Source organism: Mixophyes fleayi, chromosome 2, assembly GCF_038048845.1.
Source record: "Mixophyes fleayi isolate aMixFle1 chromosome 2, aMixFle1.hap1, whole genome shotgun sequence".
Lineage (NCBI taxonomy): Eukaryota > Metazoa > Chordata > Amphibia > Anura > Limnodynastidae > Mixophyes > Mixophyes fleayi.
Genome location: NC_134403.1, coordinates 69,775,803 through 69,847,891, shown reverse-complemented (window position 1 = coordinate 69,847,891; position 72,089 = coordinate 69,775,803). Strand labels below are relative to the sequence as shown.

The 72,089-nt window shown below is 40.4% G+C and overlaps 3 protein-coding genes across 8 annotated transcripts; 2 read left to right on the top strand and 1 right to left on the bottom strand.

The window, feature by feature from the left end:
* Positions 1–33,452: 33,452 nt before the first annotated feature.
* On the top strand, positions 33,453–39,615 carry NFE2 (nuclear factor, erythroid 2). 2 transcript variants are annotated; one of them, XM_075199229.1, is made up of 3 exons: positions 33,453–33,737; positions 34,410–35,400; positions 39,442–39,615. In XM_075199229.1, exons 1-3 carry the CDS (start codon positions 33,666–33,668, stop codon positions 39,450–39,452), a joined length of 1,074 nt encoding a protein of 357 aa, XP_075055330.1. In that variant the 5' UTR covers positions 33,453–33,665; the 3' UTR covers positions 39,453–39,615. The 2 variants fall into 2 exon arrangements, with proteins under 2 accessions (XP_075055330.1, XP_075055329.1); XM_075199228.1 differs by lacking the exon at positions 39,442–39,615 and having other exon boundaries at positions 34,410–36,536.
* HNRNPA1 (heterogeneous nuclear ribonucleoprotein A1) lies at positions 39,600–45,656 on the bottom strand. 3 transcript variants are annotated; one of them, XR_012688614.1, is made up of 11 exons: positions 45,552–45,656; positions 44,929–45,045; positions 44,464–44,610; positions 44,002–44,212; positions 43,818–43,910; positions 43,599–43,706; positions 43,268–43,510; positions 43,022–43,183; positions 42,690–42,755; positions 39,999–40,083; positions 39,600–39,675 (listed from the first exon to the last, which is right to left on the bottom strand). XR_012688614.1 is itself a non-coding variant. In XM_075199226.1 (10 exons), the coding sequence occupies exons 1-9, from the start codon at positions 45,564–45,566 to the stop codon at positions 42,697–42,699; spliced, it is 1,155 nt and encodes a 384-aa protein (XP_075055327.1). In that variant the 5' UTR covers positions 45,567–45,656; the 3' UTR covers positions 42,185–42,510; positions 42,690–42,696. The 3 variants fall into 3 exon arrangements, 2 of the variants coding, with proteins under 2 accessions (XP_075055327.1, XP_075055328.1); XM_075199226.1 differs by lacking the exons at positions 39,600–39,675; positions 39,999–40,083 and adding an exon at positions 42,185–42,510; XM_075199227.1 differs by lacking the exons at positions 39,600–39,675; positions 39,999–40,083; positions 42,690–42,755 and adding an exon at positions 42,185–42,510.
* Positions 45,657–46,050: 394 nt separating this feature from the next.
* CBX5 (chromobox 5) lies at positions 46,051–63,460 on the top strand. 3 transcript variants are annotated; one of them, XM_075199232.1, is made up of 7 exons: positions 46,259–46,464; positions 48,759–48,871; positions 49,743–49,799; positions 58,235–58,397; positions 60,115–60,280; positions 60,957–61,054; positions 62,184–63,460. In XM_075199232.1, the coding sequence occupies exons 3-7, from the start codon at positions 49,775–49,777 to the stop codon at positions 62,332–62,334; spliced, it is 603 nt and encodes a 200-aa protein (XP_075055333.1). In that variant the 5' UTR covers positions 46,259–46,464; positions 48,759–48,871; positions 49,743–49,774; the 3' UTR covers positions 62,335–63,460. The 3 variants fall into 3 exon arrangements, with proteins under 3 accessions (XP_075055331.1, XP_075055333.1, XP_075055332.1); XM_075199230.1 differs by lacking the exons at positions 46,259–46,464; positions 48,759–48,871 and adding an exon at positions 46,051–46,183; XM_075199231.1 differs by lacking the exon at positions 48,759–48,871.
* Positions 63,461–72,089: the final 8,629 nt, after the last annotated feature.

The following is a 72,089-nucleotide window of genomic DNA, read 5'->3' as shown; positions in this document are numbered from 1 at the left end:
CATGGTTACAATGGGAATAGATTAATGTATCATTTATCTATTATAAGCCTACCACCCCCCCCCCCCCACCCCATTTCCCTTTTTGTACACATCATAAAGTCTCTCTTCTCACTCTTTCCATTTATTAGACATACTATAGGAACCATCTTACAGAGACATTGACTTGCAAGGATGGAAAACATAGAGAATTGCTGGTCCTTATATGAGCTGCACCAAAATGTGCCTGACCAGGAAAGCTGTTCGTTGGGGTTACACAGCCAGTGAAATGTATACAAAATTGGTATTTCAAAGAGCTATAGTAAAATATAATCCAGTTATTATTGCAGAGATCATTCTAATGACCTATGCACAGAGCATTCTGTTGACCGCTATATAAATCAGAGGTTATTTTAACAAAATACAATAGGGGGTTTGATTCTTCTTCAGACGTAAGTCCATTTGCCATATCTTGCATGAAAATTTCTCTGCACATACGCAGACCAAGACTTACCCAAGTTAACTCAATTACTGTAAGAGCGCTTACCTGTCCTCATTCCAGCGCCTGTCAGCCGCTAATCCGGGTTCGCGATGAGGAGCTCATGTTCCTGGAGCCCTCTGTGGCTGTCTGTTCTGGCGTCTCAGCTTCAGCTTCCTGAATTACTGCACCTGCATGGTCTCCGCTGTCTATCCAGAGTATCGCAGCCACCTGACCTTGTGTATCGACTCGGCTTGTATTCCAGACCACTCTCCTGCTTAATCCAGTGTACTGTGGTCATCTGAATAGTGTACCGAATCAGCTTGTATACCAGACTACTCTTGTACCTAAACCAGAGTACCGCTGCCATCTGACCTATGTACCGAACCGGCTTGTATACTAGACCACTCTCCTGTCTAATCCTGAGTACCGAACCGGCTTGAATATCAGACTTCGCTCCTTCCTACTCCCGAGTACCGCTGTCATCTGACCTGTGTATCAAATCAGCCTGTATACCAGATTACTCATCTTCCACTCCAGAGAGCCGCTGTCATCTGTCCTGTGCACCTCAGGTTGCATCCAGCTCTCCGCCTGCTCAGTCCAGATTGTCCTTCACTATCCTCCAGTGAAAACCACAGCACCATCAAGGTATCTACTTCTACATCTTTATATTGTCAGCTTCACCTATCCGCTCATGTCTAGGGACCAAACAAAGGGCCGTGACCTGCAGTTCCCTAGCAGCTAAGTTCATCCCACCTTGCGGTGGTTCTTGGTGTAAACCAGGGGGCTGTTAGACTCCGTGCCTTGCTAGGCCTGCCAAATCTAGACTGAGTGTATCCTGAGTGTAACAATTACATGTAATTCATGTCCAAACGCAAATGACGCTTATGGCTTGAAAGGCGGAACAGGAGAGGGAAGATGCAGATGAACGTAGCCTAGGTGCAGTAAAGATGTTCCCAAGCAGATGCGGGCGATTCAAGTTCAGCTGTACGCAGGGCCGGATTAACCCGAAGTCTAACTGGGCTACAGCCCAGGGGCCTCGGACATCCAGGGGGCCCTTGACAGAGCTCAGCAGAATTACTGATCGGGATGGGGGCGGGGGCTCTGTCACTGCAGTCCTCCTTCTCCGGCGCTCAGTAATCTTACTGAGGAAATCTCGTGAGAGTGTCACCAGATCTCCTCAGTAAGCAGCTTACAGCGCGCCGCTTAAGGAGGACTGCAGTGACAGGAGAAGTTAAGCGCTTGAGGGGGCGGTCAGCTAACGGGGGGGGGGGGGGGGGGGCGGTCAGCTAACGGGGGGGGGCAATCAGCTAACAGGGGGGCCAGTCTGCTAACGGGGGGGGGGGGCTCACGGGGGAATGGGGGCCCCCTTAGCCCAGGGGCCTCCATTCCGTTAATCCGGCCCTGGCTGTATGTTGAAGTACTCTTCTCGATGTAAGATTTACACCTGCTCCAGGGCAGGTGTAACTGACGGATGATAGTGGTGACCAAACACAGCATTCACTCTCACAATCTAATGGGATGTTTGACGATTCTCCTGCACAGCTTGCACTACTCATCTCATTAATCAACATTATAAGATCATGGCAGGTGGACGCCCTTGTGTCATTTCCATTCCAAAAAGGAATAAAACCAAAGACCTGCTGACTGTAGTTTATCTTATGTTAAAAGCATTGCATACATTAGCATGTTGGATAGGATAGGATGTCTTGAAATGTTTAGACATAGTTGCATACATTAGCAATACAGTTTTATGTTTTTATAATGTTGCCTGTGTGATGCAGTTTATACATAGTTGCATACATTATAATTTTTCTTAAATTATAATGTTTAAAAAATTACATTTCATACTTTTTTATACTACTTAGTGTTTTGTAAAAAAAACCTGTCCCAGAACCTTAAAAAGTTTAAATATTAGGATGGACCAAGCTTTGCTAACTGGAAGTATATTTTGTCTATAATGTGTAATGTTAAAGGGGACCCAAACATCAACAATGCAAAACGGAATTTTTCACATTATTACCATCCAGAGTGGGTGGAAGAGGCCGGGTTACTGGCCAGGAGGAAGACGACTTTGATCCTAGTCCTCTAGATTCACAAGATTATTTGGCCTTCAAGGCACATGTGGTTTCTTATTACTTAACATGTAAGTACCTTTTGGGTTTGATTAAAAAGTAATGCTAACAATAAATGGACAAATAACCAAGGAAATCTTCTAGTAGAACAAACAATAAAATTGACACACACAAAAACAAGTGAAACACACAGAAATTATTTTGGCCCCGGCCCAATATTCCCTGTGTTGCCTGATCGGAGCTGTCTCTGGGTCACTGGAGCAGCAGGTGCCACAGGGGCAGGAGGAATGCCACGTTGATTACCGATATAAGTAACGATGACATCAGTCAATCTCTTAAGTGTATATTTGTGTGTAAAGCTGTGGTGTTTTTGCCAGCTGGTGGAACAATTGTTGAGAGATTGACCTATTGCCATTGTCCGCTGATGTTTTTACATGTGGCTGTTGTTCCTCCACCCGGTCACTTGGGGCCTGACCTGTGAGGTCCACTTCAGCCTCACTTGGCTCCTCGGCATCTACAGCTCACATAATGGAAAAAAAAATAACATTAAAATCATCTAAGTTTTTGTCCATAACATCCTACTTCCAGCTGCATATAAGTAGATTTTATACCACACATAAGTAATTTCACATGTGAAATGTGTTTTAAGCCACGGCTTTTTGATGAGCGTCTAGGACCAGACTGGTAGAGATCTTCACCTATAGCACCCACCTTTCCTTTAGAACCAATACCTTCGGAGGTACTCGGATACCCACAGGACTTAGCTCTATAGTAGTAGTAGCTTATCAGAACTAACCATGGTGTCAGGTAGATATTAATCGGAATACTGTAGGCGGATACCAGAGACAGTCCAAGGGTCGTGGGTCAGAAACAAGCTGGATAGCCGGGCGACAGGCAAAAGGTCAGGGTAAGTAGCAAATACAGGTAATCCAAAAACAGCCCGAGATCAAAGGGCACAGGAGATAAAGCAGAGTCCAGCGTCAAGCCAAAGGGTCACAACGGGGAATCAATCCAAAGTAGCAAGGGATACACAAGAACAGAGGCTAAGCCCCTCCTGTCTTAAATAGTCAGACTGTCCAATCAAGGGACAGGAGAACCATAGTCAAAATGAGCCCCAAGGCCTGCATAATTAATTAGTAAAGCACACCTCCTATTGCCCAGGAGGCTGTATAATAAATAGTTATGTTAATTGCACACGCGCCCGGCTGCCCTGTTAGTAATGAGAGAGTCCCGGCCGTTGCCTAGGTGAACGAGAAACCAGAAGTGACATCCCGACTGTTGCCATGGCAGCTAGGGCGTGATCCGAAACGAAGGTGAGAGAGCTGCTGCGGCTTGTCACAACATTTATATTATTATAGTCATGTGCATGTATGTGGGGTTATGTAGAGACAAAATTTACACCAAATGCTTTGACAATATGCATAAAGTGCAAATTTTACCCATGCATCCATTTATAACTTAGTTATTCACCAGGGGATTATCACAGAAAATACATAGTAATCCTGACTACAGGGTCAGATTATCCAATAAACTGACTAGGATGCAGACTAGAGCGCTAGCCCTTGGTGATTTTGTTGATGAAAAATTGACAATCTCATTTGTAAAAAGACAAATGGAGATTAATTTAGAAAACACTACAATATTTACATTGTTGGTGGGGGTGTTAAGATTGATTTAGTCACAAGATTACAGTCATTTGAATAGTTAATGCATGTATTCCGATATGAAATTTACCTAGAGGGGACTTTTGTCTGGTTGGGGGAAGGCTCTCGCTAGTATCTATCCACCCCACACCTTGCACCATTTGGATGTCAATGCAGGTCAAGGCTGTCCTCTCCAGAGGACTGAGGTCTAAGGACTCCATGAGACCATCACATGTCCCCCTGGCATGTCTGCAGTGGTCTCTGAGTTTACCCTTAAAACTACTCTTAGGGGCATATTCAATTGTTGGCGTTATAATGTAAAAGTAACGCGATGTACGCACTAATACCGTCATTACGGTAATATATTCTTACGTTCTTACGGTACCTTTAACGCTCAGTGAGCTGCGAGCTGAAATCCGGCTTAGAATTACCGTAATAACGGTAATATATTTAACGCCACGGAAAACGGCAACAATTGAATATGCCCCTTAAAGTCCTGCCACCTGTGTGAAATTTCCAAAGTAAGAAATGTTGCAATGTATACTGGCAAAAACATGTTCAAAATACTGGTGTAGACATACAGACACAAATGTAAATGTTTTGGGGGTTAAAGGTCACACAATAATTACAGGCTGCTACACACCCATAAACTGTTTTTTAAACATAAAACAGATCACAATGTAATATTGCAAAACGTTTAAATTATTATATGTTGAAACGGTTTTGGGTTTGTTATTCCCATGCCTTGCACAACATTTGTGTGTTTGACAATATTGAAAGAAGGTGGTTCTTTTGGTAATGTATTCTGAGCACAATTTAATTAAAAAACATTTGCGTTTGCTTACTGTTTTTTGACCTCAGTCACAGACCTCTGAATAGGTGCTATAGCATTGACCTGCTCTGTAAAATCTTCCCAAATGTGATGCTTCACTTGGGAGGATAGCTGCAGGCTTGTATGGTACAGCCTCTTCACCACAAGCTCCACCTCTCTGTAGGCAAAGTTGGGCTGCATACGTTTGATGGAGTATTGGCTTTGCCCAGCTGTCTATTCCTCCCAATGGGAAATTTTACAATATACTCAATATAGAATCAAATTCTTCTTTGAAATTCAATATGAATCAATCACAAAATAGATAGACACAATGATTGCCTTTCTAGCTTTATATTGTGTCTGCAGAGGAGTATTCTCCCACCATTTGTTGTGTGCCCAGACTTTGGAACACCCCTAATTACCTTGGTACGGTCCACTATTGTGATTGAAAGAAATATGACAGGTACTCCTTTAGGGACAAGTGAACGGAAATCCCCCATTTTAAATATGGTATAGAAAGGATCCACGAGTTACATACCTATGCCCACACATGGCTCGAGAGCCAATAAGTAAAAATGTGGAAAAGTCTCATTCATTTGCAAGCTTCTCCAGAATTGAGCTGCGGGCCCTTACTAGAGTGATGGACAGTTGCTTGGGTCCCACAGCCCAATATATCAGCAGCACGTAGACAAATGCAGCCTATAGGGCTGCAGAGGGATGTTACAGGCGTAGCCTAGGCAGCAGCTGCTCCATTGTACAATCCAGCGCCACCGGAGTGACCTAAGAAGGCGGCAACTGCAGCTCATTGAGGACCTAAAGCTGCAGATTGCAAGGCGTAAGTTCACAACTAGAAATAAATTCATATGATTAGAGTTTGATCTGGCCTATGTTGTTATATCCCAGTGTAGAAGAGAAAGTATTATAGATTGTAATATGGCTTGTAATAACCTTCATTGGCCTAAAGTACAAGGCCTGTTATGTAATAGTGATGCTTCAGTATCAGTATTTGATTCTATTCACTTTAGTATACTGAAGTTTTAATACACCATAATAGGTCAAGTTCATATGCAAGTGGTGTAGAGGTGTAAGTATTTGGCCAACGGTGGAGTAATGCTCCATGTGTGGTATTTAATCATTAAAATTGAAGCTAAGATTAGATCTATAATCTATCTAGGAGAGAGAGATAATATGTAATAAAATACTAATGTATCATATTTGTTCAGCCTGTAGGAGGCCAGGTAGATGTCAGAGGAGGAGGTCAGTGAAACCCTAGAGCCCCTGGAGGAAGCCCAGAAGGAGCCTCTGGAGGAAGCCCAGAGGGAGCCTCTGGAGGAAGCCCAGAAGGAGCCTCTGGAGGAAGCCCAGAAGGAGCCTCTGGAGGAAGCCCAGGAGGATCCTCTGGAGGAAGCCTTGGATGCTGAGGGACCCCTTGTTGAGGAGACCATAGAGGAACCCCAGAGTCCCAACTGGAAGAGCCAAGGAGCCCATCCCAGGTCCCGGAACAAGAATGTATGTATCTTGATTTAATACGCTAGTAGTATATTATTTTATTTTTTTCCACATCAAATTATAGACCATAGAAATAAATCTGTCTTTGCCTAGGCCTTGACAATTATTGCTGTTCTACAGGTGTCTGACTTAATGGGCCTAATAATTGTCTGCCCTTAAGTAAAACAACCCCCCACAATACATCTGCATGTGCCTCCAAAATGCAGTCCTCTGGCTAGTACTGTGTTCACATTAAGTTTAATCTTTCTGAGAATTTCTACTAATGTAGCACCTCTGAACTCTCCAGAGCTAGAAAAATGTGTGACCAATTTATTCCCAAACTAACATGTAATAATGGTGGGATGTTAAAATGTAGTCCTTTAATTATATATTTTTTCAGGTGCACATAATCATGCACAAAATTGAAAAGAAACAAAAATCTATTCAAAAATATTTAGACATAATTAAAAAATAATATTTATTGATTTATATTTCTGTTGTTGATGTTATTTATTTGGTGATAAAAAAAAGTTTGTTGTTTAAAAAAACTGTGTGTTTTATTTTTTCTAAGCAAATGTGTAATAATAAGACGTATTTGTTAGTAAATTATATTATGAAGGGGTATTAGTTATCATTGAATAGTGCAGGTTGATGAGGTTATGCAGTGAAAGGGTTAATATGATGTAATTGTCTTGAAATATGAGTGTTTAGGAGTAATAAGGTAAATTAGGTTTTCAGATACGAATTAGGTGTAAAGACAGATGCAATGCAAAAAGGTGCAATTACTACAAAATCACGTACAAGAGCAAATGCAAACGCAATGACACTTGCATTCGGTTTTACGTTCCATGGCTTACCACCTTATTGTAGTTGAATATGGGTATACATGCATACATACATTTTTGGCTTTCGGTGGGTAAATTAATAAATGCAGAGCCCATTTGGGTAGCTAATATGCAATTCAAATCCAATCACTGGTGACTACTAAGTAATACAGACCACAATTTAGTATCTGTTATGCAATTCAGCTGCCATTCTAAAATCTACTTTCAATACTATATTAATATACAATGCAGATCCAAATCTGCATTGTTGTCCAGGTCCCATTTTCTATTGTTTTCTTTAGGGGAAGTGCCAGAAAGCTGTCATAAACACAATATAGCTCTCTGTACTATTAACTTATAAAGAAAAACTTGTATAGTGGACTACTTGTTGACTGCCAACATTCTACTCTTCAAGAAGCAGCCTCATAATTCACCAATTAGAGTATCAGGAGATGTGTAGTGAGTATATCAGCTTCCTGGGCCTTCCCCTAGAAGTGAGTGTTGAACCACAACTTCAGTTCCAAAAGTAGACAGAAGGTACTGTATATAGCAGTTTCTGTTGTACCACTCTGTACTTATGGTTGTTACCTAACAGAGGTTCCATTGTTAAATTGAATGGCCAGTTTGAGACTGCCTATCGCTGCCTTTATAAAGTTTTAAGCTCTCACTAACTATAATGTGACATCTAAACCTCTATAAGTCAGATGATAAAAAATAAATGCATTTTTGTACTTACCGTAAATACTTTTCCCAAGATCTTTTGGGGGAGACTGGAACGATGGGATATAGAGTTGCAGGCAGGAGCTCAGGCACTTTAAGAATTTTCCACACAAAGTTTAACTCCTCCCACTCTATATCCCCTAACCTGTAGGGAGTTAGTTATTTTTCTAATCAAGCCCCATAGAACAAGAGTTTCTCATACATCCAGTTGCGGAACACTGGAACCGTGGGAGTGTCCCAAAAATGCCCCTATTGGAAGTAATGCTGTGAGTTAATGTGCGCCAATCCCTTCTGTCCAAAACTAGCATCTTTGGACTTGAAAACATTGAACCTGTAAAACATTGTAAATGTATGGACAGATGATCAGCTGGCCACCTGACACAAATGTTCAGCAGAGGCACTCACTGTTTTAGTAGAATGTACCCTCACTATTTCAGTAACAGACATCTCTGCTCCAATGTAAGGCTATCTAATTACTTAAGTAATTCATCTAGCAATACTCTGCATGGATGCAGGCCAACCACTCTTTTGTATCATCTGTTTTCTAAAACTCTGAAGCCCTATAAAGATATTACCTCAGACCCCTGATGACATCCAACAAGAGAAGTGATATGCCCTCTTCGGAAGGCCAATCACGACTTAAAGTTGGAATGGCTAACCTGATTGAAGCTGAAACTGGATACTAACTTAGGCTGAAAGGAATGCTTTGTCCTTAGAACAGCCCTGTCTTCTTGAAAATTGACATATGATAATCTGCAAGACAGAGCTCCAAGTTCCGAAACTGTTCTCATTGTAGAGATTGCCAAAAAGAAAAGTTGTCTTGAATACAATGGTTCAAAGGGAGGATAATGTAACGCTGTCAAGGTTATAGTTATATGAGGAATGTATGGAGGCTATACATGCAGTATCATCATCATCATTTATTTATTTATATAGCGCCACTAATCTCCTGCAAAAAAAAGTCTGTTACTTCAGGTAACAGTGTGCCATTTTGAAAATGTCTGTGTACCATGATTTTGTTGGCCAGTGTGGTGCCACAAGAATCCTGTGAACCTCTCTCTTTTGACCTTCTTTAGTACCCTTGGAAGCATTGCTTACAGAGGGAAAAATATAATTAGGTGACATTTGCAACCCACAAACATTTTTGGATCCATTGTCTTTGATCAGTAAAGCTCCACCTTGTCATTCAGCCAAGATGTTGGCATCTCAACATCTGGCTGACCCCACTTTCCTACAGTCTAGAGAAACACTTCGGGATGAAGGGACCATTCTCTAGGTTGTAGGGCATTTCTGCTGAGAAAATCTGCTTCCCAGTTCTCGACCACTAGTAAAAAGACTACAGCGATTGTTGAAACATTTAATTCTGCCCAGTGCATTAACCTCTGATTACCTTCTGTCAGGCCCCGTCCCGCACTCCTACCTGGTGCTGGGACGGACGCCTTCTCTGCAGCTCGTCCCGTTGCTTAGCAACGGGATTTCACTTCCGCTTTTCAGAGCTAGGCAACGGAGACGCTCAGGGCCGCTTCCTGGTGGCGGTCAGACCAGCTGACCGCCGACTTCCACTCCCACCAATGATAGGCGATAAGCCACTATTTAAGCTAGACTCTGGCACCACTGGGTGCCAGAGTATCTAGTCTACTAGCCTGTCTCTTGGCTCCCCTATTGTATACATAGTGTACATACATTCAGTATTGCGTAGCAGCGCAGATACCAACAGGTAAGGCCTTCCAACTACCTTGTTCGTGACAGCATACTCTGGCCATGACCTCGTACGGCCAAGGTGAACCTTCAGCTTGGGAGCTGTTACTCAATTTGGCTCAACAGGTCGAACAACATGACGCCGAGCAAGCCAGGCTACTCCAGTGTATTCAGGGTATAGCCACCTGTCTGGATGCCCTTCAGGTTTCGCTATCTGTTCCTCAATCCGCTGTCATCACCTCTTCTGGGGCCATTCCCCCCTGTTCCCGCTCCCACCTCAGTCGCATCTTCCTCGCTGCGGCTGCCCACGCCTGAGAAGTTCGATGGGGATCCTAAGAAATGCCGCGGATTTCTTAATCAGTGTTCCATCCATTTTGAATGCAACTCAAGGGCTTTCTCCACTGAACGTTCCAAGGTGGCCTTCATCATGTCGCTCCTTTCTGAACAAGCCCTGGCATGGGCCTCACCACTGTGGGAACAAGATGACCCCCCCTTCTTCAGAATGTTTCTTCCTTCGTTGCAGCATTCCGCAAAATATTTGATGAGCCGGGTCGAGTATCCTCTGCAGCCTCCAGTCTTCTCTCCCTACGCCAAGGCTCTCTGACTGTTGGCCAATATGCGGTACAGTTCGGCACCCTAGCTTCTGAGCTTAAATGGAACGATGAGGCACTTGTGGCAACCTTCTGGCAGGGTCTTTCGGATCGCATCAAGGATGAGTTGGTGTCCCGTGAGCTCCCAGCGGATCTTGATTCTCTTATTTCCCTATATAATAGGGTAGACCTCCGCTTCCGGGAACGTACCCTAGAAAGATCCTCTACTAGACGCTATTCTCCTTGCCTAGCCCCTCGGTTCCAGAACCCAACCCCATGCAAATAGGTCGCTCTCGGTTATTTCCTGAAGAAAGGGAGATAAGACTTCGGCAAAATCTCTGTCTCTACTGTGGGGAGGTCTGGTCACCGTCTACTTTCCTGTCCTAAACGGCCGGGAAACGCTCCATCCTAGTCGGTGACAGGGAGGCCCCTGAACCTGAAAGCTGTTCAATGTTTCATTGGTTTTTCTAACTATTATAGACAATTCATTAACCAATTCTCCACGATGATTGCTCCCATCACAACTCTCACTCGAAGGTCAGCAGATCCAAAGGTTTGGTCCCCGGAGGCCATTACTGCATTTGCCTCCCTGAAAAAGGCCTTTTTGTCTGCGCCTGTCCTAACCCAACCAGATCAAAAAGAACCTTTCTTTCTAGAGGTGAACGTATCTTCTGTCGGGGTAGGAGCTGTTCTCTCCCAGAGATCATCCTCTGGGGTTCTTCGGCCTTGTGGGCTCTTCTCCAAGAAATTTTCCTCCGCTGAGCGCAATTATGGAATCGGCGATAAAGAACTACTTGCCATAAAGCTGGCACTAGAAGAATGGCGTCACCTTCTCGAAGGAGCAAGGCACCTGGTGACTGTCTTTACGGACCATAAGAATCTAACCTACCTCCGAAAGGCACGCTGCCTAAATCTTCGTCAGGCAAGATGGTCCTCTTTCTTCGCTCGATTTGAATTAAGACTCACCAGTGCTCAGAATTCTCAGGCAGATGCTCTTTCCCGGTCCTTCAGTGAGTCTGATGAGGTGCCTGCAGCCAGACCTCCTCACATTCTCGAACCTTCTAGTATAATCGCTTTAACTAGAGCCAAGACTCCCCCTGTTGGTTGCTCCTACTTGGAACCCCACCTTCGCTTGAAAGCCCTCCGCTGGGCCCATGCTACAAAGTTTGCTGGCCACGCCGGATTCAAGAAGTCTTGTTCTCTCCTTACCCGGAGCTACTGGTGGCCTACGCTGCGATCTGATCTCAAGGAATTCATTAAATCTTGTGAGATATGTGCCCAAAACAAGATTCCTAGATTCCACCCCTTTGGGTTACTCCTGCCTCTACCCGTGCCTGAACGCCTTTGTTCCCCTTAAAGGTCTGCCCTCTGCCCTTAAACTGGCCCAAGCTTTCATAAAGGAGGTGTTGCCGCTCCATGGTTGTCGCCAAGAAATTATATCGGATAGTGGGGTGCAGTTTATATCTCGCTTCTGGAGGGCGTTCTGTAAGGACCTTGGAATCAACTTAAAATTCTCCTCGGGATACCACCCCCAGACCAACGGCCAGACGGAGCGTGTAAATCAGGATCTTGAGATGTTTCTCCGCTGTTTCTCCTCTGGCAATCAAGATGACTGGTACAACTTGCTCCCCTGGGCAGAATTTACCCATAACAATCATATACACGTTTCCACCGGTTCCTCTCCCTTCTTTACTGTATCTGGTGCCCACACCATCCTTCCTGATTTTTCTCGTCCTTTTGCACCTTCTGTTCCTGCCACCCACTCTCTTGTTCGTGATATGGCTCTCATCTGGGCATCAACGAGGAAGAACCTGGTAAAAGCATCGCAACAATATAAACAAACCGCTGATCGCCATCGTAGAGTCGTTCCCATTCTCCATATTGGTGACAAAGTCTGGCTCTCCACACGGAACCTTAGACTCCAGGTACCCTCTATGAAACTTACTCCACGATTCATTGGGCCATTTCCGGTTACACAGGTCATTAACCCAGTAACCTACAAATTGCACCTTCCCCCCTCTCTGAAAATCCACAATTCCTTCCATGTTTCCCTACTAAAACCATTGGTTCTCAACAGATTCTCCCGCAAGACCTCTTTACCTCAGCCTCTATTAACTGCCACCGGTGACAAATATGAGATCAGCCACATTCTGGATACCCGTAACTTCCGTGGGCGTCACCAGTACATGGTACATTGAAAGGGCTTTGGACCCGAAGAACGATCATGGGTATTTAAGGAGGATCTACATGCCCCTCGTCTCCTGGCTAAGTTTATCAAGAAACAATCCTCGAGGCCAGCACCTCTTCAATGGAGAAAGGGGGGAGGGGTACTGTCAGGCTCCTTCCCACACTCCTACCTGGTGCCGGGACGGACATGTTCTCTGCAGCTCGTCCCGTTGCTTAGCAACGGGATGTCACTTCCGCTTTTCAATGCGGATGTTCGGGAGCATGCGCCCGAACATCGCGTCTCCGTTGCTAGGCAACGGAGATGCTCAGGGCCGCTTCCTTCCTGTACTCCACTCCCACCAATGATAGGCGTTAAGCCACTATTTAAGCTAGACTCTGGCACTACTAGGGTGCCAGAGTATCTAGTCTTCTAGCCTGTCTCTTGGCTTCCCTATTGTATACATAGTATACATACATTCAGCCTGCATCTCTGGATTCTGACCCCTGCCTGCCTGACCACTCTCTCGGATTCTCCCTGGTTCCTGTTTTGATCTCCTGGCTCTGACCCCTGGCTCCCTGACTACTCTCGTTCCTGACTCCTCTGTACCTCGTTGCCTGCACGGTTTTGACTCTGGATTGTCGACTATAATTGTTCACCAGACCTCGCTGGTAGCTACCTGGGAGGACCGCAACCAACACGTCTCAGCTGCTAAGTCCAAAACTCCTTGTGGGGTTCCCTGGTGAAGACCTGGGGCGTGGTTAGACTCCGCACCTCCTTGTGTAGCAGCGCAGATACCAGCAGGTATGGCCTTCCAACTACCTTCATCACCACGGAGCTTTTGGTGCCCTCCTTATGGTTCATATATGCCACTGCCGTGGGATTGACTGAATCTTTACAGCCTTACCTCGTAAGCTATAATGCCCTGACTAGAGCATTTAACACAGCTCTCAGTTGCAGCAGATTGATGGGAATCTTTGACTCCTGTGGAGACCAAGGCCCTCCAGGTTCCACTGAAGAGCAAACAACCCCCCAGCCCTGAAGTCTGGCATCCTTTGTCACAATTGTCTAGTCCCAAATGGTGAAGGGACAACCTCTGTTGAGATTGTCCATCTTGAGCCACCAGAGGAGCAAATAACACCCATTTGGAGACAACTTGATGAATTGACTGAACAACTAATGGCATGACTTGTTTTTTTTTTTATTGAGACCATCTTCCTAAGAACCCAAACGCAAAATCAAACAGAATTTCGTCTGAGAGCCAATAGAGAATTTATTAATCTCTTCAATGAGATCATCTGCCAAGAATGTTCTGCGGTTTCGAACAGCAAATCTAGAAATGTCATTCACTGGGCAAACACTAGGCTGGATTTTCCTACCACATTTTCTCTTTGTTAACCCAGGATAACCTGCCTCCCAGGACTGGACCACTGCAGGGCTGTGGCACTTGCCTGGTCTTGCTATAGTGGTAGATTCTAAGATCCTCTCCAAAAAAGAGGAAACACTCACTAAGTCTTGTACAGATTTTCCCAAACTTTGGTCCCAAATTAGCTCCTCCATGGATGTAGTACAGGGAGCCTGGCTAAACGTTCTCACTTGAACAGGTTCAGTACCTGAAGTAGTGAGGGGGGAGACAGAAGAATTGACATCCTCACTCATTACAGGAGATAACAGACCCTTGAGTCTCTGGAGCGAGGCAAAGTGCTGGACAGCTGTCTTCCCTGACAGCAGCATGGGGTTCACATCACTACCTGCAGTGAATGGTGGTGCAGCAGTATGAGGTCCTTGCTCCTAATGCAGGTGTGATGCTACCATGAAACCCGCTGGTCATGGATGACAAAGTAAAACTAAAATTGTTAATGCTGCCATATTAAGCACAGTAGAAAGAAACTTGCCCTGCACCTGTGGGCAAGTTAAAAATTACTGATTCTCTACATGCTAGGGCTTATAGAGGCGGAGGAGTTCAGACTTTGTGTGAGAGTTTCTTAAAGTGCCTGAGCTCCTGCCTGAGCCCATATATCCCATGGTTCTAGTGTCACCCAATTGGATGTATGACAAAATAGTAGTAATAATTTTATTTATATAATGGTTTTCTCCAAATAGGATTCAAAGCACTTTACATTTTCAAAAAAAAAATACATGATAAAAATAAATATATTAAAGATGAAGAGAATACAGAAAAAAAAAAAGAGATAAGCATTGGGCAGGTACATTTTAAGTCTGTTTTTGAAGATTTCTATAGAGAACTCTTGGACTGTGCGAGACAGCAAGTTCCAAAGATTGGAAGCCAAACAGCTAATAGCTTGGGCCCCATATGCAGTATACAAGATTCTTAGGACTGTTAATAGTACTTCATCTGTGGATGAAAAGAGCAACTGGGAGCAGGGCCGGTGGAACACTGTAAGCTCAGTAAGCTTACTGGGGCGCCCCGCCAGATCGCCTGTGCGAAAGGTGTGCCCCCTTAAGTTCTGAGACCCTGCTCTGTGGATAGCAAAGCAGATATCAGAACTAGTGTGGTGCTCAGGGCCGGGGGGCAGATGGCCCCCGAGCAGGACAGAAAAAGTCTATTTTGGGCCGGTAGAGCGACCGGCCCAAGTCTATTACTTGGTGGCTGGCCCCTCCTACGGGACCAGCCCCATTCCTTATTGGCCATGGATAATCCTGATTCGCCCCCCTCCCCCCTCCCCTATGTGTAAGATCCCAGCTGTCATATGGGACATGCACCACGTGACAGTTGCCGTCCCATGTGTGAGCAGCAGCAGACAGCGCGAGGAGGGAACAAAGTAAGTGTGTGATGTTAGTATAACAGTGTGTTATGTTAATGGTGTGTGTGTGTGCGCCGCTATGTTAATAGTGTGCGCGTGTGTCACCGTTAACACATTGTGTGTGTGTCGCTTTGTTAATAGTGCGTGTATGTGTCGTTTTTTTAATAGTGTGTGTGTTTTTCACTGTTAATACAGTGTGTGTGAGTGGGGGCCACTATGTTAATACAGTGTGTGAGAGGGAGCCACAATGTTAATACAATGTGTGTGAGTGGGGGCCACAATGTTAATAGTGTATTTAATGCATGCTATTTTATTTGTGTGGCTATTTAATTTAATAGTGGGACCTATTAATTTAAGGTTAGGTGACGGGACCTATAATTTAATGGTGGGGTGGTTTGGGGATGTTAATTGACTATGGGGCTGATTTTGGGGAGGAGGGTTAAAAATGAATATGAATTATTTAATGCTGGGGATGGTAATGGGAAATGGTTATATTTATTAAACGTAAATGATATTTAATTTATTGCTGGGGCTGTTTGGAGGGAGGTAAATATGTATATATATCAAATGGGAATACTATTAATTTAATGTTGGGGCTGATTGGATGGAAATAGGTCTGTTTATGGAATTTGTTTGCTATTTAATGTCAGGGTTGGTTGGAGGGAAATAGATCTATTTAGCAAATGTGAGTATTATTATTATTATAATGTGGGTGCTATTGATTTAACTCCAGGGCTGCTTAGAGTTTCTAATTTTATGTACCCATTTATTTTCCAAATAGGGCATCCAACATTCCAGGATACAGACAAGCAGCAAATGAGCTAAACAGACCAGCAGCCACAAGTTGTGAAAGTGACAAGAAGAGGTAGGAGAGAGCAGGACATCATCATAATTTATTTATATAGTGCCACTAATTCCGTAGTGCTGTACAGAGAAAACTCACCCACATCAGTCCCTGTGCCATTGGAGCTTACATTCTAAATTCTCTAACATACACACATGCACACACAGACAGAGAGAGCCTAGGGTCAATTTTTATAGCGGCCAATTAACCTACTAGTATGTTTTTGGAGTGTGGGAGGAAACCGGAACACCCGGAGGAAACCCACACAAACACAGTGAGAACATAGAAACTTCACACAGATAAGGCCATGGTCGGGAATCGAACTCATGACCCCAGTAAGCCACCGTGCTGCCGAATCTGGTGGGGCAGTCTGGAATTTGGGTGACTGTCTTGCTTAGGACAGTTGGGAGGTATGTCCTGCTTCACAGTGTACTGTTCATGAAGGCAGAGCTGCGTTCACCTAACAGTAGTGCACACAGTATTGCCTGTGTATTTGTCTAAAATGAAAACCATTTTATATCATAGGGGTTACCCTGACTAAAGTGCCCCGGGCCCCCCCAGAGCCTTAATCCAGCTCTTGGCTAGGGTGTCAGATTGACACCTAGGGCTAGATTTACTAAGCTGCGTGTTTGAAAAAGTGGGGATGTTGCCTATAGCAACCAATCAGATTCTAGCTTTCATTTATTTAGTGCTTTCTACAAAATGACAGCTAGAATCTGATTGGTTGCTATAGGCAACATCCCCACTTTTTCAAACCCGCAGCTTAGTAAATCTAGCCCCTAGTGCTCTGCTCCTCCTACAAGTAGCACCGTTAATATTATTTGTTTTAGGTTAACCCTAAAACAATTAATAACCCTGTTAGTAGGGTGAAGCAAAAACAAGCCCTTTACTGTCAAAAACATCAGATTTTTAAAGTTAATGGGCTTTTTGCATTTTGATGAATCCCATTATAATCAGCCAGGTATGTAAAAAAAATAAAAGGTGCTGTCGGGAGAAGGAACATATAAAATAAAATGCAGGTTTGCTTTTTTGTTGCATTATTTATTTTTATTATTTAAGATTCATCATTTATAATAATAAAGTATCGCTGGGTTAAGCAACACTAAAATAGCCTCTCTTTGTATTGATAAATATATATATTGTACTGAAAACAACCCTTTAAGAGTGGGCCGCTACTTATGGGCCAGTGCTGTGTGCTTTGCCCCCGGGCTAAAGTCTGCCAGCCAGCCCCCTGGTGGTGCTATGGGGAAAAGGCACATGCGCAGTGCCATAGACTGTTTAAGGGGCTTCACAGCACACGCACTGTGCAGGGGGGTGCCATAGCCTCCAGCACCGGCCCTGAGTGGGAGTATAATATCTAGGACCCTGATTATGTCAGTGGCGGATCCAGGGGGGGGGGGGGGGGGCAGGGGCTTACTGCCGGCGGCTGCACACTGTGCAGGTCCGTTCAGCAGTGACAGTGTGCTGCCCGGCTGTTCTGATTGTGTTTTAAACACAATCAGAGCAGCGGGGCAGCACACTGTCACTGCCGAGCGGACCTGCACATACTGTGCAGCCGCCGGCAGCCTTAGAAATTAGAAAGGGGGCAGGGCCTAAATCGCCCCCCCCCCCTAAAATCGCCCGGGGTATAGCAATAGTCTGGATCCGCCCCTGGATTATGTAGGGTTTGGAATGTCAATAAGTCCAACAGATTCACCATATTATAGGCAGCCAATGAACGGAACGGAGTGTAGAAAAAGTCTAGGAGGAGTAGCATCCCTATAAAAAAACAAACAGGAAAAATATAATGTTGGTTAAAAAAAAAAAAAGAACACTTTATGGTTTCTAAATTAAAACTTCAATGCAATATGATTTTACATAAATATTTCGGTACATGTCATCAGTAGTCTTTGGATAACTATCAAAACAACTGTAAAAGGAAGTTGGCCAGATTTGAAAATATTTTACTTACAGATTTTTAGTTAAAAAAAGTATTTTATTTTAAATATATGGTCGAAAGTTTATTTTTTATTTAGTGTTGGATTGAGTTAATCATTGATTATATGAATATACATTTATATAAAACCAATGTTATAATATAAAGGCACCAACACCACAGAGCACCGAAACAGATACCTATAAGATACATGAAGCAATTAATCCATGAAGGTTAATAAAGAAAACACCCTAAAAGTACACTGTCTGGAATTAATTAAAAAGAATTAAGATAACACAACATGAGGAGATACTAAAACCTTAGACTCTGGAATCCTTTATTTATTGCTGCTATATAAAACATATATTACATTTGTATACATGTATACTGCTCCTTTGTTATAGTATGGTTGCCTCTCCACCCCTAATAGTGGAAGCGACACTATTTGCGGAAGACTGAGACTAAAGATAAAGTCTTTGCTGGGATCTTGTGGGACCGGGTTACCAGTGTGGTCAATGTACAAGAAGTTTATATTCACATATAACCACATTCCATCCTGAGTGGCAAATGCATTGTGCAATGTATCTGCAGGCAGCACAACGGAAAGGCATCTGAGACTCTGGCGTTGTGGTCACTGTGAGGGTAACATACTGTACTGATGCAACCACTAAGAGGGTGAAGGGAATGTACTCTCCCATTATATTACTTCTTTTTACCATTAACACATTCTTCTCCTACTATAATAAGAATACATGTAAGGAGGTCCTGGCTTGATGCTTCAATGTCTTAGGTATTCTGTGTTTTCCTCTGTGCTGCGTAATAGAGAATAAGGACACAGATTGATCTTGGTTTAGGTGAAGCTCAGCCTAAGCTATAGCTGCAATAATAATGGTTACAAGACTTGACCAAGCTTGCAGATCATAGCGGCTGCAACAGACAATGCTCCCTAAGGAAAGACACGCCACTGTCAGGTGAGGTATTCATCCATCTTTAGGTTCCTAGATGGAAGGGGTGCGGTACGTATTGGCGATGATAGCAATAGCGACAAGAATGACACCGACATAAAAATGACGATGACCATCACTGCGACAGTGAATAAATATCTACAAACCATTATTTAGATGTACTGTATGTCCGGCAGCAGTTATATCCGTCACCTGTAAAATCTGGTGACTGCTCGTCATTTACAGTGTTCACAGTGTGATTGGCTCTTTTAAAGCAGCAATGGGTGGATCCGACACCTCTATAATGTTTTCTAGCACCGGGTCCACCCATTGCCGCTTTAAAAGAGCCAATCACACTGTGAATACTGTAAATGACGAGTTTAGCAGTCGCCAGATTTTCTCTAATCACAATTTACAGGTGACGGATATAACTGCTGCCGGAGATACAGTACATATAAATAATGATATGTAGATATTCACTGTCGCAGTGATGGTCATCGTCATTTTTATGTCATTTTGTCGCTATTGCTATCATCGTGTAACTGACCACCACCGGATGGAAGTGGCGTCTTATACTTGCCTTTGCTAAGCTTCTACAGTAAGATTCAACTTGCTACTCGAAAATAGTCTTTACAGTAAAGATAATAGTTTTAGTCCTTTCACATAGCTCTTAATTACTGAAATAAAATAAAAACATACTATATAGAGTATATACTATAGCACTATAGAGCACCACGTCTGCCTACACCTAGCAATCATGCAGGAAAACACAGACCAGTAGATACAATGACAAAAAAAAAATTAAAATTACATTATTAGTGAGCTCTGACACATTAACACAGAGACACACTGATATTATTTACTCCCCGCCAGCCACATATAAATATGCTCAGAGGTGATGGGTCCCAGCTCTGCTGATAATATAGCTTTATCTCTGGTCCACAGTGAGGACACTCTACAGTAGAGAAGCAGCGAACACAGCCAAAGGTTCATACACTGTGCTAAGAATAGTTTATCACTCAGTACTGCTCAGAACTTAATCGAATTTTTGTGTTTTGCCATGTAATATATGGCATTGATCTGGCTTGCAGAACATTTACTGTACAATAATAGAGTGAACAGTGTGGAGGGCATTTACAAAGTACACCTGATGTGTGCGCCCCCTCTCTGCAAACTAAAACTGTGCCTTAATGAGCGGGGAGGTGGAAACAATGTTTCCACCTCCCCGCTCAGGAGGTGCATTGTGGGAAAGTGTAAGCGTGACACCAAAGTCCACTCTCCTACCTCTACCACCCCTTTCAGTATTCCTGCTATAACGCTGCTCATTGTAGAGTTATTTATGGCTTAAATAAATCAAAGAAGGGACATCAGGACCCTTTTTATTACAGGTCACTCTGCGTATGTGAAGTTTTATATTACATTGCTTGGAATAAGATTTCTTTGTTGAGGGCAATACTTGTAATGGGACCCTATTGGTGGAGACAGTGGTAGTCACTTTAACGGCACTGATAAGCCCGACACACTTTAGACCGGCTAAATAATAACGATGAGGATAAAAGCGACAAGGTGGAAATATTCCCTTACCATATAATGGACTTGCAGTATATCCGGCAGTTTAAATAACCTCCATGACGTTCCTGAATATCTACAGTCAGAAGTGATGGTCTGACTGAAAACGCCGCTTTTAAAGCATCAATGACCGGACCCACCGCCTGCTTTACATTATACAGGCAGTCAGTCCGGCCAATGCCGCTTTAAATGCGGCGTTTTCAGTCAGACCATTACACGTGATGTCACTTCTGACTGCAGATATCCGGGAATGACGCTTTTAACATGTGGAGGTTATTAAAACTGCTGGATATACTAATAGTCTATTATATGGTAATTGTATATTTCCACCTTGTCGCTTTTATCATCATTGTTATTATTAAGCCGGTCTAAAGTGTGTGGGGCATATCAGTGCCGTATATTAGTACCACACCTGGTGGAGAAGCGTTCTTACAGGCACACTTGCTACCTATAATGAGATAGCGCCCAATGTGCACTGCTTAAAATAAATTAAAATACCCAATGGGCCCTCCCGCAAATCCTTATCCAGCTGGGAAAATAAACAAAATAGGAACCCCAGTAAAATGGGGATGAGTCCCTAATCCTTACTTAGTTTACTTACAATAGAACATCTAATAATTACAGCTCCATCACCCTATTATACAAACATACACTAAAACAATACACATAAGGTCTGATTTAAAGTTGGATGTATCTATATGCTAGTTTTAAAGTTGTTGACATTTTGAGAGCACCCTGCTCACTAAAAATTACAATGAAAAGGTTTTTACATGTATTGCCAATACCATTCCTGGTGGTGGCCTTCTACAACTGTCACAGCCGGCAAGCTTGGAGAACCCCTAGCAACCAACTTGTATAAGATGCCATTAAAAAAAATAGGACTAATATTGATCACAAAAGTAACAATTGTAAGAAGCATTTCGCTCAATTTACGACTTACCCTGAGAATCAATAATCAGTGACCATCCTTCCAAGCCTTCTCTCTTAACAGGGTGACCACCTAGCACATTTCAGTCAAGTGCAGTTTAGGTTTAGCAATATATCTGTTTCACCACTGAATATTTGTCATTTCCTGGTGTTTCATAAGATAAGTACCTATAATAGACCTAATTAAGAGAGAGCTATTGCACTTAATAGCAAAGATAAAGATGTTATATGTAAAAACAACTACAGCACTAAACAATAATCCTAGAAATCACTAGCCATGTAAAGCATAGCAAAAAACATTTTGGGCACAAACACAGATTTAAATCGCAAACATTGTTTTCATAACTTTTATTCTTTAAGAAAAGTTGTAGGCAGAACCCTAAATGAAGAAAGTGGAAATGACACAAAGCAGTGGGATCCAAAAATTATTATTGTTATTATTAGTATTGTTATCTCGAATAAAGGTTTGGGATTTATTATCTAGAATGATTGAATTGTAATTATTTATCACCCTACCTCTGGCATTTCCCTTTTCATTAAATTGTTTAGCAGTGCTCCTCATAGCGACTGTAGGAGGAAATACTGAGCCACAGCAGAACTCAGCTTCGTGAGTAGAGCAGTTCCATGTGTATGAATTGTCCCTTCCATAAAATGTTGCCCTTCTCCAAACATGCAGCAGAACTGTGCAGAGGCAGGAAAGGAACAGGGCACACGCCTGGTTATTTATCGCAGGGCCAAGCAGGTACACCGAGGCTCCAGCCTGCTCTTCCTCCAGGCACTAGCTTTGTGAATGGGCATATGGAGAAAAAGGGGAAAATGTGCCACTTTCTCCATGTTTACCCAGGTTACCCCTGACCTGTTTTATTTTTAGTTTTTTTTAATTTAATGAATTTTTCGTATTTAATGTTCCCATAGGTCCAACATTTTTTCTTTCTCCCACTCCAGCCTTGTTTCAAATACTTCTGTGCCACCACCACCTCTGTGTCACTGTGTGGCAGGCTGGGCAGGATGGCAGACAGCCAGTACTACTTGGATAAGGTGGCGAAGGACAGTCATGGTTGCCAGCAGCTGACTGACTTTACCTTTCTGTGTAATGATTAGTTGTTCTTCCATGCTGTCTCTCCTCATTCCAACCGTACACCACCGGATGAAGCTCATATGCCAGTAACCAATGGGCGCTGCTTTAATATTTGTGGCTGATAATGCTTCTGTCAAACAGTACACTCACACTTTCCCCACCACTAGCCACAATTGTTATTCCACTACCTTGTGTATTAACTGTTCCCCACACCTCATAGATTGTAAGCTTATTTGGGTCAGTCGATAATAACTTTTTGTTTCATGCCATTGTATGTTATTTATTTATATTGTGATCCCTTCACTGTACAACGTGGTGTCATATGTTGTCACTTCATAAATAAAGATAATAACAACACTTTCTTAATGTCACTACAGCATCTACTCTTGAACTCAACCTCCGTTTCATAAATATTTTAAAAAAAGAGCATTAAAGGCTTGATTCAGACTATGGACGACCATGGAAACGTGCCTGTCCAAAGGAGACTTGGCGGAAGACCATTGAGATGGAAGCCCTGGGAACAGGGAAGACGTGGAAGGAAGTAAAGAGGTTTGTTGACAACCGAACCCAATGAAAGTGTTTCTCGGAATCTCTTTGCTCCACAAAGGAAGCTACAGGAAGAAGAAAGGATCTGACTCAGAGCAGGACATACACTTGCTTGCGTAGCGTATCTTGCATGAATCACACTGCACATGCTCACAAAACGATCCTACACAATTGCACAGGATTCATACTGAATGCATCTGACACTTATGACTCCCTACAACTTGAGAGGCGGAACAGGACAGGGAAAGGACAGACTAAGGTGGTCATTTTTAACACAATGCAAACTTTTTGAAAAAAAAAATTCCCTCTGGATTTGTTTATCTATAAGAAAACAGGTAATTTGTGGGACAATTATACAAGGCATAGAAGAACTTACCATAGAAAGCATTTTTACGTGTGTTCTACTCTGATTTAAGTGTAAATACGTAAAAGTGGTGCATTTGCTTCCCATTCCGACTTCCACCGTTATGTGTCTCTGAATATACCTGTGGTGTATCTCCGCCACATGCAGAGGTGAACGCATACCAAGATACAGTCGGCTGTGATTACAGACTGAGATACTCCATAGTTGTGTATGTTTTTAGTAATACAGAACTTGCGTTCATTTTGGTTCAACTCTCAAACAGGCCCCAAGTGTCCCGAAATGTCAGATTAGACACAGAAACTTGCTTGACTGAAAATAACTCCAGCTTGTCCCCAAGGTGACTTCAGCAGAGGATAATATGAAGTTTCTCATGGTCCTAGATATTGCAATTAGAGGGATTGATGTTGCAGACATAACTGCTAGGCACAGGTAGAAGGTAAAGATTATCCATCTAATGATATTCTGCTTTTCAGCTGTACAAGTGTTTATTAACAGTTCCAATATATATTAATATAGCCAAGAAATTACAGTTTGTTATCATGTTCCCTTTCTAACACAAAGGAGATGAAACCAAGACAATATATGTACAGTATATCATTTGTAAAAGCCGATCCAGCTAGGGCTGGAAAGTTGTCTGGTGGACTTTTAATTTTTTACCAAGCAGGCCCAGATGGGAGCCAGACTGAATTCCACCTAACGTTACTCTGGTTTCCATTTAGAAGACAAAGCAACCAGTCTTCATAATGGTCTACACTGTTCTACTTCATGAACAGGAGGCCACTGATTAGAGGATCTGCACCATTATGAAGGACACTTAATGCACCAAGTATACGACCATGTGTAATAGCTTAGGGTGATAAAAGAACTCCATACTTATACATGTTGGCATCAATTGCTTCAAAGAATCATACACCAAATAGCCAAAGTATATTGCATGGAGTTACCTGGTGTCCTTGCTGACCATATAGTCTGGCACAGATCAGGGCAATAGAAACACACAGAGGACATTAATTTCTGCCAAGGAGGCTTGACTCCGAACTGATAGACAGAGGGAGGCGGAGGATCATATACTGTGGCTCATATTTTATTATTATTACAAGTGATGTAACATTTTCAACAGATACTCTTGTACCCATTATATTTTACCTTCCTATCACTGTTCTCGAGGGAGAGGTTACAGAGTTCCAGGACTGGGGCCCTCTCTGTTTTCCCGCACACTTGTATGGGTTTTTAAACAGCAAACAAAATCATATTCAGCAATATAACATTAGAATATCTGAATCCAAATGTAATGCCCTAATACTGTCCATAATAGACCGATTAAATGCAATACATTTGCTGCTGTGAAACCCTGCTCTACAGAGCTAAAGAAAGAGCTGACGTGCAAACTAATGTAAGTTCATTTTTATCTGACTTAAACAACTGTCCCTAATCTTTGCCCATGGACCTCAGTTACTGTGGAGGAGGTAGCTGCGATCAGGAGGGTGTGGAGAAAAAGAGGGTGGGGAGAGGATGCCACTGTCTCAAGTTTGTGGTTTTACATCCTAGTACAGCCAGCAAGAGCCGATAAACAGTGTAGGACTATGTGCAGAGGCCACTTCCAGTGATATGGGCACAACTCTGAAAGAATGGGGACAGAGAGGTAAGAGAGGGAAAGGTGAAGGTGGATATAAGGAAAAGTGAAGAAGGGAGTAAGCGTAATAGAGAGAAAACATTGATAGTGACAGGAGAGGCTATATAGTACAGTTAAATGGGAGAAAAGTGAGACTGGTAGTCAGAGATAGGCACGGAGGGAAGTTTGCCGGCTGACACAGTAAGGATAACAGAGACACATGGCAAATCTACAGAGAAAACATACTACAGCCAATACTGAAGGTCAGCTGACTGACCTGGTCCCACTTTATATCAAGAAACTTACTCATTCTATGTAAATATCCAGGAGCCAATTTGGAAATGCTACAGTTATAATTTATTTGGTGAAGACAAGTTTACCTCAACAATCAGGTAAGATCATGTTATTTATTAATGTAACACCTAGGGGTATATTTACTAAACTGTGGGTTTGAAAAAGTGAAGATGTTGCCTATAGCAACCAATCAAATTCCAGTTGTTTATTACATTCTACAAAATGACAGCTAGAATCTGATTGGTTGCTATAGGAAACATCTCCACTCTTTCAAACCTGCAGTTTAGTAAATATACCCCCTAACCTTGTCCAGGCTTTGATCTACCAGACAGCTGAAAAAACTCTGTTTAGTGGGCATTATACCACTTACTCAGACCCACATAAACATTCGGATTGCTGTAATGTACTTATGTCACTAGTTTATATAACAACAAGCTATAATGCAATCATTTTGCAGAAACAAGAAAACATATTATTATTTTATAAGTTATCCTACATTTTGTGTCCTCCTAAAAGCTGCTTCTTTAGACAGTCACCTCAGTCTGCCTCAAAATAGGTCCATCCTTGACTGTCAGGAGATATCATTTGTTTGTAAGAATAACACCCCTTGCACTGTTCTTTCATGCAATTGACTGGATTGGTATACATCAATAAATATTATACATTAAGGGGCATATTCAATTCCGATCCGATCTGCGGTAACGCACGTTACCGCGGAAAATGCGCACTACTGCCGGTAATACGGTATCGCAATAACGCAGATTTTCGTACGCAGCCCTATGCGGTACCGCGGATTAGGTTTGCGGCCGTTCCGAATTGAATATGCCCCTAAGAATGAATTGGACCCTTACAGCACATTTGGCTAGCTCTAACTAAAATGTTTTTCCCAATACCTCTATTCCAACTAGTACAGTAGTGGGGGCCCAATTCCAAGTAACCACACAGTTCTGGATAACCCAACCCAGCCATAGCTGCAACGCCTATTATCCTGGTACTGACAGCTGGGATAATAAAACATTTTGCTCTCCGTTGTCTACACCTGGAGAAGAACTGTATCAGCGCAGTTAGGGATGAGTTATCCCAACGTACAGAGGTTCCCTGTATGGAACTGGACAGTACACTACTTGTGCTGGACAAGTGGATGTTTTATCATCATTTTATCTGGGGTTAACACTTAAAATGACTTTATGTCTCAGAATCATTAATCGGATAACTCTGTATTGAATACTTAGGGGCAGATGCAGAGTTGGACATAAGCCAGTTTGTGTAGCACATCTTATATAAAATTGCTCTGTGCACATCCGAAAAGTGGGTGTTGCATACGCCACTATTCAGCCTTGTGTGATTCTAACGTCTGATTGCTCCTGGAGAGGTGGGACAGGGGAGGCAAAGGGTGGTAATCATCATCATCAACATTTATTTATATAGCACCAGCAAATTCAGTAGCGCTTTACAATTGGGAACAAACATTAATAAAACAATACTGGGTAATACATAAAGACAGAGAGGTAAGAGAACCCTGCTTACAATCTATAGGACAATGGGAGTTTGAAACACAAGGGTATGTGCTACATCATATTGCACACTGGACCAGCTAGAATGCAAAGGTAAAAGTACTGAGTGGGCTGTGTGTGTACCAATGTTGGTCAGAGGGTTGTTGTCTTGTGTTAGCTGTGTAGAGGCTGGTAATAGGGGAGATTAAGATGGTGGTTGAGGAATATTATAAGCTTGTCTGAAGAGGTGTGTTTTCAGAGAACGCTTAAAAGTTTGGAGACTAGAGGAAAATCTTACTGTGCGAGGGAGGGAATTCCACAAAGTGGGTGCAGCCCGGTAATAACGTTTTCACACAAATGTGGCTCATGTCGACCTGCCGAAACACGCATATACGCCTGTTAGAGACGCATTTTTTGCAGCTGATATAGGGCAGGTGCAAATACATGCTGATGATGGTGACTTGATGTAAACCAAACACATTTACGTGCAAATTTTAAACAAACGCTCTCAGTAGCCTTCCTTGATGAATCAGAGTACAAAATGGCTGTTCTGAATTAATGACATTAAGCTATACTTTATATAGTCTCATCAGCTTTGTAGCTTTTAACCTCTTCTAACATAGTATATACACGCTTTATTCTTAGCCAAGCCTTCCCAATGTCACAACTTTCAAAGACCGTTATGCAATAACCGAAACACTTGTATTTCCAGAACACAAAGCATCTGTTTAAACATTGTGTACTAACATGAATGAAAGTCACCGGTCGGTTATCAGACAAACCACATAGATGCAGAGCTCAACCTAAGTGTTGATAATGTTCTGGAGCAATGAATAAGTGAGGGAAAAATAGTTGATGTTTTTCAGTGGTAGAAACTTTGCTACATGCTGCTGTGCGATAAAGGACACAAGACAGAAGCACAGCGTAACACAACATTCATATTACATACCGTTAGGTGGTAACTTTTGTAAGGTCTTGTAACTTTAGTGACCAGTGACTCTATAGTGTTGTGACTCTTTTGCTTGTGTCATTCTGAAGCTTTATTTTGGAAATATATTCATGTGGAGGGTAGGTTGGGTGTGAGGACAGAATGATGCAAAAGCGTAATTTTTCCACAGGGACAGGGCCAAAATGACGCAATTCACTGAAAACCGCGTCATGGAGGCTCCCATCCTGCCACTACTAGGAAGTGGGCTGGATGAGCGAGAATGGCCTGTAGTCCCGGGAGTCCGGGAGACCTACATGGAATTCGGGAGTCTCCCGGACATTCCAGGAAACTGGGCAACTATGCTTAAAATATCTGGAGTCTCTATAATGCAGATACCCAGTTTCTGGCAGATTTATACCTAGTAATGAAAGATGCAGAGTTGGTATAAAAATGTCACAATCATCAGTAAATGTTACATGTGGAGGCAAGTGACATAGCTCATAAGATCAATAACTTATGATACTAAGACTAAAATTTGTAGAATAAATGCAGTTTCACTAAATTATAATTGCAATGTTAGTAAAAAATTGTATTTACTTATAGGCAGATAATAATCAAATGTATAAAACAAGTAACAAGTGTGCTACATGAAAAAACAGACAGTATTTAACTTATGTGCAAAAATAGAATGCCAATTTGCACCCCTTGCATTGTAACATGGTTTTGTCCAGGAGACTGAAATAAGAACTTTCTCAAGTAAATATCCTTAATGAATCAGGCCCATAGGCATTAATGTTTAAAAAAAAAGTAAAAAAAACAAAGTGTTTTTTGAATTTTTTTTCCCCATGAAATACATTTATTAGAATGTTGTAATTGTCTACTGAGCAAAAAGTAAAGTTTTACAGTTGCTTGTGATTGCAAACACGTTATAGCATGCATACAAAACTAGCCCTATAGCTGGAACAAAAGATACGGCAGAAAAACAGGTAACTTTGAGATGCCCAAGGCTGGAATCTGACATGACTGCATGCCCCTACTGTAAGTTCACTATGGAAAAATGCCCCATCCCCACCCATTTCACTCTGCAAAATCGTAAGCTGAATTAAGTGTCCTTTGTGCTCACAGACGCACAGAACAAGACTGCGTTTACAGACATTTTTGCTTGTTCTGGCAGTATATAGGCCCCTCTCTAAATACTTTTGTTGTGCTTAATCAAACCCAGAATCACTTATAAGTCACTTATATCCACTCCAGGTTAGTTTTAAGTTAAAATTTAAAAGACTAACATTTCATTGTCCACCCCAGGACAGTCGGTGGTGTAGCACGGAACCATGACTCCGGGAGACTGCACCCCCTCCTTCCATGTGTGTGGATAGCTTAAAACTATAGCAACCAATTAGACCTTTCATCGACTAACTTGCACTAGACAGCTAAAAGCTCTTACGAATTGGTTGCTATGGTTTTAATGCACATTTGCATCTTCAAGCAATGTTAGCAACTAACCCTCATTATTTCTCAACCTTTATCTGCTCACATATCGCATTTAGTACATACACCTTACTGTCTATACATTTGCAGAGGAAAGAAGATACAAAGGCCTATAGTTACATCACTGTGGTGTGAAGTTGTGTTGCAATCATAAGGCCATTGTTACATATTCTAATGAATTTCATTACGTTTTACCATGTATCTTGCATTAACAAAATAAAATCCCCAATAAGGCAGTTTCCAATGTAATCTTACTGGAGTTAATATTGATCATATGAATGGCTATTGGATTAATTCCTTGGATTAATTGCTCCAACTGGGTTATTGATTAAGCTTATAACTTTTGGTACAATTTATTGTAAGGAAGCTATTTTGTCTATTTTTAGACTTCCCTTGGTAGGCGATTCCATAACCTAACTACCCAGGCAGTGAAATAATATCTCATTAATGGGAAAGTAGCATAACTGTTCCCACGGCTTAGATGTAACCTACATTTATCTACATTAACCTTCATCTGTCGCTTTACAGCACAACTTGACATTTTATCCAAATCTTTCTTTAGGGAGTTAATGTCCTGCTCTAATAATTGTGCACAGTTTAGTGTCATCTGTAAACATGGTCACCATCCTTTCTAGTCCATCTACATGATAATGCTAGATTAATAACTGATCTCTGTGGATCTCAATGAACAAATTTAACTGTATCACAGAAAGACAGTTATGTAGAATAATATAAAATGCCTTTGCTAAATCCAAACATCAAATCAGTAGCATTGACAAAATCCAGTAGAACTTATCTTCTTGTAATTACTGAACAAATTGATCAGGCCTATATGTTATATCAGCTTATTTTTTTGTTTTAGTTAAAAGTCAATACAAAAGCAAGAACATATTTATATGAAACATGATTAAAATTTTAATGAACATAAATAACAGCTATAATATATATCAATACGTTTTCTTGCACGGCCATCGTAAAATGAAATACATTAATTTATTTATTTATGAATACAATATCTGTTCAGATATGTTATCCACAATGGATGTCAGGCATTGGTCTACAATATCTTAGCTGCAGTTTTGTACTTATTAATATTTGGTACAGTTGTATTTAATATTTAGCTTTGTACATATTCCTGAACTCTTTCAGATGTTCTTGATGATTCCTCCTCAGATTATATTGTGGTCTTAAAATGTTAATGACAGAACAATTACCGTATTTCCCCATGTATAAGTTGCACCTTTTTTCCAAAAATTTGGGGTCTAAAAACTGGGTATGTCTTATACAGTGGCAGCGGGGGATCCAGGGGGGAGGGGTACAGTGGCAGCGGTATTAACATTTTGACTGGATCCAGGAAGGGGCGATAGGAGGTCTGTTCCGCTGAGAAGTGTGCTGAGATTGCAGGGGCTTGCTGCCGGCGGCTGCACACTATGTGCAGGTCCAGTCGGCAGAGACAGGCAGGGAGAGTGTGCTGACCGGCTGCTCTCTGATTGTGACAATCAGAGCAGCCGGCCAGCAGACTCTCCATGCCTGTCTCTGCCGAACGGACCTGCACATAGTGTGCAGTCGCCGCCAGCAAGCCCCTGCAATCTTGGCACGCTCAGCACACTTTTTGACAGCCAATATATTTTTAATAAATTTCGGGGCCAACATTGCAGAATTAGTGGCACTATATAAATAAATGGTGATGATAATTGGTTATTGAATTTAACTCCCCCACACACCTGGGTGAAAACCAAATGGCCCATATACTTTAGCAACCTCAAGCTTTGTTTAACATAGCTGCACTTAGTCCTGTGTTATGAATCATTTTTAAAGATTTTTTTCAACAGATGTGTACTATATCTTTCCTGGCATGTTTTTGTTAACACACAAAAAGAAAATATTGGAGTGGTTGAAGTGGGCTGGTACACGGTGATATCCCAAACCGCTACTTCTCCCAATTTTGCGATGGGGCCCTGGCATGTTCCACTCTTATTTACAACATGAGTTATAAATTGCGATTCCTTGTTTAATCACCATAATACATTGATAATCTATGGATAGTAAACTTATGCGCAGGGCACTCTACCCAGTCTTGTTTTATTACTGTGCGTGTTCCAAATTGTACTGAATGTACAAAAGTGCTGAAGAAAATGTTGGTACTATATAAAGAAATCTTAATAATAAAAAATGGAGATACCTGGTGTAGTTGGTGCCATTCCTTTGAAAGATATTAGTGATAATATTAATATCTGATATACAGTATGCATACTAAAGATCTTGTTGAATGCACAAAAGTACATGTGCATATTCCTAGCACTATATTAAGAGTACTGCATGGCTGCTGATAAGTGTTATCTACTAAGTGCAGGGCATAGTACGGAAGGGAGAGAAGAAAAATAGGCCTTATAGGGCAGGGAAGTGAAAGTGACAGAGCCAGCAACCAAACCAAGAGGCATCCAAGACTGACTTCATAAATGAACACTTATATTATTCTATAGGAGGTACTTAGAGGCCCCCCCTCCATGGAATGGTGATGCTTCTATACAAGGGGCAGTCACTGTTCTCCAGCTACAGTCCATGACATCCCATAAATAATATGTCTGGTTCCTCTTTCCACATTGCATTCCAATAGCTCTGACTCAACTATCCATCTAGCTCTAACCAAAGGTCCTGTATTGCTTTGAGACCAGAGATTATTACTCGTATGCCCCAACAAGGTGCTTTAAATATTTCTCTCTGCATTGCTCGGCAAAACTAACTTACAGACGAAGAGGTGTGGGTTACACATAATACAAAATGTGGTAACAACTGTAGCTGTTGGTGGGGATACATGTTCAAAGATACAGGTACAGTGCTAGTTCCTGGGTCTAGGCAGTTGGTGATTACAGGCACTGTGCTGTTTCCTGGCTCCAGTCTATTATCGATTACAGGCATTGTACTAGTTCCTGCTTCCAGGTCGTTAATGATTGCAGATACAGTGCTAGTTCCTGGCTCCAGGCATTTGACGAGTTCAGGCAGTGTTCTAGTTCCTGAAATCAGGCATTTGGTAATTAAGCACTAGCTCCTTGCCCCAATATTACAGGTCCATTGCTAGTTCCTGGCTCTGGGCAGTTGGTGATTACAGACAGTGTGCTAGTTTCTGGCTCCAGGTAGTTGATGAATAAAGGTACGCTAGGTCATGCCTCAGGCCGTTTGATAATTACAGGCACAGGCCTCGTTCACGACTCCAGCCAGGTGAGGATCACGGGTAAAGCACTAGTTTCTGGCTATGGCCAGTACTTCATAGCTGAAGGGAAAGTGGTGAAAACATGACCTAGTAATACCGCTTTCATACTGCCGCCCCAGCAATATCCCGGGTATATGAACCTGGGATATTGTCGGGGGACAGAGGCTCCCACTGCGAGAAATTTCTGGGTAGACCCTGTTCATACTGAACACGGGTCTGCCTGGGTCTCCATGGCAACATCACAAGAGGAGCTCTGATTGGCTCCTCTTGTGATGTTTTTTTTTAACTTTATAATTGTGTTTGTCAACCTGGGTCCCACCATTCATAGTCCAGGCGACCTAGGAATTACCCCACCAAAAGTCCCAGGTGTAATTTCCAGGTCATCAGAATTACACCCGACACCATTCATACTGCGCCATGACCCAGGTCGCCTGGGCAAAAACCCGGGTTTTTGGCGCAATATGAATGTGGTATAAGAGTACTTTGCCCTAAATGACATTATTATTTTCAGTTTTGTCATGGGTGCCTCCTGATTTTCATTTTCTCTTTTTGTCATTTGCCACGTTACATTTATGTTACACCTGTATTATACATACACATATAGTATATATGAAGGTGGTCCTGTTTGTCTACAAACTATATTGTACATTAACTATACAGTTGAAAAGGACAAGTATGCAGAATAGGGGGAGAATGCCATGGTCTCCCTCCCATTGACTTGGCTTCAATTATCACATATGCACAAGTGACAAAATATAGTTACATTTCCTGATCTGAGATTTTTTTTTATATACTTATAAATTATTCCCATTGTTCCGATCTGATGTATTTGTACTTTTCTTGGGAAGAATAGCCAATTAGATTTTGGAGAACAAAATAAATTCCTGAAAACAACCTTGGTGAAAAATGTAATTAAAATATGTATTTTGCATTTCTCCTTATGCAGTGTACTTAAAATTATATATTCATTGTAAAATATTAAATAAAACCCTATATGCCCCATAAAATACAACACAATATGAAATAGAACATTGTACCTGTATAATGTCATATTGCTAAACACCGGTCTCGTGTATTCATAAATTGTTGTAAAAATCACTTATTTTTGTTTCCTTTCAAGGGGTCTGTTGAAGTACTGTGAGCTGCCCTGCTCCTGTAACTTTAGGATAATGTCCTATGTCCTCCACAAAAGGTCCAAATCTGGAACACTTCTGCCATAAATGGGAGAACAGGCTGCTGAAGGCGACATGGATCTCACCTGGCAAGAGATCTTGTCCATCACTGAACTACAAGTGCGTAGAATTCTGTTTATAATGTTCACTGTGTGTGAAACTCTCACCTTGTCTTTCATACCATGTCCAAGCTTTCCTACAATCTTTCAGACACTTCAACTTTTGATTCTCCTTATTCACTTGCTCCACATAGTGAGATATACACATAACAGCACTGCTTTATAATTACTACAGGTGGCAGTAATTATGGCTGATACAGGTCTTGTCTCCTTTTAAAGAGACCATCATCAAAACTGAAATGTTTAAACATAACCTTCTAAAAAGGAACAGTGGAGATGTTTCCCATAGCAACTAATCAGGTTCTAGCAATCAGTTATCTGGAAGTGGTGCCCATAGCAACTAGTCAGATTATAGAAATCAGTTATCTAATACATTCTAGAAAACGATGGCTAGAATCTGATTGGTTGCTATGGGCAATACCTCCACTTTCACATTTTGATTTGATAAATTTACCCCCTTCCCCCCCATGATCTCAAAAAAGTAGCTGATGTTCACAAAATTAAGACTGATTCAGTGGAGGCGTTTAGCAAGTAACCAAGGACCAGTTAACCTAGATCAAATAGTTTAGGTCCATTTTGAAGTCATAGTTCCCCCACTCTTACAAAGACACCTTTACATTAGTATAGTACAGCAAATCCAGAATTACGTTTATCCTTGTTTTGTGTTCCTCAGGGACTGGATGTGCACCCAGATTCTACATATAATATTGAGTATGGATGTCAGGCACCTATGCTGCCCTTACCTGGATGTAGTTTTGGCAATTTCCCAAGAGATATAATACCAAATGCAAACAGCAATATTCCAAACTATGATCGTCCATATATAGACACAATTTCTTCTCAAGCTCATCATCCATCAACCCTACCCTTGGTTTCTGGATATGGACCAACCTCATACACAGGAATGTTAATCTCATCAAGTATCTCTCAGATGGGTGCAATAAACCACTATCCCTCAAAGTTTATACCTACGAGTGGAATGAGTGCACCAACAGACCAGGTAATTATGCCTGAAGCCCATCCTCTACTCCAGTCCTGTAAAAGTCAAGATGATTTTGAATCAGATTCTGGATTGTCTCTGAACTTTAGTGATGGAGAATCAATGGAAATAGAGAATATAGACACACGCCGGCTGCGGTCAGAATATATGGAAATAATTTCACCACGTGCCTACCAACATTCACCAAATATCACACAGCCTATTATGGAACACATCTGTGAGACTCAAACATACATTGCATCTCTCACTCAAGAACTTGTCTGCGGTAGAGATGAGCGAAGGGCAGCTGCCATGCAAATCCCTTTCCCTACAGACCGAATTGTTAATCTGCCTGTGGAAGATTTTAATGAACTTTTGTCTTGCTACACATTAACTGAATCACAGATGGCTTTGGTCAGGGACATTCGTAGACGTGGAAAAAATAAAGTAGCTGCTCAGAATTGTCGCAAGCGCAAGATGGAGAACATTGCCATCTTGGAAAGGGAAATAGGGCAGCTCCAGACAGAACGTGAAGGACTACAAAGGGAACGAGAGGAGGTGGAAAGAATAATGGGAGATCTAAAAAGCAACTTAAAAGTGCTGCAGCAAGAAGTTTATACCATTTTAAGAAATCAGGACAGTCACCTTGATCCAGAAGACCTTTTATACAAACAGGCACTAGATGGTAATCCTTCCTTCTCTGCAAATTAGATTTTAATTTTATATTTTTACTTAATTTTCAATACATCAAAAGGGGTGGATGCAAATATACTACTTTCATTTCCATATACACCTGTCTTTAGTGCACACTGACGTAAAGATACAGTAACCTCATTTTATTTACCAGGTATTTGTCTAATGCAAATATTAGGTGTACATCAGTTACCATATTGCAGGAAATACCTGCCATATCTTTGCCCCCATCAACCCCTTACTTTCAATCAAAGGTGATGTGTGTGATGAAGTTGAAGGTGCAGAATGTGCAGCTTTCTCTATGACAAAGCAGGCAAAGGGAAGGCAGTCACAAATATCCAAGTTTACTCATAACCTGTACATATGTAACAAAACTGTATATGCAAAGAAAATGTTGTTCAGAGTGGATTAAACCATAAATTTGTATGTGAAGATAATACCCTAACAGAAAAACTTATTGGCTTAATATAATGCACATAAATCATAGCTGAAGATGATACTAGGTCTTCAGTCATTAACTAATGCAACCGGAGCATGTAAATATTGTACCATTGAAATTCTAAAGCGAAGTGTATTGTAACCAATAACCCACCTTATTATCAGTATAAACTTGGAGCATATTCAAGTTATATAATGTGCATTATAATTTGAGTCAAGTCTGTTTGGTAATCGTGTTGTCTTTGAAGCATACTCCCAGCCACTTGCTACAATTTTCTGCTCCTCCCACTTATTTTCCTATTGCAATGAGAAACAGTATATATTAAAATGATCATAAGTAATTTAGCACAGGTATCAGGCAATTAGATAAATTGCAGTGGTATGATTAGCACACTTGTATTGTGCCAAAGGCAAGGGGTCTTACAGATATGTCCTACTTATTTTGTAGTGTTAACTATCCCCCAAGAGTAGCATTTCATTTCCACCCCGTTACATGGTTTTTGGGGCTCCAGTCAAGTATTAAACTACTCATGACTATTGTGCAGATCCCACAGACCTTAATGGAAAGGCAAATATAAAAATCCGTTATAACATTATGTGTGTGCCTTCACCCTTATTTCATGAAATAGTTATGCTATGAAAGAGGTTATTGCTCCCACACACTGGGGGCTAGATTTACTAAGCTGCGGGTTTGAAAAAAAAAAAAATATATGGGGATGTTGCCTATAGCAACCAGATTCTAGCTTTCATTTATTTAGTACCTTCTACAAAATGACAGCTAGAATCTGATTGGTTGCTATAGGCAACATCCCCACTTTTTCAAACCCGCAGCTTAGTAAATCTAGCCCTGGGTCTTTTTCTATCAGAGTGGATGTGACAAGAAAGCCAGCATGTATGCAAAAACTGACATCAAATGCAATCTTTGTACATGTTCCCAAAACTATTCAGGTTCATAAAGCCCTGGCTGAAAATATGGGGGGGGGGGGGTTAAGCAAATCAGAAGCCACATCCAAGAGAATGCACAACTCCCAATACTATTGGTTCAGAATAGTATAGTGAAACCAGGTCATGCCAAATGTGGGTTCTAGGACCCACTTGAGCTCCAGGTCAAAGCTTTAAAAAAACAAACAAAAAACCCAAATCTGGCCAGTGGTTTCCAAACTTTTGCAGTTCGCGGCACCCTTAGAGTATCCATAATTGTTTCAAGAGCAGTCCTGTTTTAGGAGTAGTTGGGTCAAAAACACGTAAGTATTTAGGTCAGTTGTATGCAAAAATACACAAATCCAATGAAAAATAATAATAATTTTATATTTTATATTTTTTTTCCAATTTCTGTCAAAGAATTATTGACAGCTAACTCACACTGACCTCCATCTCCACATACGCTGCCCCCTCTCACATTGTCACAGCCAGCAGGGAGGGAAACCCCAAAAACTTGCCAATCTGGGCGGAGCCTGGGACCCAGCATCCTCCTCTCCCCTGCAACTTCTCACTAAATGTCGGGCGTGCTGCGGGAGAGGAGGATGCTGGGTCCCAGGCACCACGCAGATTGGCAAGTTTTTGCCCTCTGGCTGGACGCGGCACCCGTGACAGCGCCACAGTGCACACTTTGGGAACCACTGCAATAGGCAATAGCTTCCTCACCTATAGGTGGCTAAATGGAGAAACTGCACTGTCGCACCCTTCCATGAGTTGCATAGAGAGGTTTTACCCAGTCGTGGTTCAGATGTTCATTCCTTCCTATTTGGGGACATCAGAACACTACCAATAACAGACAAAATTCCAGCCAACCAGAAGAAAGTTGAGTGGAATTAAGACAGACAATCTACAAGTTTGTTGCAGCTTAGAGTAAGCTGGTCAGGATAGAGATCCCTCTGCCGTAGATAGTATAATACCCCCTTATTTAGAAGGGTAGTTAGAAAATATATAGGCTGTTCCCTAAATAGTATATTCATGTATACTATAGTGACAAAAATAAAATAGAATATTGTGTCTGGGGCACTCCTTGAGCTTGAAATATACGTTTTACAGCATTCAGATCATCATCCCCAATTAGAGGCAGAAGAATCAATATGTTCATGTTTGGTAGCCAACATAAAAATAAAGTCACCATGTAAACAGCAAAATAATCTCAAATGAGTTCAGATACCTGGAGTATACTACACCACAAGCTAATTTGTCCAGACCTGAAGCATCATATGTAGATCAATATGGATGTTCAAAAACCAATGTATATTTATGGCTTTGAAAGTGTTTTTACACTTGTAACCTTGGCATATAAAGCAAGATACTTGTAACGTCTCATGCTAGTAATATACTAAGAGTGAATGTACTCTCCATTCAAAAGAATTGCTTAATTCAAGTGTATCTGGTTCTATTATTGTACAAATTAAGTCATCAGAATTCTATTACATGGAAATGTAATCAATAAAAAAATAATCAATGCTTAAAATGGTTAACTGTTGTATACCAGTTTAATGATAGAGCTACCACTACATAGATTGCGTTTTGATGACATATTGTTGATATTGAATACCAATTGCACTCCAAGCCATAGCAAGACATGTTAAGAGAATGTAGTTATGACATTTAGAGATGTCTAATAGCAGTGCAAAGAGGACTAAAAGATAGTGGACCTTAGCTTAAATTTATTGGTACTATAAACAGATTGTTGTATGACTTGTATGTGAGCTTAGGGATTAGCACTTCTGCCTTACAGCACTGGGGGTGCTCCGGTTTCCTCCCACACTCCAAAAACATACTGGTAGGTTAACTGGCTGCTAACTAAGCGACAAGTGTACGTGTACACGGGAATTTAGACTGTAAGCCCCAATGGGACAGGGACTGATGTGAGAGTTCTCTGTACAGCCCTGCAGAATCAGTGGCGCTATATAAATAGTGATTACTTGAATTTACTAATTCTTAGCATTCAGACACCATATCTTTGTGCAATGGATCGCGTTACACATCTGTAATACAGGAAAGCAGCATTCACCCCCTTGGGTCGTATTCAAGTGACGGCGGGATCGCCAAAAATCCTGTGCTCCAAAAATATTACCGGTAATATTGCGCGAGAAAAATGTTTACTGTATTAATATTTTTCTCGCACAATATTACTGGTCATATTTTTGGAGCGCGGGATTTTTGCCAATCCCGCCGTCAATTGAATACGCCCCACTGAGCACCTCAAAACACACAAGCTGAAATACATCAGATTATGTCTGTGTTAAACATACAAACGTCAGGCCTGCACTCAGTTTAAGTGTTTACTATTAAAAGTTATGTATATGTCTACAGCATATATAGTGAACTGTTTGTACCCAGACTTCAGAAAATGTAGAGCATAGAGACTGAATCTGTGGATACTTGAACATATTTTGATTACTAAGTACAAGCCTATTGTTATTTCTAGACTATACATGTACATTGTCAGCTTGAATATTGAAAGTCTTGTGTATAGAGCTCAGCACAGAGAGTATAAACTTAACAGCATTCAGATTATACAAATATTTTTACAGCCCTACTCAAGGAGTGCCCATCACACACACACACACACACACACACACACACACAGTATTCTCTTTTGTCATTACAGATGAACACTAAAGTGTCAAAGCCTTCTGCAATTCCAGAGAAATTCCTACATTGTCCCTTCTCTAGAACACCCCACCATGTAGAATTTTAAAGACTTTCACTGTAGTGGGTTGGTGGGGAATAAGCTACAGTAAGCCTTAAATCAATCATGAGACAAGGTTATAAAAATAAGATTTAATAAAAATTTTACAAAAAGCTGTGGCCCTTGGGAGGCAGTCACAATACGTCAGGTCATCTGCAAATAAAAAAAATTATATAGTTTATTGGTAAGGAACAACTAAGAACAGAAACACCATACAAAAAATAAAAATTTGCACGTGAAATAGAGGAGTCAAGGAGCCAGAACACCTTGCTGAAAAGATGGGAGGATAATGTCTTATGGTAATGGGGTTGGGTTAAATGTGTTGTATAATACTTGGGTTAACTAAAGTGGCACTGTATGTATACACTAATCACTATATACAGTATGGTGGATTCATTGTTAAATTTGCAGCCAACTACTTATTAGATGGCAAAGACAGGAAACGGATAGAAATAAGTATTCCAGCAGAATGTTACCTTATGCACAGTGACGTAGGACACGTAGGACATCCACGCCAGGTATTCCAGTCTGAAGCATGTTGAACAGCTTAGTTCTCACCACCTGTGTAAGAGGGTATAGAGTCAACTTTCTATTTGGCGATTAGTTTCCACAAAAGCCATTTCAGTTCAAATGTACATTTCATTACTTTAAAGAGGATTTTTTTTTTTAATTCTTAAGGAAGCTACATCAACATGTGATGGTGTCTCAGGCAGCCCCAATGACAGTCTGCCATGATGTAGGTTCCATAGAAACTTGTTCCCAGATTTAGCGATTGACCCAAAAGGTATATTCTTTAGTGATATAGGCAAGATTGACATAATGTTTAGGGCAGCAATGAAGTTTCATGCCCCATCATCATGTAATGTTTACATTATCAGGTATACACGTTGACGTAAAAGCCATAGTTCGCATTTATGCAGAACACCTAGGGTAGTGTCAATTCTGTATAAGACAGCACGAGCCATCCACCATCGACATGCTATGCATGGAGGCATATCCCAAGACAAACTGCAATGTTTGAGAGGAAACAATTGGTCAGTTAGCCTTTACAGGTTATAACAGCTGGTACAAGCTTTAAGGAATAATTCCTACTAAATACTTCATTTGAAAATTCTTTATTGTGCACTGGAACATGGCACAAGACAAAAAAAACCCCTGTCCTACAAAAATAAAAGTACTACTTGCAGGACTTCTTGATATGAGCTGATCATGTAAGCTACCTAAACAGATGTCAAGCTATGCTGTTACAGTAACATTATTTACATAAATATGTGTTTAAAGGATACCTTTATGCGCTACTACATATCCTAGGTAAGCTGTCAAGGCCACAAGAGCCAGCATAGTAAGAGACGCCACAAAATTCATGACATAGTAAAAGTCTGTTCTTACCTACAAGCAAGGTAACAAAACTGCCCCTCCTGGCTCGTACTGCATGCTAGGCTTAACATGAAGACCTTGTACTCTGGTCTGCCTCCTTCCGATGGGCTGATGAATCCCTTTATCTTGCTAGTTGTGAATAGTGTGAGCTTAACTGATTTACTGGATGATCAGCTATTCTCAGATGTAGAAAGACTGGTCTGAGCTGGAGAGTACATCTTCCTTGCTAGCAGTCTCGAGAGCTTTAAGCTATTTTGTCTCAGTTCCTGACTGTCTTCATCTTCAGGAGGACCCAGGCTAGCTCATCTTGTATACGATTTTACAACAGGTCTACTTTTTTCTGCTGAAGAGTTCTTTTAGGACCAAAGTGTAAAGCCACCATAAACTGATGCATATTTCACAAGAGCACAAGAGCTACATTGGCAGCTTTAACATAGTAGTTTATAACCCCCAGGTTTTAAAAGTGTTAAACCCACAAAAACCAAACTATAAATCTGTTATTCACCAAGGAGCTATTAGTTCAAGATCAATAAGGGGCGAGTTATCTACTAATCTTAGATCACTTGAAGTAAAGGTCCCATAGTAAAGCAGGTTTATAAATCAAACACCCTGAACCTCAAAATAAATATATCTGCTCAAGAACTTATAATCCAGTGCAAGAACTAGAGAATGAGCAAATACTACAGATTCAAGGTAATTTGCAGTCTTGCATTATGGTATGGCAGGGCTTATATTTAGCTGAATGCAATTACAGCACTCTTGTGCCCCAGTGTTAAAATTATAACAACCCCACACCCTTCCCAAACCATGCGAGGTCTCTTCTAATATACAAACAAATCAATGCTGCCAGCAGACCTTCCCATTTGTTATTTACTTAGAAGCAGAGCATACATTGCTTTACCTATCAAAATCTGTTGTCCACCCCACTTATATCACTGGTCATAATTTATGTACTGTGAAGCCTGTTTAACCAAGCAAGGTTTCATCAAGTATCAGATACATCACAATATTTTTGCTCAAACTAGTAAAAAGGCCACAAGAGTAAACAATGGATAAGAGTGGTGGGTGTGCCTCCAGCAGCAATAGATCTTGAACACTGGTATAACCCAGTGCAAGCCAAATTATTGCAACTACTGGCTGTTACTATACACCAATTGAAACCAAATTTAACATAAAATAACCATGTCACACCACCTTTGTATTTTAACCACCATTGGAACCCTCCCAAAAAAGTGAAGCCATTTTGAAAGAGCCCCCTTCAAAAGAATATAATATGATACACGGGTAAAAAAAAAATGAAAAGGGACACATTTATTGAAGAGTCATGATGAAGTCTTTACAGTTCTTGAACAGCACAAAAAAAAAAAAAATATATAAAAATGTTCTATACAATAAAACCCAATTCTAGGAATGCTTCGACCCCACAATACATAAACTTAAAGTCTTCATAATTAATCACGAATAGTCCTGTGTTTTTCCTCACACGTAAAATGATTTGCTAACATTTCTTCATGTAGCAGCTATGCCCTGCCACAACTGCGCTTGGCTGAATTCAACTTGAGTAGTAACCTGTCGCTTGCCTGGCTCTCCTCTCCTGCTAAGCATTGCTTCCTGTTGAATAACATGGAATAGTATGTTAATCTACATATACTCAATCAGCTGAAATGTAATGGCAGTTACCTATCCTGCACATAACTTTCTAGTAGAACCAAAGATGAAAAGGATTGCTGCTAAAAAAAAAAAATAAAAGTTGTTTGTATTTTTTTTTTTTTAAGCCACCAAAAACATACCTGAAGTTTAAAATCTCCTGCCACTTCCATAATTGCTAGTGCCACTGGACCCACCACCATAGCCACCTAGAGTAAACAAAGCAGATTTAGACGATACATCAAAACAGATGTCAAGTAATATGAATAAAACTGCTTTCCACTGGAGGTATTTCCCACTATGCCAATAGGATGTAAAAGAAATCATAAACGAGCCACCTTGTGCCAGGTCTGTAAAACTTTGGCTACTAATGGTAACACCTTTGCGTAATCTCAATCACCTAGATTTGATCTGTTCAACTTTGCTTAAAGAAAATGAAAAGGAAGACACTTCAAATTTAACAGAAAATCCTTACCACTTCCACCATAAGGCCCAGAACTCCTTCCACTGTAGTTTCCACCGCCACCTCCACCTCCTCCTCCTCCCTTCATTGGTCCGAAGCTGGAGGATGACTGGCTATTGTAGCTGCCAAAGTCGTTGTAGTTGCCACTGCCGCCCCCACTGCCACCAAAGTTTCCTAAGATAGAAAAAACAAACATTTTACAAGTCTTAAACTCAGAAGGCTTATTGATGATGCCAAGAAGATAATCATATTACTTACCATTTCCACCACCAAATCCGCTGCCTCCACCCACTGCTCCTCCTCCATTGTTGTAACCATCATAGCCACCTCCAGCTCCACCATAACCACCACCTTGGCCTCCTCCGTAACTTTGTCCACCACCATATCCCCGATTACCACCAGTGTATGGTGGGTTGTTTCCATAACCGCCTTCATTGCTGAAGCCATTATTATTGTTATTATAACCTTCACCCCCATATCCACCACGTCCACCAAATCCACCTGGAGACAGAAGATAAAAAGTTTAGCTTTTGTAACAGGGATTTTAGCTTTTGTAACAGGGAGAGAACACACACCAACCACTACTTACCACCTCCACCTCCTCCCCTGCTGCCACCAAAGTTTCCTCCTCGTCCACCATAATTGTCATTTCCACTAAAACCACCACGGCCACCAAAGTTTCCAGAGCCACCACGTCCTACAGAAAGTATATTGTTATATTTACATACCAAAGATGCACATGTTGTGAGTCATGTAAGTTTAAATAGATATTAAAATCATATGGATTAGTAGTTACAGGGAGTCTCACCTCTTTGGTTGGCAGACGCTGTTGCCATTTCTTGCTTGGAGAGTGCCTTCCTTACTTCACAATTGTGATCATTAACAGTGTGGTACTTTTGGACTGTAAAAGGTTTAATAAAGCGTTAAAACACAGGCCATGGTTACACACAACCTGAAATTCAGACTAAATAATCTAGTAATGTTGCACTTACTGACAATCTTGTCAACTGAATCATGGTCTTCAAACGTAACAAAAGCAAAGCCTCTTTTCTTGCCATTTGCCCGGTCAGTCATTATCTCTACCACTTCTATCTTGCCATACTGTTCAAAATAGTCTCTTAAATGGTGTTCTTCTGTGTCCTCTTTTATTCCACCAACAAATATCTTTTTAACTGTGAGATGTGCTCCTGGTCTTTGAGAATCCTAAACAAAACAGTAAGGGTGTCATCCAAATTCTGCCCTGAAATAATTACTTGTGTGTGGGTTTCTTCTAGCTATCTCAGGCTCCTCCCACACACCATACTGGTAAGTCAACAGCCTGCTGACTAAAATAAACCATTGTGTACATGCACGCTTATGTTAGAAAATTTAAACTACACGCCAATGGAACATGGACTGTACTACATAATATGGGGGGGGGGGGGCTAAATAAACAGTAAATAGTAGATACTCACTTCTCTGGAAACAGCCCTTTTAGGTTCTACCACACGTCCATCCACCCGATGTGGACGAGCATTCATTGCAGCATCAACTTCCTCTGCGGATGTATATGTAACAAAGCCGAAGCCACGGGAACGTTTGGAGTTTGGATCCCTCATTACCTACAAGTCAATATTTATTTACCATTAATATACACAACACACTTACAAAAAAAATAAGCACAGCTGTTTTACATGAGCATTGCTGTATATGTGGACATGTATTATCAAAGAAACCCAATAATCTATTTTACAATAATAAAAGATTGTATCATTTGCATTCAAACATAGATGCAAAATGTGTAACGTTACAAAGTACTGCAAAAAATGTTATTTGCATAAATCGGTGGGGAAAAAAAACCCACAAAAGAAAACACGTTATTTACTGTATTCACGGATCATAGCACTGATCTAGGACAGGCACAATGGATTGAAGCTTACCACGCAGTCTGTTAGTGCTCCCCATTGTTCAAAATGGCTGCGGAGACTCTCGTCTGTGGTCTCAAAGCTCAGGCCCCCGATGAAGAGCTTGCGGAGTTGCTCGGGTTCCTTGGGTGACTGGAAACAATGAGATAAATAAGATACGTGAGGTTACACGTTGTTAGACACACAGGCCCATCACCCCGGGAGCCGGCTGCGGAGGCCATGCTCCCAGACAATAGCACAATCCGCAATGATCCCGACACAGGCCACTTGTGCTCTTATACGGAGCAGATATGGTCGTTAATCGGAGGTCGATACCGCAGCACACGTGCTGATGAGAGACGGGCTTAGGGGACAAGGCCGCAACAAAATGGCGGCGGACAAAGGGCGCATGGGAAGTGCTGACTCACAGGCCTCATTCTGCGACACGGCCGAGATAGCCGGATGAGAGCGGGACTGATCCCTTACACACAGATAGACATTATCCACAAGTGCGCTACCCAGTACCCAGAGCGAACAGAACGGATTGACGGCAGAATATAAATATATAAAATGTATACAAAACTCGGTAATATGAAGAACCCAGGTTAGTCTGTAAGACTACGGCTATTACATCCCCTGATCTCATACAAACCACTCACCTCAGACTTGTGCATGATGACGATGTTATACTTTAACTCCGCAGCGCTGAAGACCGATCAGAGTCGAAACCGCCTTGATGATGACTTAAGAATGGAGACAACCACGTATTTAGTACGTAAGGGCACGCCTACAAATCTCCTCATTGGATACTATCCATTTCCGCCGCCTCTGATTGGCCAAGCTGTATGTCGAACGTTGGCTTCAGTTGGGCACTTATCTGCTAGGTACGGACCCACTCCCTTATCTCCGCCCCCAAGATACGTCAACACCCCCCTTATTACTTTTAATGCTGTTATTGGTCCAGCGGTTGTCAATTACTGGTTTAAACACGATGCTCCGCCCATTCAGCGAGATACTTCAATTAGGAATAAATTGTTTTACGCACATTGCGGATGTAGTTGAGCGTCCCTAAGATTCTGTCCTGTTACAAACGTAGTGTGATTGTGAGGGGTAAACCGTAACATATCTGTGGTACACTATAGTGTGGGGAGGGTGCTGGTAGCAGTGGGCGGGGCTGCGCATGCGCCAGTAAGGTTGTTTTTGGCGGGGTTTGGTCGCTGCGTAGAGCCCTCTCCGGTAGTGGCACTCATCCATTCTAGCTCCGCTCCTCACGGCTCTCTCGCGCGGGAAGGTGAGTTACCCAGCGCCGCCCCCCCCGGTGTCTCATTCTCTCTGTACGCGCTATCTGTAGAGCACAGACACCCTGAGGTCTAGAGGTTCATTGTGAAACAGACAGAAGCAGGGATTAGAGGAGAGCAGAGACGTGATTGATAGGTATGATCAGCCAATCATCGTGCGGGAGTCAGTGAACGCTCCTATCAGCTGGTAGATGAGGGGCGGGACATAGCGCGGCTGCCGGTGCCAGAGAGCAGGCGTGCGGGGAGCGGGTACCGAGGCCTCAGCCATACTCAGGTAACGGAGGGAGCCAGCTGGGTGTGAGGGGAGGGCCGGTGGCTGCACACGATGTCTATATAGCCCATATCAGCAGTATATACAGCGCTTTACTGCTAGACATTGCCAATCATGGAGGCTTATCACACGACCAGGTCCATATACCATACCAGTGTCTGACCGACACATACAGAATATCCCCCATCTCCTCCTTACACACACTGAGTATATGTGTATACAGTGCTAATGAGCCCAGTTTTCACGATCTAGTAAAAGTTATCGCAACCTGTGGCTCTTCAGCACTTGTGGAACCACAAGTCTCAGCAGGCCCGACGATCGCCGATGCGACATTCCCACAACACACTGGTCAGCTACATGTTGTATAACTAGTCATTGCACTGACATCAGTTACGATTTCCTGATCAGCTGTCATTGGAATTGTTACAAAGTGTTTACCATCTATATGGCATGTGAATGTTGCCAGTGGCTCTCCTTTTTTTTAATTAATTTATACTGTACTTATTATTTTTCTAGAGGTGTAGAGGGTGCATGGACATTGTGTTCCTTATTTTTCATTTACCCCTTAAAATAATAATTCAGACATTAAGGAAGAAAGTACCCTTATATGAGGAAACTCATTCACCTGTTCATTTTAATCAGTTATGTAAGCATGACAAGTAGAATAATAAACTATTTTAATATCATGGTCGCAGGATAACGTGGTACTTTTCCTCTATTCATGGTATTGGAATAATTGAAGACTGAACTTAATTGCATTTAAAAACAAACAAAAACCATTTCACACCTTTAGCTGTCACATCCATATCAGTGTACTGAAATGTATTCTACAAAATCAAAACCTGCATGATAAAATTTGGTATAAATGTTGCAGTGAGATTTTGGTACTTGTCTATTAAAGAGCTGCTATCATATCAAAAACTGTTTTTGTGTTTTATTACTTTAATTGTACAGGTAGTGTACTATAATCAGTTTAAAAAAATAAATACATTATATTTATAAGTTTTAAAGTCATTAATAACACGACCTTGGATAGTTTTCTATAATCCTCAATATTATAGTATTTTATGACTCTAAAGTTCTCAATGGCCAATCTTTTCTCTTTTTATATATGTAAAAATGCTTTGTATGCATCTGCACTGTCCCTACAATACACAGCAGTCAATTGCTCCTCTGTACACAGTTTGCAATAGACTTAGTTATAGGCTTCCAATCAGCCAATTTGTTGCTAGTACAACTTCTAGTTTGAAAAATGATGAGCTATAATTTAGGGCAAAATTACCAGACTGTTCTGTATAATTGTATTTTTAGTAGATGACTAACAACCATGTTCTTACTCAATCTATGCTCTTTAAGTGGGCCTGAAGCTAACACTTTAGTCTGCAGGTGGGAGGTTTGTTAGTTGATTTAAGAGATAAATCCTAGCGCATTATTTGAACTAGTTTTGCTATTTACAGTCAGTGATGTAAATGTGGAGACAAGACTGAGATGCAAACTGTCACATGTTTGCAATAGTTGTAATTGCTGACTATGTGCAGTGTATAGAAACTTGGTATAACTGCAAATTAAACCTTGAAGGCTTGTTCACACGCACTGGAAAAATAGGTAAAAACTCATTAAATGAAAAGTGTGCTATAGATGCATTTGTGATGCGTTTTTAACATGCTTTTTCTCTGCAGAAACACAATGCGATCAATTATGTAGTTAGAAAGTTTTCCTTATTAGCATTCTTCCTATTTTTAATGTGCTTTACAAGCGTGAGATACTGAAAATTAGTAGTGAATAGGTGTGATCGAGGCCTGAATGGCCTTTCAAAATTAGTATACAGTATTTGTTGACGGTGTAAATGTGCTCCTGCAATAGTAACTAGGCACGTAAACAATGATGACTAGAGAATACAAAGTATCTTATTTTTAAATACTATTTGGACTTTAGCTCACTATTCTTTTTACATTCACAGAATATAAAGTCAGGTAGTATGAGTTTCTTGACATTTACTCAGTACATCTATGTGATAGTATCCTCCACTGCAGACCACTGTGGCACCTTAAAAATCAATGACAATAATATATATATTTTTTTGCAATGTAAAATCCTTAGTCTTGATATTGTGCTGAATTATCACCTATGTGCCCTGTAGATTTAAAATGCTTTTTCAGTTTGTCATAGCTTACTTTCACTGAAATATTTCCTTAATTTTCACCTTAAAAGTTTTTATGATGCTAAAACTACTACTTTGTTTTAGACTAAACTGCAAGTGTTAGAGTTAAATGATGTGAAATTATTTTTGGTCATAGACACAATGCACATGGGCGATTATACTGGCTCTTTTCTGTTGCACTAAAAACTTTGCAGCGATGTTGACAAAAGTCATATCCTTTGCACCTGGCCTTATGGACTGCAATGTAAGGTATCAAATCATTGTAAGGTCTCCATTTCTCTGTTCCTCATTGCTTGAGCCATACTAGGAATTATTGTTTGTTTTTTGTATTGTTATTTAGACTAAATCGGCAAGCGTCAATTAAAATTTTCCTTGTAACATAACATTAGGGGGGAATACAATTCCCCCAGAATACCGCTGCGGTATGTGTATTACCGTTAATACGGTAAATTTACTCGGCTTTCTTCTCACGACTGGGTGGGCCGCAAGCAAAAAGCCAGCGTTGGAATTATCGTATTAACGGTAATTACGCACACTATTCAATTGACCGCGTTAATTTTTACAGTGACGCGGCCAATTGAATTCCCCCTTTAGTCTCCTTGAATCATGAGTTACCTTGTAGGAGTCTTGTTGTTTTTTGCTTCAGGTCAGTGGAGAGAGGGAATGAAAATCAGGCAATTGTTTTGAACACTCCCTCAAAAAAATGTGTGAAACCAAATAATTACCAACATAATTTGAAAGTGTAAACTAACTTTCCAGGGAGAATGTCTGATGATGTTAAATTAGGCACTTGGTCTTGCTGCGCTTCCTGAATTGTTTTATTTTTCTCTCTGTGTGGCAGACGTTGGGCATGGGCATCTTTTATTACTTAATCTATTGCTGAATGTCCAGAGTTGTCCATGTCTATTCATCATCGCCATTTATTTATAAAGCGCCACTAATTCCGCATCACTGTACAGAGAACTATGTCTATTGAAGATCAGTGCCCATGTAATGTGTTGCACTGATAGCATATTTGTTTAAATATATGTCCGTTATCTATCTTAATAAATTGTTGTCCTGGTACAAATCACGTGTATTAGTCAAAAATGTTTCTCTTTTTTTTTTTCCACATCATAAGTTTTCCGGCTCCACCCATTTCGGAAGTAGATAATGGACGTCACTGAGACTTCTCCAGGTATAAAAACAGACTTCAGATTTTGACTGTTTGTGATTTAACTTTTTTTTTCTCCCCACACCTTTACATGAGTTAATGTAGGTTAAACATTTTACACAGGCTTTTCCCATTCCATCAAACCCACAATAAAATGGTATATTGTGCCTTCTTAATCTCTCTTGTATGTGAATATGATGAATATTTAAATTGTGTTTATTCATATGTGTTTTGGAGTCAGATGCCACATTATTCAGGCGATTAAGAAATACATTTTAATTCTGAGTTTAGGAGTCAGAATATAATGTAAAATACTCTTACATACAACAGCGTATTAAACAATGATTTTTTTTTTTTACAAACTAAAAAAAAACAAGCTTACAACTTTGCTGTGCATATTGCTGATTCTGTCAAAGTGGAAGTTTTATTGACAAGTAATTCTAATTTTCTCCTTTTGCATTAAATATGGTAAATGTGGCACACATGGAGATAAAAAATGATCATTGTACCTACTGAAGGGGGATGAAATGTAATGCAACTCCTGTTGCCAGGCCAGAATACATGTGTAAATTAGGTACTGGAGTCTGTAGGAGTGTAATTTTCATCATGAAGGAAGCATTGTTATAGGGGCAGCTTGCCAAAGGTAATCTACATTATACTGTGCTGTACTGGTTACTAATGCTTCTTGATCCTGGAATATGTTAGTATGGGTTGTTTGTCATTGCATAGACGTAACTTTCTTTCCATGATATGTTGTTGCTAAACACAGTTTAAAACTATGGCATCCTAGATGTACAGGCTTTTTCTAGTTTAATTATAAACTGTACTAAATCACTTCCCTTCTCAATAATTTTACTTTAAGGGTCCCAAAGAAAGCTTACATTTATCGGATATTTTTCTTCTCCTTGGGACCAACAAATTTTACTATGGGTCTATAGGCATAATGTACTTTTTGTAGTTTCAATTAGATCATCATTTATTTATATAGCGCCAACATATTCCATAGGGCTTTACAATTGGGGAAAAACATAGTAAACTAATAAACAAGTTGGGTAAAACAGACAGAGAGGTGAGAAGGCCCTGCTCCCAAGCTTACAATCTATGGTGGTGCTAATTATAACAAGAATCCACAGCATGCTGAAACTACCCTGAGGGGGTACAATACACAAATCTAGTTAACAGACAGGTTTGTTCATATGCAGGAAGGTTTGTGTGTTTTTCAAGATGTAGTTTGCTGTGTTTCTGTGGTTACTCAGTCATATCAGAAAACCACATCAACAACAATTTGTACAAAATAGCATTACAATTACATGACAATCAAACAATTGCATGAGGTTTTTTTTGTGAACTGAAGAGAAATATTACCTATGTACAACAGTCAGTATTATGTTTATAAAGCAGAGTTCTCAATGTTTACTATACTGTAAAGCCCCTCATTTGTGTCCATAGACATTACTACATCTATTCTTGTATTCACCTGTCTGTGCAAAAAACAGAACAATGAATAGTTTTTAAAACAGAAACTACAATTTTTTTTATTAAACTATATCTTACATGTTACAAGGTAAAGGCATTATCTGTAGTTATCAGGCACTGTTGAATATTTGTGTCACTCTAATGCAAAAAGCACAGCTGTGCTTATCCCAGATACAGTTTCAGTGTCCTGGCCTATGGCAACAAAATCTGCTCTGCCCAATGATGACACGATTGCAAAACATACAAAAAAGCCACAATGAAAAGCAATGTATTCAGTTAGTTGCATGAGTTCATGTACACGTTAGTGCATTTATCTGAAGGTGATGAACACCTTTTAGATATAAATAGCTTATAAGGTTACTTGTACAGTAATTTGTAGTGACTGTTTCATTTTGTAGCTATGCTGTTTTTTTAATAGAAATACAATGCAATATTTGATACAAGATTATCACGTACTACTTTTCCATTCAATTAAGTGACAGAATTATGTTGTGTGAAAGACATTGGGTCGCTATTTAGCAGGCCTTATTTCTGCTTTAGGCTTATGAGGCACTCAGAATTAACACTTTTATTTTACATAATCTGCATACTTTGGAAACCATTATAAAACACTTGTTAAAGGACCCTTTAATGCATTATAAAACTATGAGAAATAGGTATCAGCAATACGAAGTGTGCCAACATTAGCAACCCCCAACTTCAGTGGCTCTCCTCGGTCTACCAATGGCAAAATGTAACAGATCATAGGCAAATTTAATACGGCCTGTGTGCATTCACCCTGAGTGTTAGTTCATGACTCCCTCGTGTTTGTAGGTGTTTCGTTGTTGCTGCACAGTAGTCCAGTTAGGTAAGGGATTGTGACTCATCATCATCATTTATTTATATAGCGCCATTAATTCCGCAGCGCTGTACAGAGAACTCATTCACATCAGTCCCTGCCCCATTGGAGCTTACAGTCTAAATTCCCCAATATAGACACACACTCACAGACAGACAGAGAGGAAGACAGACAAACAGAGAGGGAAAGACTAGGGTCAATTTTGATACAAGCCAATTAACCTACTAGTATGTTTCTTTGGAGTGTGGGAGGAAACCGGAGCACCCCCACGCAAACACAGGGAGAACATACAAACTCCACACAGATAAGGTTATGGTCGGGAATCGAACTCATGACCCCAGTGCTGTGAGGCAGAAGTGCTAACCACTAGGCCACTGGGCTGCCCACAGGGACCACACAGTGCAAAGCATACCAAATATTTTACTTTGTCCGTATTTTAACAGAGCATTGGTATACTATGCTGCGGAGAAGCTTAGAGACACATTAGTGAATGTGCTTCTATGTACCTAATGAAAGTGTCCATAGAATTCCATTGTATTTTACTCAGCATTAACACTTCTGAAATCTGCAGGCAGTATCCAAGTGAATGCTTGTCAGGAAGTTTGTGCATTGTCCATTCACTTACACTATTTACACTAGTTTTTAGCCTATTGACGTCAAAGCATTGTTTAAGATGCCTGTTAAATATCTAAAATGAACACCTGAATGTATAAGGCCTTAAAGTGACAAAGCATCAGAGCAGGTAAATAGAAGTATTTGATGCAAGTTGAATGTAATCACTACCCTGCCATTCATAAGTAACATGTAGCATCATTACATGCCCGTCTCACACATCTTGTTTATTTGCTTATGCAAATTTGCTCTATCTCCACTTGCCACACTGCTATAGTGCTGTTGATTACTGCATTGACCATAGTTGTCTCCATAAAACATACTTACAGCATCTTTATATACTGCATAAATTCTGGACGTTCTTTACACAGAACTTGCAAGTCCTGTTGAGAGCAATACCAATTTTCTCTGTGTATGTCTCAGTCTGACTTGCTGCTAAAAACTTGTTATGCAAAATATTTACAGGAAACCTGTTAATGTTTTGTCTTTTAAACTGTATATGCATTGCAGCATAATGCAGTTGTAAAGCTGGTTTATGTATGTATGTTTCTGGCGCATCACAGCACCAGAAATGCTGTTTGTTTCAGCATTTATTACATAATATATTCCTGAATAAAATGTACAGAGAAAAATGTAAGTAAATTAACCAATGTCACCAGACCTTGTGTCCTTTTACACTAAAAGGCATATGTGTGCATATAAAAAGAACAGAAGAGGCAAGCACATGGTGTTCTTTGTTCAGATTTTCCACCTTGCAGTCCCCTTTGGTGCAGTCTGCACAACTGCTTAAATTCCTGTTTAGTTTTCATGGGTGTTTCATTCACATTATGTTTATTGAATAATTACACAATACAGCGCATGTTTATGTTGCCAATAGTATTCTAGTTGACAATACAGAATATACAGTGTTCTCCCCAACACCTTTTTCCTGGGTGCTCCACCCGGCTGGTTTTACTTGCCCACCCCCCCTCTTGGAGAACAACAGAGTCCTATTATAATAGAATAAGCCATTGTTTCTCCCATTAGAACAGGCACTATGTGAGCACTACAGCTAGGGGAGTGTGATAGACCACCGACCCCCAGTCTGTCTAGTGCTTGCAGGTGTGGGGGCAATAACCTCAAACATCTCTCTATATTACTGCAAAGTATTACAACCACACCACCCGCCTGCTTCTTAATGCCACCCGGCTGGTAAAAGTTTCTGTTGTGAACACTGATAAGCATCTAGTGACCCCCACACCCTATTTTTTGGCATAGGCATTTTTGACCTTCCTTGTTTACAAATCAGTACTTTTCAAAGCAGTATTGCTAAAAGTGTAAGCATCAGTTTAACATTCCCTTCAAATTTTATTAGGATTTTTCTGAATCTCCTGTTTGTGCTTTCAATATTCAGGACCTCCTATTTCATCCCCTTTGTTGACATTTTATGCATTTGATACTAAGATTAATTAGTACTGGATTTGAGCATAAGTATAAAACTTATATTGTTTCCTTGCTGGAGCTTGGTAAGATTTTGTAAACTGGGTGCATACTAGTTATACATGCATTGATGCAGATGATATTGCTACAAAACTGCGGAGAAAATGCCCTTTGTAATTCCCAATTTGCTATGGTTGTTTTCCACAGAATTGATGTCCAGATACCAGACATCTTTGATTCACTAGCTTTTTTTCTTCTTCTTTAAGATGCTAACAATTTTTCCAGTTAGGAAAAGTTTTGGTGAAAGTATATTGTTCTTATTACTTCTAATTATTAGTTGAGTACCCAAACAGATGTCTCTCTTATCCATCTCTTTTTTTGGACACAAGTCATGTTTTGAGTTTTTCCACTAGTGGTAGTTGTCATATTTTATTCAGTTAGCTTATTATCAGAGCTGGTTTACACCCTGTTTTCTAGACCAATTGGCTTTATTTTGCCCCATCACTCAGATTGCCAGCTACTGACTCTTTTTTATCCCTCCCCAGGACATCCTACAGGAAAAGCAAGATCAGGCTCCCTGTGCTTACATTCACCTCATTATAAGACACTGTTCTGTTACTGTGGCCAGAGCCATACTATAATGAAACCCTACACGGCGCTGGCCACAGTACCAGCACAGTGTTGAACATCATGCGTGGGAGCAGTGCTTGTGCATTTTGGAAAATGCAGTTTTAAGACTCGCTGTTGTCCTATGTGTGATGACAGCTTCCAGCTGTTCAGCCAGAGCCCCCAGCAATCACTTGCTTAGTGGTCAGGCCAGGTGCCAGGACCAGCCTGTGTGGTGATGTTAAACTCCACTTTTACACATCAACTTTTTGCAAGCAGGTCCTTCTGCAAAACATGTTGGTAATTCATAACACTGTGTCATAGGAGTTGGTAACTAGTGTGTTAGTCTGAGTGAGATGGCTTTCCCTGGAAATAAGTCTGTTTATGTTCATGGGACATGGTTTTCAGCCACATAAATAGAGCAGTTAATTTCATGATGTCTGTATCCATCATAAGTGGTGCTTGAATCAACATCGTTGTTAGCACCTGCATGATTACTAACACAAGTGCATCAGTTCCTTACAAAAACATTTAGGTGATGGAAGGGGCTCAAAAATTACATTACAAAGAAATGGTAACTGAAAATAAATATTTTTAAATTCTTTATACAGATTCATTCACAATGTTTTATTGGAATAATTGATTTGAAAATATGTTCAGTAATATTTCATTATTAACTTGAATTTCAGATAAGTGTTAAAAGGAGTTTTGTAAATAACCATGGACAGGGCCTTTTAAACAAACCTTTCCATTCTTGTAGATGTACATGTGTGAGTCTGCAGCCAAACTACAGCTCTGTAGCTCTTCTATCCTCAATAGAGGCTGTATCTGATTTCCTCTCCTTCCTTCCCCTCCCCCACATTTGTGTGGGGGAGGGGAGACCAGCCTCCTCTGCAGCTCTCCTCTATGCTGCTTTATAGCCAGATGGAGGAGGTGGGGAAATACATCAAGCTTAACCCTTTTACTTGTAGGGCACACAGATTCACAGAGGAAAAATGTCAGCTCTATTGCTTTAATGCAATATGTACATATTATTATCAGAAACTTTGAAATGTTTTTGTTTTAAAATTATTATTCATATAGGTTGATTACTGTAGACTTCCATTAGAGGCCTTATCCAAAATATCCAGATATTGACACCTTAGGTGTCAGAATAGACCAGCCATTTTTCATATTTTGAAGATCTGTCTAGGTCTCATTGTAATGAACACCGTATAGTTGTTTGGTTTTTTTTTTTTGCACTTGTTAATGCGATTATGCATGTATTGCTAATTCCTGATGCGTTTACGTGTGGTAACTCAAAACATTGAATACTATGGGCTCAGAAAAGCTGAATGCAGTGCTAGTAAAGAAAATAACAAAACAGTGGTTTACAGTGACACACCCCGTTACATGCGTATTGCTAGAATTATAATTGCTGGTAAAAAAAAATGACTATATATTTCCCATGTTCTCTTGAACTGGTTTGTTTATCATGTCTAAAGTTAAAATGCCAAATGTAAAGTTTATTCTTGATATGTGCCAAAAAAATTAATATTTCAAAACTAGTGTGCAACACGTATGACTAGTGCAAACTTTAGACACAATAGTGCTTATGTATATAAAATATCCACAAAATAAATGTTGCAGAACTGAAAATTATAATCTTAAAAAAGTTTGAAAAAGACCCAGACCCATATATTTTTTTTTATATTTGCACACCATATATAATTTAAAATAAATTATATAAATATATATAGATATATTTATTTATGGTTGAATGTCTCACATATTAAACCCCCAAAATAAAAAGTGTAGACTGATGAATTCATAAATACAATATATAGGTGAAATGTCCAGAATGGCAGTGGTTGTTTGTGCTTAAAATGGGACTCGCCATGGGCGGGGTGGGGTCATTGTGATGGATGGGGGTTTGCTTAGTTTAGTTTTCTATAAAAGGTACATCGGAATTAAGAGCTTGCAATAAGTATTGTAGGAGAATGTTAGTGACTGACAAATCCTTTTAATTGGTGTCAGGTTTTAGACAATTTTAAAAACAAAACAAAAACAAACCTGTGTTCGTTCCTTACCTTGTATTATGGGAGGTCAATGAACAAATAAACAGGTCACTGTTTTTTAAAAATTTTTATACAGTGCCCCTTCCTTCAGGCGTTATTACTTTTCATCAGCAAATCCCTGTTTCATTATGATGTCCTCTCGCTAGTTAGCAGGTTTGGAGGAAGTCCCTTAGAAAGCACGAGAGCCACTCAAACCAGTGGTCACAATATAATAGAAGCGGCTGTATTACTTATATGGTACAGCGGTTTCCTGTGACGGGACACTCATGGAGGCCACCGGAAAAGATCAATGGACTCCGGGAGTGCAAAAGGAGTACCCAAAATACAGCCTAAGCTGATGAGTGACTTTTGTCAAGTTAAAAATGAAAAACGTGTATAATCAGTGCAGGGAGTTTTATTACTACATGATCACCTGTGACCTTATAATTACAAAGTTTACATAAAACTCACTTGTACATTTTGACATTTATTTGTGGATGCTAGTCTAACCTCTAATCTGTGACTTTGGACAACTGTCGTCATTTGCTGACAAAAATGTAGCTGGTCAGATGCTTCCATCTATATTGACAGCAAAACTGCTTACCTTGAAGGATAATTCCATCGTTAAATAATATATGTAATAAAGCTAATATTTGTGAAGAATTGTGTTTTGTTTTATTATTGTGAACCCAGCAATATTTTTGTAAATCCTAGTAGTAGTTTTCCAGCTGTGCATTTTTTCAAAATGCAGATATGTTGGGCGAAGGGCAGGTTACTGTGATATAGATTGTAAGCTTTCGAGCCTTGTAAGCTTAGGGTCTTCTTTGCTTGTCTTGTTTTGTTATGGGTTGCTCCCGATGATAAAACCCTATGGAATATGCTGGCACTATATAAATACATGTTAATACAATTAAATGTTAATAAATACATTTCACAGCACAATGTGTAATAATGGGTGCAGTAACTTCTAATGCATAGACAAATATGTTTTTAGATAAAGTTTAAACCAGGAGATAGCTGTAATTTACACCTAGTTTGTTGGCTAGCCTCCTGGTTTGGTGCAGAGAGAATTACTGAAGCTAACCAGCAAATGCCCATGCTGATCTTATGCTTGATTGGTTGGGAAACTGCCACATAAGTGCTAGCCTGTATTAAAAATTAAGGTTAAAACCAATTCACCTCCCAAATAAACCATCAATGGCAACTTTATGTTATGGTTAACAGGAATAACTGCAAAATCTAGATTGGTCTTAAAATAAGTAATGTTTCATGTTAATGTAACACTGCCTCTTTTTGACACTAGTAGATATCTTCAGACTTCACTCCGATTATAAGTACTCCTGCATGGACTGATTTTACCAATGCTTCTTGGACATTTCTGCCACTTTACAGGGTCATGCCTCTGATTTTCTCATGATATAGGTAGGCAAGAGAATAGTCTGCGTGATCCTTATGTGACTTGTATTTTGCAGGGGTGAGGCCGAACAGGGGCACTAAGATGGGGAAAAAGAACAAGAGAGCATCTGATGCCTCCTCTTCCTCTGAGGAAGAAGAGTATGTAGTAGAGAAAGTCCTTGATCGGAGAATGGTTAAAGGACAAGTGGAATTTCTCCTTAAATGGAAAGGATTCTCAGAGTAAGTAACCTGCATTTTGCTATTTAAAATCATTGTTTTTGTTCAGACTGGTGATGTAAATGTACCCTTGTAGAAATCTCCAAGGGAATGAGACCATGGTAGAATGTTCTGTTAGTGGGAAGTCAGTGTCATAAATAGCCATGTACAAGTCATGTATTTTATAGATGTTTGTTAACAGGGTGTAATTATTAGCGTGCTTACTTAACCCTTTCCCTTTCTCTCTTTGGTAGATGATTCAGGTCTGAAAGTTTGCCATGGGTGTGTTGGGATTGAACATCCCCTTTCATCCAAAGCAGATTCTGCATTCTGACGTTTACAAACGTCATGCTGAAAGGTGGCGTGTTACAAACTCACATTCATAAAGAGACTCTGATTGCTGAACCCTTGCTATAAAGACAGCATGTAGGTCAGTAAGGGAACTGGTTTTGTTTCTTGTTCACATGATCCTGCACAAACTTAAATGCTTACCTCACTTATTCAGGGTCTACTTATAGAACCCCTGTCCTTAATCATTTTCTATATACTCTCTTAAGAGTCTCTATAGCACTTATGTGCCTGCCACCCTGGGGGAGGCAGTTGTAGTCATTTCTCTGTGCAGTCCCTCACACCATGTCACAATCCTGAGTGGGTCTGAACAGATAACGCAGCAGAGGGGCCTAGGACTGAGGGCTGAATATGGCAATGGCTTCCAAGATGCCTGGAAATGCAGATTACAGCCATCAGCTTGTGTCTGTAATCATCTTCTGTTTGTTCTTTACTGACACTAGGACTAAGGGTCAAGGTTGGCCCATGTGTGTCTGGCTTGAGCTTGTCTGTAAGCTATGTTTTCCCACAGTACTTCAAAACACTTTGACTTTCTGCTGATCACAAATAGTATAAGACAAGAGTAGTTAACCTTCATGCTTCATATATTGTTATAATCCAGCACATGTGCGAGCAGTACTAGTATGTGATCTTTTACCGCGAGTCCCAGTATCCAGAAGGTTCTGGGAAAAAGAACAAAAAAATAATTGTTTCACATTCACTGTGAAGAGTACTGATACATAAATACATGAGGAAGGGTATTCTGGGGTCCCCCGACCCAAGTAGTCTGAAAGATCTCCTAGCTGTTTTTGCTATGTATTTGTGTTACATTCTAAGGACATGTGATGTGTTGCAAATATATTAAAAGAAATCCTATGGTGAATTGTTCACTTATAATTAACATTGTTGTTTCCGCAAGTCACACAAACCAGTACTCTGTTTTTGTTTTTTTTTTACTTTTTTATCACACTTAGGGGCATGTTCAATTGTTGGCGTTACAGCCAAAATTAACGCGCCCCGCGCACTATTACCGTTATTACGGTACTTTTCTCGCTGGATTTCAGCTCGGGGAGCGGCGAGCTGAAATCCGGCTTACTACTACCGAAATAACGGTAATAGTTTTAACGCCGCGGGCGTATTCAACAATTGAATATGCCCCTTAGAGCTAATATTGCTTTTCCTGGCAGGGCTTTGTATATTTTGAAGACCTGTATCTACTGGACATATGTTCTATTGAACTAAATAAAACAACCAGCGATATTGAACATTATACAGTCATTAATAAAGGAGGCGTATGCCATAGCACCCAAATGTGTTATTAAAGCCTGGGGCTTGGACTCTCTTCCTGAACCCTAGTGACCCACCAAATATCAAATGTGCAATAATAATTTATTTTAATGTTCTCCTCTTTTAGAGAGCACAATACGTGGGAACCAGATAGGAACTTGGACTGTCCTGAGTTAATCTCTGAATTCATGAAAAAATACAAGAAACCCAAGGAGGGTGAACCCAAAGCCAAGACAGAAAGCACCAAAAGAAAAGCTGGAAGTGATGAAATTAGGGCAAAAAAGAGGAGAGAGGTGAGGCCAGAAATTTCAACTTTAAAAGTATTCGCTAACCTAGTTTTTGTATTTAAAATTAATATAATAAAATTGGGGAAAGCAGCATGAGACTGTACACAAAAGAACCAAGAATTGAAGAGGTGTCACTGAAATATTGTACACTTTTGCGGTTCTGCAATAAAACTACTCTTGTGGGAACCTTTCTAGTTCATCTGACTGAGTGGTGGCTTCTTGGTTCTTTTTTAAGTATAAGTAATGTTGGAACCACAGCACCCGCACTTGTTATATGGGTGACGCTATTTAAATAGGATTGCTGGAGTTTGAACTCTGCTTGCTGGTGTGTGTGTGTGTGTGTGTTTGTTACTGTAGACAAGTTAACTTACTGGTTTCAAAGTTTTGTAACTTTTAATTGTAAAAACCTGAGACAAATGCATTATTCAGTTTAAAGATCAACTTCATTAGTTATTGCTAAGAAACAACTCCAATAATCTTAACACTACTTGGTAATTGGGGATGATACAAGATGTAGGTTAAAATTGGCAGCTGGAGTTTGACCCACCTGTCAGTTTAATCCGTTTTCTGTGATGCATTGAAACACAGGCACCTTGACACAATGAATTACTGTTTTAAACCTATAGTGAATTACTATTGTGTTTTTGAAAATAAACCATTTCCATTATTTTAACTGCTGCAGAGCAATGATATTGCACGGGGGTTTGAAAGGGGTCTTGAACCTGAAAAGATCATCGGAGCTACAGATTCATGTGGAGAGCTGATGTTCCTTATGAAATGGTAAGTACACATCTCATTTAATTTAGTTCAGTCTGGTATAGTGAATTCAAATTTTTGGTGAAATGGTATCTATAGAGAAAATTCAAAATGTCTATTGCAGTTGAAATACATATGTCACTGTACAAGACATTCATGTAAAGACCACGGGTGTTGAGGCATCTGTTAGGATGATTCCCACCCTTCAAACAGATTTAAGCTGGTAATTAGCTGCTAAATTGCAGCCTGATATTTTGGGCACCAAGAGGATGCATTAAAGTTGGAATTGATCCAGTTGCTGTACCAGAGAAACGAACGTCTGGATCTCATCCGATTTAGCAACCAATGTGTGTGGCTAAATTGGAAGGTGTTCCAGATGCTTGTGTTGAGTTGCAGGATCACCATGTGTGTGACCTTTAGAATTGTGTTCTCCATGTAGTGCAGTTTAAGCCTTTATTGTCTTTGTTGGATTTGGTTTATATAGAGTATGTGTAGGCCATTGTAGAACAAACATTACAATGGTCGCTTGTATGCGGCGCAAGAGTGAATGGCAGACAAGTACCCGGTGCATTTCTCCCTATTCACTGGGAGGTGTATGCAGATTGTGGGGACCTCAGAATAGCGAGCAGTAGATCATTATAAGGACCATTTAGTCAGTACTCACTATATTGGCTTCAAATGCTGGATGGACTGAAAAAAAATGCATCAAGCTAGAGATCCAGGCTGTGTCTAGCATTTGACATGTGTACTATGAATGCTGATAATGTGGTCCTCCGTGATCCATTACATTTCTGTGGTCCCTTTCCTCTGTTCACTAGAAGTATGTACCCATACATTGTAGTGCTTTCACATGCCATTTCAATTGGCATGGTTGATTAATCAATCCCAGAAGGCTAAAATAGATCTTAGTTCTGTTTGTTGTCCTAGTTCTCACCAGACAGGTCTAGTCTTTCTGAATGGTGGATGCTTTGTAATGACTAACACCGTCCGTAGGTGTGAGGATAGAGGAGTGGGAAATACAGAACTCTGCAGCAGGGGGGTCATTTTATATCATTTTGTGTTGTCATTTTCAAATATTTTATTGTTTATATGATCTCTTGTAGCGTCTTGCAGAAAAGAAAAGAAATAATAAGCTATTCATCTTCTTCTACAGGAAGGATTCTGATGAAGCAGACTTGGTGCTAGCTAAAGAAGCCAACCTGAAGTGTCCACAAATAGTTATTGCATTTTATGAGGAGCGATTGACTTGGCACGCCTACCCCGAGGACACAGAGAGCAAGGAGAAGGAGGCTGTGAAAAGCTAAAATGCTCTTTTTACATGTGTGTATAATATACCCCCTGTCATTTACACACACATACACACACAGTCTCCCCACACTCCTTACTTGGTCCAAGTGTTATCAAGAGGGGAAAAAAAACCTTGCTTTTTATCTTTTCTGTACACTTAACCCTTTTGCCCTGAAACACTCCAGTAGTGGCATTTGCACAAGATGTGACTGCCATCATTTTCAAGACCTGGCAGCCATGGCATATTCACCACTTTTGGAGGGACGCAATGTAGACATTGCTTGCTGCGTGCTGCTATACTTTTCCACATTTTTAATTAAGATGAGGAAGATCTACAGTGGTGGGTAAGGGTTTAATTGTAAATGGTTAACTTTGTTCAGTGTTTGGTAAGTACAGCCAGAGTCAGTTGAGGAGCTCCCTCTATTAACAGTGATGAGTTATGTACTGTGAAAAGAACCTTGCTGCTTGTCCAGGGAGAAGACTTTTGTGTTTTGTTAATTGTTTTAATTATTTTTTTTAAATATCTATATCTGTGTACCTTGATGTTGGGTCTCTGCGTTTACTTGTTTTGTATCCGAAGATGTTCGCTTAATACAACAACAAGGAATTTCTCAAGTAGCGAGTGTATTCACTCTGTAGGAGATTTTGTATATTCATAGCCAAAGTGTAAATGGAAAGCACTTTGAGAGACACTGTATGTGGGTCCTACCACCTGCTTTGTGACAAAGACCTCAAAAAGTATTTTACGGGGGGAGGGGTGTAATGAGACAGTGTGACTTTTGTATGTGTGGTTCATTCAATGTGCCATGTATAGTTCTAGAATATCATGCCTTTATAATATTCCTGCGTGAGGCAAAAACTGCCGCAGAGTATCGATTTCCAAGTAGAAGCTTCTTGGGGATATATAGATAGAGAGAGATATATATATATCCTACTATACATTTACACCACTTTTGGGATTTTGATACAATTATGTTACTAAAGAAATGAATGAATAACACAAAACATTTCCTGAGCATTGATGATTTTAAATGCAAAAGTGTCTTGCAAATGTAACTGAATGTATTTCAGTTGCTCTCTGTGCAGTCCCAACTTCTGTCAATATGTTTAAATGATGTTTATATAAAAGTAAGTTCAGCTTCAGGTTGTTTATGTTTTTTATAAACTTGTTAGTACTTTATGCAAGTTGAAGGATGCAACAAATCAACCAGGAGAGAGATCCAATTAAATGAAGCCTACTTACATGTGAGCATGAAAAACAGAATCTGAATGTTGCCAAAGTATTTGGACTATAGCAGAGAAATGGGGCTTGAAAGAAAATTAGCCTAGTTCAACGGATTTATTTTTTTCTAGCAATGGACCCAGATTAACTGTGGGCGTTGTTTTTTAGATGTTCTAGAAATCTGTTTAGTAAAATAGTCATTTAGTAGTATATAATAGGTTTACATAAGAGGGAATGGGGACCCACATTAAATGACGAGCCACACTTTAATCCTTAAAATGATTTAAATTATGGTTCTAGAATATTATTTATAGCATCAATCGTGCAGCTCTCTACAGAGTATATGTGGTTATTCATATCAGTCTCTGTCCCATTGGAGCTTACATTCTAAATTCTCTTAACACACACGTCCATTTTATCAGAACCCAATTAACTTACAGGTAAGTTTTTGGAGTGTGGGAGGAAACTGGAGCATCCAGAGGAAACCCATGCAAATATGGGGGAACATACAAATTCCACACAGATAGGGCCTTGGTTAGAATTGAATCCATGGCCCCAGTGCTGTGGGACAGCAATGTTAACCACTGTGCCACCTAATTCAAAGGAGAGTGAAGACATTGTGGATAAAAGCATAAGCAGTGTTCATTAGACTTAACTGTCTACAGAGATTAATGACATGCTATTAATGACATGCTTTAAGGGATAGGGATTTGTTATTTCTTTGTCTGTTGTTTTTTGTACGTTCCGCACCAGATCATGCCCTCAATGATATACCGCCTCCAAATGGTCACACACTTTACCTTGCTTACTAGGTCATGCCCATAGTACAGGTGCCATTGTTTTAGAGCTCCCTTGTTTCTGTGTGTGTTTCTGCTCTGCAGGAAAACTTACTAATGCCATAATAGAAAAGAAGTAAAGTTATATAACAAGAATATTTTTTTTTAACTATTCCATGGAAAATAAAATATAAAGGGTTGAACGGCCTTTAAAACATGAATCAATATACACAGTTTAGGTTGTAATGTTAGAAATGTAAAAGCAATAGTAATAGTTACATGAAGTTAAGAACATGTTCAACTTCTAAAAGTGTCACAACAACTGCTCTTAACTGGAGACAATTGTAGTAAAAATGCAAACGGAATATTTGTGTTTTTATATTTGCCCATTTAAGGTCATTAATGAAATAACTGCCGCCAATTAAGAATAGGGATCATTGATATGTATAGGTAATCTGACTATCTATACATACAGACATTTTATCAGGAGTGTTGAACCATGGATAGACAATAGTACATACTGTGCCCATTCCCTATTTACATCTGTTTTGTTTCATGTGTATGCAGGTACTGACCTTTTCAGGGTGTGTTTTAACTAGAGTTGTAATCACCTTATTGAATTTAATCCATATCCTGCTAGTCTATGTTTATTAGCCTATCACATCATGAGACTTTGCAGCAGAAGACTAGGGAGACAGAGACCTGTTCAGTCATGTGATTATGTTGAGGACAGGGCTGCAGGGAATCGGAACTCTACAGATTTCAGTGTTAATAGGAGAAGCAGGATCCCCAATAGCAGAGTAGTGCTTAGACTCCTGTTACATTGTTGCAGGAAGATTGAGTTGCCAAACACACAATTGTATCTAAAGGATATGTCTTGTATCATTTTCTGTAATCATTTGTTCTAGCACTGTCTGCTGCATTTAGCTCACACTATAGGATATCTTTTAAGCAGGTGTATTTTATAGTACACAGATTTTTCCACATCTGAAAGGCTGCATCCACAAATTACTTTTATCCACAAAGTCTTCACATTTATTTAAATGTCTGACCTCAGACATACTCGGTTTGTTTTTAGAGTAACTTGGCTTACATTTCTATGCTGTAATCCAAACACTTTGTTGCAGCATATTTGTTTTTTTTTGGATTCTGTATTTTTATTAAATAGTTTTTCCACTGGTTTTCCTTTACCTTCATTATTACTTGATGCTGATTGTGTGCCAAATGATCAGAGGTTGCTGTGCAGCCCTCATGCTGGTGTTAATGAAATGCTCTGCTTAGATAAGATAGTGATATTTTGTAAGCACTTAAACATGTTATGTAATGTAAGGCAGTGGCTGAACGTATAACCAGGACATGTTATAAAAGTACTTACCACCTGCCACAAAACAAACCATCAATCCGGAATGGCTCAGATTTTAAGCAAATTGCGAACAGTATAGAAAAGCAACACGTTTTCTTTCGTCTTCAATACAGGTTTTGATATCTCCGAATATTCTTCTAAAACTATTGTATCTTTACTGGTGTGATGGTTGAAGGTTGGTGTTCCTGCCTTGTAGAATAAGCTGCATGTATTTTGAATTCAATGTTGGCTATTTCAATATTTTCTCTCATAACAATACTATTTGGGCTCTTGAGCTGCGCTCATGCAGGGTAACAGGCTGTTCTCACATACCTTCCTTATATTTGTAATCTTTTCTGCAGCCATCTAGAGCCATAAGGGATTCATAACATCCTGGAAAGGACATAAGTTGGACCTTCTTTCTATCACAATTTTGCAGTTTGTAAAATATCTGGGACTGAGCAAAAGTCTCATTTTTCACTTTTTTTTTTTTTTTAAATGGACAAGTGTTTCATTAATTGCAGTATGAGCTGCTATCCAGAAGCAAGTGTTTTAATTATCTGCATTGAAATGCATTGTGTTTTGAACAGCCATACAGGGAGGGAGTTGTATAAAGATTGATACATTTTTATGGTTCCAATTATACTGGAAATTATTGACTGCCAAGGCATAACAGACAGTTGTCCCAAGTATTAATAAAGTAGACCTAAAACAAATTTGGTCCTGGGCCTCCTTTTAGGAGATTTTTCAGTGTGTATCTGAATCATTAAGGCCTTCATTCACCATAAGCAGTTATCTTGTATACACAATATGGAGCAATGTTAAGAAGCATTAAAGAAGCCAAGGAGAGTTAAATCAGTGGTGGTTGTCACATGTTCAGTCTCAACCCTACTGCTTACAGCTGGCTGTATCACTTATTTGCTCCAGTCTCAGTGACAGAAGATGGAGAGAACAGACTGAGTACTCAAGAAAGTGCAGACTCTTTATGATGTCACTTAAAGAGCAAAAATATTAGGCATATTTTCCTGGAAGAAGAGCTGATCCCCTGCCTTGCTACAAGAAGAAGCCTTTGTAAGGTATATAATATTTTTTTGTCACCAGTTATTTATATAGCGCCACCATTTCTGCAGTTTTGTAGGTAATGACATTAATGACCATGGCACTAACACAAACAGAACGTCTTGATATCTGGAGAACGAAGCACACGTGTAATAGCAAATGATTTCAACTAATGTCACCCAAATAGGCCACCCATTAGTCACAGTGCATTTGCAGATAAACCAAAAGGCGGACGTGCAAAAACTGCTACAGAAAAAGCAACAACAACTGTTCTGTTCATCGTTTTCGAAGAGCCCACAACATAGCACTTGTCATCTGTCTTGTGAATGTGGGGTTAGTTGTACGGTCATTTTGAAATTTTTGTCTACACTTAAGTGGAACCCCTACAAGATTCAGATTTTGCAACACCTGACTGAGGATGACCCAGACTGTCTGGTGGAGTTTGCTCACTGGGTAACATCCACTTAAACTGAACAATTTTTGCTCGTCCACTTTTTGGTTTATCTGCAACTGATCCAGTTTGTTTAAATTTGGCAACTACACTGGCTTATGGGTGGCCTATTTTGGATGACTGTTGAAATCATTTGCTAAAACACATGTTATCCAGATGTCAAGACAATCTTGGCACGTTCTGTTTGCTCAATTGGCTTTCAGTACCACATCTACTCTGACATCCAAATCTATATTTCTTCCTCTGACCTTTCTCCGTCTGTACTATCTCTTATAACCAACAGTCTTTCTGCTATGTCCATATGGATGTCCCAACACTACGTAAAGGTCAACATGTCCAAAACAGAGCTTATTATCTTCCCTCCAATCTCCCTCACTGTCAATAACATCACAATTTCTTCAGTCTACCAAGCCTTCTGCCTTGGTGTCACACTTAACTCCACCATCTGCTTTACTCCTCACATCTGGGGGTAAAGTTATCAAGTTGTGGGTTTGATAAAGTGGAGATGTTGCCTATAGCAACCAGTTTGAATCTAGTTTTTATTTTGTACATTCTACAAATTGACAGGATCTGATTGGTTGCTATAGGCAACATCACTTTTTCAAACCTGCAGCTTGATAAATTTAACCCCAGACTCTCTCCCAGTCCTGTTGACTCCACCTTAAAAACATTGCCAGGATACACTCTTTTATTACTCAACATCCTACCAAACCTTAATCCATTCTCTCATCATCTCCTATCCTGACTACTACAAGCTCCTGCTATCTGGCATTCCCGAAACCCATGTATCCACACTTCAATCCATCCTAAATGTTGCTGCAAGACTAATTTCCCTTTATCAGCACTCTCATCTGCTGCACCACTTTGTATATCACTACACTGGCTCCCTGTGTTCTCCAGAATCCAATCCAAATTACTCGCCCCTACCTAAAAAGCCCTCCACAATACCACCCCTTCATACATCTCAAATCAAAATACTCTCCCTCCAGCCCTCTTAGATCTACACCTGACCCGCAACTTGTCTCGAGTAACCACCTCTCACTCCTACTGAGAAGACTTGCACCCACTTAATGGAATTCCCTACCACGATCAGTCAGACTTCCCCACAGCATTCAAATCTTTAGACGCTCTCTGACCACACTTTTTTTTTTTCTTGAAGCTGCCCTTATCCCTAATAATACTATTCACACTAACGCACCCTCACAACTGTACCGATAGAACAGAACAAATTACATGACATACAAAAACAATTCAGCATAAGACCAGCGTAACAGGAGGAGGATAGAGAGTAGGGGGAAAGGAGCTTTGGAGGTAATAAGGGGGAATGAAACCATTTAAATTGGTAAATCTAGAAGGGACTGAAAAGTCATAATGGAAATACAAAGAATATAAGGAAGTCAGGTTAGCAAAGACGGAAGCTTATAAACAGATTGCAAAAGCTCAAAAAATTCCAACAGCTTTTAAAGTAATTAAATAGCCAGGATAATGCAAATGATAATATTGGGTCACTAAAAGATGAAATAAATTAAATGTAGAGGATGAAGATTGATCTTTTAAATGGTTTATGGTCTAATCACATGAGGAAAAGGTGGCATAGTGATTAGCATTGCTGCCTCACAGCATTAGGGCTGTGTTCTCTCCCTATCATGGCACTAACTGGAGTTTGTGTGCTCTCTGTGTGCACATGGGTCTACTCGAGTTTCCTTCCACTGTCCAAAAAGGCGCTGGTAGGTCAATATTTGCGTGATTGAGATTTTGGACAAAACCAGGGGTCGGCTAAAATCTAGTCAAACCCAGATGTGCAAGTTGGATATATAGATATATCTATAATTAGATTTAATTTATTTCATGCTAATAACATGATAATATTATCAATGGGTTTATTGTCGTGCATATTCTTAATCTGTAATTATTACCTACAAAATTAATATTTGTGTGGTTTGAAATGTATTACCCCTAGATCAAATTATGTCACACAGTAGTGCCCCTAGGTCATATTACGCCATACATAAGTACCCCCAAATTCATGTTGTGCTGCATAGTATTGCCCCAGACCATACTATGCCACAGTAGTGCCCCAATTCTACGCATAATTGGTCCCAGTCCATATTACACCACAGTAACACCACGTCTTCAGTTCCGCATCGGACCCTGGGAGGATCTGCTGCGTGTTTCCCTTTTCAGTGTTGCTGAAAGCAGCTCCGGCGTGCCAGATTACACTGCGCAGCGTGCTGGGAGTAACCAGACCATGCTGTAAACTCTAAAAGGATTGATGCAAATGGTTAACAAAAGTCTCTGTTAAATTTGATGCATATGTTGGTGCTATGTAAATAACGGTTAATAAGAAACAAATCCAGAAAATGGGTTGTATAGCGATAACCTATGTACACCATTAGATGTTACTCGGACTACACAGGAGCAGTTACATTGAAACAAGATGAAGACTGATAAAGCACCAAGCCCAGATGGCATCCACCCCCCACATAGGCTAAGGGAACTCAGTTCAGCAACTGATAGACCACTATTCCTTATATTTATGAACTCTCTCATAACCAGACTAGTGCCGTGAGATTGGTGGAATGTGACGCAGCTTTAAAGAGGGGGGGGAGGGGGGGGAGGCATTAAAACCGGCTAGGAATTTATAGACCTGTGAGCCTGACTTCTGTTGTGCACAAATTATTTGAGCATAATTTGCTAACTCAGTGTCTGCATGGTTTCAGGAAGGACCAGTCATACATAACAAATATGAATTGTTTTTCTGAAAATAATCTTGTGCAATTAATGTAGTATATTTGGATATTGTGAAACTATTCAATACTGTTCCACATAACTGTCTGGTACTGAGAACTAGATCTAGGATATGGGGGAGAATGTACATAGGTAGATAACTGGTTGAATGGTAGATGAGAGGGTAGTTATAAATGGAATATTGAAATTGGTCTAACTAGTTTTGTACCACAGGGATCAGTATTGTTCCTTTTTAATCTTTTTATTAATTACCTAGTAGATGGCCATAGGGCTGCCTGAGCACGGCCCCCAGTCCCTTCTTGCTTTATGTATCATTGTCCCCAGTTCGTATTCTCTGCTTTATACATTATTGAATAAGAGCTGGGGAAGTGAGTGCAGCTTGGTGAGTCATAAAGCAGGGAATAAGCCTGAACTTGATCTTATTCTCTGGAGCAGCAGACTTCTGCATCAGCAGCACATCAGAGACGGAGGAACATTCAGTCTGCACCACATGTATTTCCTCCGTAGGTAAACGCTACGTGTTTTCTGGTTACAAGGGAGGGATTTTTAAGCAGGCCCTGATATGCACAAGTGCGGTGAAAAGTTGTCTGTTTTTGGTTTCACTTACACATGTAAACAAACATTTTCTATCTTGGGTCAAATTAAAAATAATAAACACAATAAACAGGTTGATGGATGGAAACGTCTCTGCAGAATCATATTATTCTCATTCCAGACTTACACCTAAGTTTTAAGAGTTGGTGGAAAATCTGGTCACCCTGAAGTCCCATTGAAATGTCAGATTTGTTTGTTATAGCTTGTTTAAATGTTGGCTAACTGGGGAAGGGGATAAGCAACAATCCTGGATAGGCAGGCTCAGTGCGAGTTCTGTGTTGTCTGAGACAATCCAGCATAATCCTTGAGTTTAACTTACTCGTGGTGTTTCACTACAAGGGATGGATTTCAGAGACTCTTGGAGGATCAGAAGAGCCTTTCAGGTTTGAAAATCAGTATAGCTGATTCCGTGGTAGAACCTGCAGCCTATGATACCAATCACTGGAGCCCAAATACATCTCAGAAAGCCTGCAGTCTTTGAGTTACACCATCAGGTACCAGCCTCTTCAAGCTTCCACCGGGGCCACCCTCTTTGCAGCATATATGGGCCAAAGTAGCACAGCACTCCCCATCGAAGCAGGCCGATGAGTCATACATTATGACCTACAACATTAAACCTCCACAGAGGTAGGGGAGTTTAACAGCGGCCGATAAGGGTCCCCAGTAGTGGTGAAAGCCAAAATCTCATATGACTGCCAGCAGAACACAGCTTTAGCCTGTGGCCCCTGACCTTACTTATGTGGCTGACCAGAGAAAAATCCCCCAGCACACTGATGTTGACCAGGAAAAGAGCTGCTATTTGTACATAAAAATGCAGAATTCTCAGGTAGAGCTCTCATGTATTTGTCCTTTTAGGATAACCCCAACCTTTCAAACACCTGCTGTTAACATGTAAACTGATTGAGCTACTTTCCTTTCTGTATTATGTGGCTGATCAGTCAACATATTAGTAACACCCTTGGACCAGACACTGCCTGTGACAAGTTTTAGTGTATATAATATACAGGAACTGTCTGGTCATAATCTGTCTGTCACTCAGTACTGTGCCCTTCACCTCGTGATTAACTCATCACTGGACACAGAGCCTCCAAAGACTTGCTACTTATGGTAGTACAGACACTACACAAGCAGGGTCTCCACATTTTCAGCTGAGCTACCTCTCATTGGCTTATCGGCTTTGATTTGCTTAGACAGAGTATCAGAGTGCAACCCCTTCATGCACCCAACAGGCTCAGATCTAACCAGTATAATCACACTCCCAGTAACATGAGTTACTAAAGTGCCTATCAACCACTTTTACAGCATGTCTGTTAAAGTCAAAACCCCCCTTCACTACCTGGATACACCAATATTATTTTGCTGAGCTGTACAATCTCTGCCCTAAAGGGCAGTTTTTCCTCCAGCAGGATGACATTCCATCAAGTAAACATTTAAGGAGCTATCCTTCACATATCAACATTTAAATCGTTCTCTCGCCTATATATTTTATCCTACCCAAAGCCAAAAAAATCAACTTCACAGGATGATTGGCTACTTCAAAATGCCACAATCTTCCTTGATACAGATGCAACCCCTAGCTC

Bases quoted from the DNA above. Each gene is read 5' to 3' on its own strand.
- HNRNPA1 (XM_075199226.1), bottom strand. The intron at 44,213-44,463 runs GTGAGTATCTAC...TGTTTTGTTTAG, and splicing joins AAAGGGCTGTTTCCAGAGAA to GATTCTCAAAGACCAGGAGC. The intron at 43,511-43,598 runs GTAAGTAGTGGT...TTCTGTCTCCAG, and splicing joins CAGGGGAGGAGGTGGAGGTG to GTGGATTTGGTGGACGTGGT.
- NFE2 (XM_075199228.1), top strand. From the start codon at position 33,666: ATGGGAGAACAGGCTGCTGAAGGCGACATGGATCTCACCTGGCAAGAG. The intron at 33,738-34,409 runs GTGCGTAGAATT...TGTGTTCCTCAG, and splicing joins TGTCCATCACTGAACTACAA to GGACTGGATGTGCACCCAGA.
- CBX5 (XM_075199230.1), top strand. From the start codon at position 49,775: ATGGACGTCACTGAGACTTCTCCAG. The intron at 58,398-60,114 runs GTAAGTAACCTG...CTCCTCTTTTAG, and splicing joins AAATGGAAAGGATTCTCAGA to AGAGCACAATACGTGGGAAC. The intron at 61,055-62,183 runs GTAAGTACACAT...CTTCTTCTACAG, and splicing joins CTGATGTTCCTTATGAAATG to GAAGGATTCTGATGAAGCAG.